We start from the raw sequence: 72,089 nt of genomic DNA, 5'->3' as shown, positions 1-72,089 counted from the left end.
TACTGGAGGTTGGTTCATTTTTTAATGAGCTTAAACTCTGGGGGAAACATTTTCTCATTGCTTATGTTTATTTTTTAACAAGCTTGAATTCCGCGATAAAATTGCTCGAGGCGGGTTTATTTTTTAACGAGCTTGAACCCTGTGGTAACACTGCTCGTGATAAGTTTGTATGCCCCCAGCATATTAATGCAAATTGAGGTGCATGCCCCCCAAGCTTCATTGTATTCAACTCGGTGGTTGGAATGAAGGTTTACCTCCGAGATCTTTGAAAGTATCGACTTGGATTTTACGAGACCATAGTCAAGGACTCGATTTGGAAAGGGAGTTGTTTCATTTTTTAATGAGGTTGACACAGTAAAAGAACTATCCTCATGACTCCTTGTTTCATTTTTTAACGAGGTCGACACAAGATAAGAATTTTCCTCGGATTCCACTGTATTTACAGTATTTGATAGAAAATCAAAAACTGAAGGATGGTTAAGGTCATTGGAATAATCTTTGTTGTAATTCGGGAGATGGGAATGATGGTGGTAATCTTCCCATGGTGCCTCTCCTAACATCATTGACTAAATGATTCCTTTGTCTATAGAATGTACATGCGACCAAGGATCTGAAGAGATACCATATTCCTTACACCTATCTATCCAAACACTCGATGAGCATTGATTTGCGTTTGCCCCCCAGGCCAAGAAAATTAATTGCTACAATATTTCTAAAATGGCGATGATCCATGTTGACAAAATGTTTAGGAATCTTCTGAATCCATTAGATATAGAAGATTTCATATTGCAGGTTTCCACTGTGGCCACTTCTGCCAGATTACTCGAAGGCGGTAGGGAAAAAGTACCCATTAAGTCTGGGTCTTTTAGGATACCTACTCCGATATTTTGAAGCGAATGATTGCTTCTGTGGATCATTGGAACACTTCCCGTAACTTGTGAACTGTTGGGGAGAAATGTTTGTTGGTCGACGATTGTAATTCCTCCATGAAAGGGAAATGAAATCTTCCTGAAGTAGGTCGACACAACTGTGGCCATGGCATATATCCAAGGCCTTCCCAGTAGGATGTTGTAATCGAGGTTTCCGTCGACTACTTCAACATCAATCTCTACTGTTTTGCCCCCTAGTTCAACTTGCAAGTTACTTAAAGTTCCGTATGGAGTGTATGATCATCCATCAAATGATTTTAACATTGTTGACGATCGCAACAAGGGTGGTGAGCCTAAATGTTTCCAGTAACTCATCGACATAATACATGTAGATGCCCCCCATCAATAACTGTTTGATGAACAGTTTTGTTGAGGGCTTTCACTTGAATAAGGGAAGCTAGTTGAGCTGGTAATTGAGGATCGTATCCTTTGTGATTAAAGGACACAAGATTAGAATCCTTTGGGTCAATCCCACCTATCGCTGATAACAAAGCCTGCTTTTGGGAGGGAAAAATTTGCAGTACCTCTAGTGTCGACATAGCGGATGGCGATTGGGCCAAATCTTCCACTATATTATAATGTTGTGTTGCTCTGGCACGCGGATTAAATGTCGACTTGTGTACTACTCCCTTTGGCGGTTTTATTGTCAGTTCAGGAATGATGGGTGGCACAACTTCTGTCGAAGTTGTTGTCGAACTACTAGGTTGATCAATATCCTTGCTGTTCGACATCTGTGGATTCCCGTAATCTTTATTCCTTGTCGTTATCAAAGCATCATTTTGCTGTTTCGAAACCGACAACATCAGTACTTGGGACGGGGAAGCATTATCATTTGCAACCAGATTTGTTCCGAAATTTGGAAACAGATCAGTTAATACTGTCGAGGTTTTTGAATTCTTAGTGAATTTTCTAATCTCAGCTTTATATGGGCAATCTCTTGTCCAATGATCCTCATCGCATATTACGCATGGATTTTTTGGTTTCCTCTCTCCAGAAGGGTTTGTAGAAGATTTTTCGGGTGATGATTCTCCTTGTTTCTTCTTCTTCCCTTTGCTTTTCTTCTTACCTCCTGGTTGCTTGGTTTCTTTGCCTTTGTCAGTTGAGATAGCATTTACTTCCGAGGTGAGAAGTTCTTCATTTTCATTTTGATCAGAAATCTTACGGGCTTTCTCAGATGTAGCCTTTGCCAATTTCGTGTTTGTCGTACCTATCACACCATCGCCGGCATGAGAGTCTTTGTTTGATTTAGGAGGGGGAGGAACGGAAAATTCCGGTCTGGGGGCGTCAGGGATTTTATCGTAGAGCGTGCCAAACTGAGTATAAATCAAGTCTAAGTACTGTGCACGAGCAATCACTTGCTCTTCAGTGACGACTCCTCCTTTTTCCACATCTTCTGTAATGGAAGGAAACAATGACTTGATAAACCATTCAGCCAAAAGCTAATCAGGAACATACGTTTTTACCATTCTACGACGGTGACGCCACTCATGAATATGATCAGATATGTGAGTGGCTGTCATTTGTTTGAAGTTGGTAAGAAATTCTGTCCCCATTTCGTACCTTATTGGTAGCTAAAAATGGGTTTAAAAGGTTGTGGCTAAGGTACTGAAGTTATCAAATGAAGCTCTTGGTAATTCGATATACCATTTTGCCGCCGCACTAGTTAACTTTCTTTGAAAGAGGCGAAGCCTAATCGAATCATCGTTTAGGGTGTTTGATGAACACCACAGATGAAAGTTCATCACATGATTCGACGGGTCTTCACCCGGATTTCCATTAAATTTAGGAATATCTGACGGAAGTTTATGCGGAATCGCTGGCCACCAAGGGGCGTAAGCAATTAGATCATTTGTTAAATGATTTAGATCCGGTAACTCTAAAGTTGCCATGAAGGGTAACTGTTGATTCAGGTTTGGTGAAGCATGCCTAGGGTAAGATGGAATTGCCTGACAGTTGGTCTTTGCATACCCGCATAATGCATTTGATGCTGGTAATTTTGGTAAGGTTGAGGGGCATAACCATGGTAGAATGGTTGATTTTGACCGTTTTGAATATACGGCTGCCCACTATTCGCAAATATTTGTTGCTCAGACCCTTGGTAAACTTGTTGGAATTGCGGTTTTTGATATTGCACTAGCCATGGTTGTGAAGCCATGTGCTGTTGTCCAATAAAGGTTGTTTAACCAAGATGAGGGGTAATTGTACCCGTTTGGGCGTGTGTCATTCCACTAGTTGGCGATTGTGGCTGAGTCGTAGGGGCAAGTGGCTGTTGCATCACAACCTTAGAGACCTGAGGTTGGCATACAACCGGCAATGCTTGTACTTGCGACACCGTCACAATAGCTGGCGTAGTTGGTATATTTGACATAGGTAGACATTATTGCATCGAATATACAACTCTTGGTTGCTGAGGCAGTATTGGCACCCAACCGCTAGATGTTATTCCAGCATAACCTGAATTTTTTTGCAAGCTCTCATATGGTTGTCCTCCCAGAGGAGACAATGAAAGGGTATATTGCCCCCCATACGGCGGTAATCTGGTACTTAAAAGAAATGTTTGTCCTTGAGGACCGGACTGCCCAAATTGACAACCTGAAGGGTCAATTTGCTGAGATCCAACATGAGAGTTTCCGGATACAATTCCAGATGAATAAACAGGAACGGACCATACTTTCGAAATAGCCCCTAGGTGGGCCCCTTCTAGCGATTGAGAGCTAGTTGGGACAGATGGTATGCCGGCGAACATTGTTGGAGTGATGGCAGGAAGTTCTGCCGTCGCTGTGTTGGATGACACAGTCCTAGATGTCGACGGTTGTTCAGACATTTCTAGCCTATCCAAAAGATTGCCTAGCGATTCTACAGGAGCTTCCAATAACGGTAGACTAATTTCTGAAGAAGAGGGATACAGGGTGATCTCAACTCCAAATTGAGACGGAGTATTAGACTGAGGATCTTCCACAATCTCTTCTATAGCAATCAGACCAGGTGGAAGAGGCAGACCGTCAGGTCCGTAAAATATTTCTGGTGCCGAAGAAGGTATAGAATCTGCAGCGACAGAGGTTTGGGGAATAACACCTTTTGAATCAGTTGTTAATGTAGCTGGTTCAGAGATAGAAGTGTTTACTCTCACACTAGGATTAGTTCTACTATCCTTTGGTGGCTGCTGAATTTCTTCTGTAAGGGCAAGGTTACCAGGAATGTTTGGAGTGACCGGAGTCTTTGCTGGTGTTGGAACACTTGTTCCAACTTTACCAGGAGACTTTGACCCGGTCAAACGAGTTCGCTTTGTCCGTATCAGTTTTGATTCTGGAGACAAAGACGGTTGACTCGTAAGCCTCCACGAATGACGGGGTTTTGATTGACTTTCTTCCACGATTGCGGATTACTCGATCAACTAAAAATCAAAGGGTAAATATGTTTCCCGAATTAAATGAATTTTAGATGCTTTGACACAACTTGTTTTTTCAATTTTTAAGAGTCGAGAAAAAACAAAAGATGACTCTAGTCGCCTTCGATTTTTAATGAGCCTAAAGTGACAAGTGCTCAGATGGACCTTTTCCTTTAAGGAGTCTGAAAAGGAATGAAAGAGACTGCTCTGGAAGTCTAGACAGAGGGATTACCAAACCAATCGCAAAACTGTAGAATAATTTTTACGGTACGGCAGTCAATCTTCCTAAATGCTGTGTTCAGTGCATTGCGATCTATAGGGTGGCAGACACGGCTTCCTATGGATAAAGGATAAAGCCTATTGTGGTCTCCCAATATATACTTGACGGTACATGGGAGCACAAGTCTGTATTGGCACTTATCGTCTCAAAGTGGAGGAATCACCCAACCAGCAATGAAAAGCAACAGTTACCACGTTTTACGACGCCAGAACACGTCTCTAGCCTAGACTTCTAAATGTTGTGCGTTAGGTTCCAAAGCGTTTTTAGATTCATTGAATTTATTTTATAGTTGATCTTGCTTAAGAAATTTGCCTTTCAGGTTCACCACGTGATGTAGATGTACAATTCCTAAAATGCAGTCTAAGATGACAAACAATCGTTTAATCTTCTTTCAGCAATGAAAATCCTAGCTACTAAGGAAAGAGAGATGATTTTCTTTCAGCATAGAGCATAGAGCACACACTATATGCACTGTCCTAAATCAAAACGACAAGCAGTCTAAATGCAAATGCACATGCATGTATTGTTTTTCAGCTTTCTTAATGTATGTGATGATGAGAAAGCTAAGTACAAATCTGAATTATTTCCAAAGCGACAGTACTCAACAAATTTCTTTCGAAAATGAAGTGAGAGTAAGAGAGACACTTTGCGATTTTGAAACGAAAAATTGCTTTTCGACACTTTAAAAACTATGAATTCAAATCATATGCAATAGTAACTTGTATAATCGACTACCAAAGCAAGGGGATTGTCTTCTATGGCTGAAAACGACAGCTACGACACTTTCAGATCAAAGAATGACAGCTTGATTATGCTACTTTTTTGCAAAAGAGAACTAAAAATGATGCAAAATACATAAAAACACTTACAATTCTTTGCACTATGGAGGGAGAAAGATGTAAAGGAAGGGGGTTCTTACAGAGATATACTGACCATAGACAGCTAAACTCTAGAATAGGACTGAAAATAGTGAGTGAAAAACCAAAGCCTTAAGGTAGAGTTAACCTTATCTGACCAGCGCACCTGTCACACAGGGAACTCTGCTTTCAGCGCACCTACTGCACTCGGGAAGTGCACTGTAAGCAGACTGCCTTTAAAGCAGGGTGCGATGGTACCAGAATGAGACTTCAAACAAGTTTTTACTCACAATTTGCAATTCAGTTCAGGGATTTAAGCTAAGAAAGCAATGTTCAGTATATGCAAAACACAGAGGTGGATCTAAGGAGGTTACTAGAGCTACCACTCAGGGCAATTAGTCTATTTGTAGATCGATTGTTTAATTCATAAAAAAAACCTAGAGATTGACTGAAGCAGCATTGATCTACTTGACAATTGTAAAACAAATGCAGTTCGAAGGCTAGTTGGCTTGGCTTCAGGCTCCGTCTGTAAGTTTATAAAAGAAACAAAGATAGGCTAACAAACAATCTAGTCGGTCCCCAGCGGAGTCACCTTTTTGTTACTGAGAATAGTGCCTATGCAGAACTGCTAATCCCACTGAGGGGTGGTAGCATCCTTAGAAACAAACAGAGTAAAGCTATTATTGTATTCCTTTATGACTAGATAGATAAGAGAAGAGTGGAGGGACAAACCTCAATCTTGCGCTTGGTTCCTCTCTTTGATTCCTCTCCCTTCTGATAGACTCTTGCTACTTGCTCCCTCGCCAGCCCAGCTTCAAAGAGTATCTGTGGAATCAAAGCAGCACAATACTATCAGAGAACAGAGTTCTACTAGCATAAACAATATAAGTTCAGATGTATATTGACCACATGCAAACATATATCATAAAATATGCAAGAACATGGAGGAAAACTTGAATAACTTTATTGATATCAAGAAAAGTATAGGGGAGGATTACAACTAATTGTTCTGACCCAACGTCATCTTCTCAGCAAGAAGCCCTTCTTCACCTCATTAAAAGCTTAGATCACTCAACGCTATGATGTTGCAGCAAGAGACCAACAGGACTTCCTTACAAGATACAAAATTCTAGCCTCTGGATCTCTGGGATGAGGGATCCATATATAGATGTTTGAAAGGAGGGTGAGTCAGCTTCTGGGGTTTGATTAGTGTCTTCTCTCTGATAGTTCTTGATGCCATTTGGAGAATGATGATCTCTTACTCATCCTTGGGCGAAATCAGGGAGGCAAGTGTCACAGGAGAAGTTTCTGGAAGATTCCATGATTTTCCACCTCGCACATTGCCTCTGCCATTTGTCCATTCCCACCCATCGCACCCCATAGAAGGGCTTTTCCACATGCATCGCACCCTCTGTGAGTATTTAGGTGGGATGCAGCGCACTTTGTCCATGGAGCAGGTGGGATGGTCCAGTTTTGACCAGTTCTGAGCATTTTTTCATGGAGAACTTCTGAGAGGTGATGTGATCAGCTGACCTTGTCCTTTTAGGGGTTGGAACAACACTTTTAGGGACTTAGGAGCCCTTGGTTTATGGACATTTAGGATTGGGGTTGCAGTGCCCAAAAATGTCTATAACAATGTGTCATGTCTGCCAGGTGGCATTCTTTTTAGTTCTTGGTCTATTTCTATCTAATCTTTTGTTTCCTCAGGATTATCTGTTGGTTGGTTGGTCCAGTAAAAAACTGTTGTTTTTTCTGGTGGTTCTTGCTGTTGTTTTTGATCGGTTGGTCTCGTCAGGAAAACTGTGGGTTAAATCTAGTTGGTTTTTGGATATATTTTATTTTGGACTGGTTTCCCCTCTGTTGGGGCAGTCTTATACAATTTCATGGCTGCGTGCAAATTAAGGCCAGAACCCTTTATGGCCAGGAAACACTGTAACTATTTTTTTGTACCATATCAATAGATTAACCTTACTTAGACAAAAAAAAACATCAGGTTAAGTTCTCGCTGGAGGATGGGAGTAAGACTACATCTTCTACTGAATGGGGTTGTTTTCAGTATATGGTTATGCCTTTCGGAATTAAAAATGCCCCTACAATCTTCTCTAGGGTGGTAGTCACAACTTTCAAAGAATTTATTCACAAGTTTTTGGAGGTTTACTTCGATGATTGGACAGTGTTTGGGTTAGTAAAGAGACATGTTTCCAGTCTTCGCCTCATGTTGGATACTTGTCAAAAGTATTATATATCCCTTAATCTAAAGAAATGCATATTCTGTGTACCATATGGGATACTGTTGGGCCATGTAGTTTGTAAGCAGGGGTTGATGGTCAACCCTACCAAAATTACAGTGATTATAAATATGGGGCCTCCAAAGAATGTCAAACAACTATGCGCGACGTTGGGCCACACAAGGTATTACTGGAAATTCATCAAAGCATATGCACAGATCACCGTGCCCATGGAAAAATTTCTGAAAAAGGATTCGATGTTTTGCTGGGATGATGATTGCTAGAAGAGTTTGGATGTCTGTTACCGGGAAAAGTGTCTATTTAGAACTGCTCTATCCCACTAAGGTGTGACAGCTGCCTTAGAAACAAATAGAGAAAACTACTTTTGTATCTCTTTTATGAACTATAAACAAAGAGGAATAGGAAGAACCAACCTGTGTCTTGCGCTAGTCCTTTGATCCAATCTCTCTCCTCTTTGACAGCTTCCAGCTACCTGCTCCCTTACTTGCCCAGCTTCACCAAGTACCTGTAAGATCACAGAAGAAGGAAACTATACAAAGACATGGATTTATATTCATAAATAACTTAGGATCAGATTTAAGTTAACCATACAAATGTAACAAGCATCAATGATACAAAAGCATGGAGAAGAAACTCAAATAGTTTTTATTGATATACAAGAAGATCTAGGAGGAGTTACAACCGATGATTCCTGACCCAGCATCAACCTCCCAGCAAAGAAGTCCCTTCTTCACCCCCAACAAAGCATAGATCACCCAATTCTCTGATGTTTATCTCAAAACCAACAACAATTCCTTACAATGTGCAAGATTCCAGCCTCTGGATCTCTGGGATGAGGGATCCATATATAGATGTATGCAAGGAGGATGAGTCAGCTTGTGATTTGATTAGTGGCTTCTCTCTGTCAGTTCTTGCTTCCACTTGGAGACTGAAGGCCTCTTACTCATCCTTGGTCGAATTCAGTGAGGCAAGTGTCATAGGAGAAGATTCTGGAAGCTTCCATTGTCTCTCCACCTCGCGGAATGACACTGCCATTTGTCATTTCCCGCTCAACGCACCCTGGTAGTGCATTTAGGTGCGTTGCAACACACCTCGCTAGTGGATTTAGGTGCTATGCAACGCACTTAGCTAGTGGAGCAGCTGAAATGATCATGTTTTGACTTATTCTGAGCAGTTTCTGGTGGAGAACTTCTGGGAGAAGCTATAATTTGTTGACCTTGTTCCTTTAGGGGTTGGAACAACACTTTTAGGGACCTAGGAGCCCTTGGTTTATGGAAATTTCATGCTTGGAGCTGCAAGGCACAAAAATGTCTATAATAGTTGCCCCCTAAAGTGTGAGGCCATTTATCGGGTGAAATGCTTTATTATGAGGATCCGAAGTTCTTTCAATGCTGGGAGGAGACCTGTAATAAGATACAATACAATACATTATCTTCATACTGTTTTCATGATCTAGCTGAGGCGGGCATTCCCATGCTCAGCTTTATAAATTCATTTTCATGTACATACGACAGAAAATCGTCTGATGGTAGACTGATGATTCTGATAGAGCCATTATCCTTTTGGTAGGATGATTATCTATGCTGTAATGCTGTACATTTGAATGTCTTTATTTCCCTGAATATATATCGCAGCCCAGATGGATGAAACTAGATCCGGGGTCTTCAATCTCGTCTGATCTTCACTCGAAGTACAAGTCGATCCATGTGAGAAATGTTTTGAAGTTGAACATGGAAAGACATCGCTTGATTACCAGTCAATGATGTAAACCATTAACAAGCGCGAGAGGAATCACCGATAATGATAATGACCCTCAAGGTACTGCAGTACAATTCATGTGGTGTGAATAAAGGACTTGGCATCGAACACCACACAAAATCTTTCGGTCGAAGGTCATTGATGTAAACCTGTCGCCGGAAGTGAGAAACTTGCCATTGAGGCATGCAAGCTTCAAAGTACTGAATGGGGTGTTCCTAGACCAACTTCTTGGATAATGAGCTGATGTTGACAAGAAGTGATCCGTCATAGGAGGGCCTTAATGAATCCCACATCAATGACACAGAATGGAGCAAATGATTTTGATAGAGGTGAAAACGATCTGATGATATACGGTTCAGGGTGGCGGTCATCAAAGAATGGAGTATAATGTATGGTAGTGGGCGGGACACAGGTGGCCTTTCTGGATGACTTCTCTTGAACATATCGGCAACACTGATGTGATGGATTGGTAGCATTAACCCCAAATGTGGATGGTATGGTGTGACCATGGCGATGCGACCGGTGAATGAAACAACCCAACCCGACTCGGGCATGGAGCGGAAGTTTCATGTTCAAGAGTGACTTGCTACCAATAAAGATTCTTTTGAGTTTTCTTCCCAATTTTTCCCCAGTCATTGCTGACCAGTACCTCTTTATTTTTGTCAAGCTTGAGGAGGATAACATATGCTTGTTCTATAATTTGCCCTTCGGGCAAACCCATCACTATGTTTTAACGAGCCTAGCGATAGTGAAACTCGTTCTCGTCTAAAGACAAGTTTGTCGCTATTAATCTTTTTAACGAGTTTAACGACAAAGATGACTCAGTCCTTTTCGTTTTTAGAGAGTCTGAAAAGGTACGTAAAGGTAACTCCAAAATTCCTTTTTCGTCATCTAATCCCTTAAGTCTGAAAAAGTATAAAACAATACAGAAGGGATGAATTTTCGATAGCTTTAACGAGCCAAACAAAACAAGTGCTCGATCTTTTTGTGCAATAATCCCTCAGGTCCAAAAAGATTAAAATCTAGGGGAGGGATAGCACTTCCTGTCCCTTTAACGAGCTGGAAGGCCAGAACTCGGCAATCTTTTCATATTTTACGAGTCAGAAAAGAGCTTAAAGAAGACTTGTCTTTTGAGGAACGAGTGATAAAATGGGTAGCAGCTGATTCCAGGTAAGGTTTGGAATTTTCCAATCATGGCAGTGTCACAAGGATGGCTAGTGAAATCACTCTTCGCAGTTGTTCCTCAAAATGGGTAAACAATCAAATGGAGCTGAATGATCGGCCAATGAAAAAGTGGAGGTGACGGTGCAAACACGACCAAGGCTTTAATGGCTGAAGTACTACATTCACGGTGGTTATTTACCAGGGGATAGTTCATTTTTTAACGAGCTTAAACGTGGGTGGAAACATTTGCTCGGTCCGGGTTTATTTTTTAACGAGCTTGAACCTCACGGTAACACTGCTCGATTAATCCAGTCTTGTGATAAGAATGTCTCATATAAAAACGGCAACTTTTCGAGTTTTGCCCCACATCCTTTCTTTATGCAAGTTAGGAAACGACCAATCCAAAAAACAGATAAATGATCGCTCTTTGCTTGCACTCCAAAAGGTTTGCATGCCCCCAGGTATAAACAGAGTTTCAAGGTTACCTCTTCTTTATTCCGTTAAAACATTTGTTTTACCGAGAGAGGCCTACCTCTTACAGGTTACCCAAAGATTGCTCTATTCACAGCGCAAACAAAACACTTCTCCGACGATGTCTCTCGAAACAAAAAAAGGTGAGCGACGATGCTCGCCAACTCACATAACTTTGACAAGAGAATCTTATTCTAGAATAACCCCTCTTCCAATTACGGATGAGGTACAGACTAGTCATATTCTCCCGCGGAAACCTACCCTATACTTGAAGTTTTCCTGTCGAAGTAGACCAGGACGCATGCCCCCTGGGTTTCATTCATATCCCTCCGAATTACTCGCGCTCATCGGGAGGACGGACTGGAGATCGAGACATTTCTTGCGTGAAAAGACCATTTAGGGACGGTATATGACTATTTGCTATGCGCGATTCAGGAAATGAAAGCTGGTCCACGAGCTTGACCACTCTTCCTTCGTGCGGAAAACACATTACTCTAAAGAGTGAGGAGACAATCACTTCCATGCAATAAATATAGTCTCGTCCAAGGAGTAGGCTATAATCCAAGGGTCCTTGAACTACCATTACGTTCATGTGAACCGTCTTCCTTCTTAATGTTATTGGCACATCGGGAAGGATCCCTAAAGGTTGATTGGTTCCTTTATCAAAGCCTGTCAGATGTCTCATCTCAGGCAAAAGCGATGGCGAACCAAGCGCTTTCCAAGAAGTTGAGGAAAGGATACTCACAGAAGCCCCCTCATCTATGATGGTACCAACCATAACCATTCTATATATTTGAATGATAATTCGGAATGGTATGCTTGCTGGTAAACGGGGTCTGCCTAGTTGATTCCAGTCGAAGGAGACAACTAGGTTGCTTGGAGGTGGGACCGAATAGACGGCCGGGTATGGCTCTGACGAACTTCCTTCCTGCGGTAAAGGAATGGGTAAATTTCCCCCATGTTCGTCGGAGTCTATGTTTATGAAGAGAATTTGGACGGTGTCATCCTTGTTCTCTTCAGTGACTGTATCATCTGAAGATGAAACCTCTGAAGACAAGACCAGGTCAACTACTGCCTCGACCTTTTGACTTTCGTCTGGTATGGATTCAGATGGTTTATCTTCAATGGTAGGTGCTTCAGCCGACCACCTGAGTGGGCCAGCTGGATTTTCAACTAGTGACGGACTCGGCAAGAGTTTTTGATATCCAAGAGGAAGTCGTAATAGTGAAACTGGACGATCATCCAAAACTCTTTTAGCTTCGTCTAAGAAGGGACAACGGTGGACGGCATGATTGCCTTCGCACAGTTTACAAGGAAATCTAGCTTTCCCTTTTTGTCCTGGGGCTTCACTTTCACTAGTTGACGGTGTGCTTTCAACATGATCATCAGAGGTTGACGACACCGGGTTGTGCAAACGAGGAGACTAGTCCCTTAGTATCCGGGGGATGCAAGGACAATCTCTGTGAAAGTGGTCTCCTTTGCAAATGACACATGGCGATTTAGGCTTGGTCGGTGCAGTGTGTGGATTTTCGTTAGACGACACTCATTTTCCCCCATTCGCCTTTGGCTCCTTCTTCTTCTTCTCTTTCTTCTTCTTTTCCTTCTTCTCCTTAGGAACTTGGCTTTTAGCTTTATTAGCTCCATCAAGCGAAGAGGAAGGAGGAGAGGAAGAATTAGAGGAAGTAGAAGGCTGGTGGGCAACTCTGGACTCGTCTAATTGCTGATTTGATTGTTCAGGAATGGTGGTGTTCTGAACGACAGAGGTTGAGAAGAGCCATACAGGCAAACCAATTGTCAGTCCTGGAAGCGATAATGTGGCCATATGGGGCGCACCAACATCTCCCCAAGAGGAGAAGGGATTAGGATTTCCACCAAGGGGAATTCCTTGGTTGGTAGGCTCCATTTTCTCAACCCAAGATCAACGTAGGAAAGGGGGATGAATATTCCGTTTAAAATAAATTTTAACACGCTTTGACACAACTTGTTTTTTCAAATTTTAAGAGTCGAGAAAAAACAAAAGATGACTCTAGTATTCTTCAATTTTTAATGAGCCTGAAGTGACAAGTGCTCAGATAGACCTTTTCCGTTAAAGAGTCTGAAAAGGAACGAAAGGGACTGCTCTGGAGGTCTAGGTAGAGGGAGTACCAAACCAATCGCAAAACTGCAGAATACTTTTTACGGTACGGCAGTCAATCTTCCCGAATGTTGTGTTCGGTGCATTGCGATCAGCAGGGCGGCCGACATGGCTTCCTATGGATAAAGGATTTAAGCCTATAGGGGTCTCCCAATATATACTCGACGGTACGTGGGAGCACAAGTCCGTACTGGCACTTATCGTCTCAAAGTGGAGGAATCACCCAACCATCAGTGAGGACAACAGTTACCAGGCTTTACGACGCCTGAATACGTCTCTAGCCTAGACCTCTAAATGTTGTGCGTTAAGCTCCAAAGCGTTGTTAGGTTCATTGAATTTATTTTAAGTTGATCTTTCTTATGAAGTTTTCCTTTTGGGTTCACCACGAGATGTAGATGTAATTCCTAAAATTCAATCTAAAGATGATAAACAAACTTTTATCTCTTTTCGGCAATGAAAATCCTAGCTACTAGGGGAAAAGAAAGACACAATCTTTTCACAAAGAGCAAAGAGCACACTGTAAATGCACTTTCCTAAATCAAGCCAAATAGACTATCTATATGCAAATGCACATGCATGTATTTGTTTTTCACTTTCTTAGTATTGATGCTAAAAAGAAAGTGGATGTACAAATCTGAATTTTCTTTCAAGCGACAAACACAAACAAGCTTCTTTTCGAAATCAAAAGCTAGAGATGATTAGGACACTTTATGATTTTGAAATAAATACTCGTTTTGACACTAGAAAGTCACAAATTCAAACCAAAGGCAATATTAAACGCATAATCGACCATCAACAGCAAATAAAATTTCTCCTATGATCGAAATCGACACTTGCGACAGATCTAAATCAAAGGACGACAGTACGATTATTATACTTTTGCAATGGAAAACTGTAAATGACTCAACAAACACATAAAAACATCTACAGTTCTTTTGTACAAATGAGGCGGAATATTAGTAAGGAAAAGGGGTTTGAAACAGTCATATATTGATCACAGGCTGCAAAATTCAAAGAAAAAAATGGAAAGAATGAAGCACAAGAACCTCAGCTGCACAGGGCTAGGCTGATCAGCGCACCTGTTACACAGAGAAATTGCATTGCAGCGCAGGTTGCCCTTTCGGGAAGTGCGTTGAAATGCAGAACCTCTTCACAGTTCCTGCGCTGGGGCAGAAACGAGAATTCTATCCGGGTTCTGGGTCACAGTTTGCAGTTTAGTCTTTGGTTTTTGGCCGAGTAAAAGCAATCAGTAATGCACAATCAGGGGTAGATCTAAGGAGGGTCTAAGAGCTATCACAAGGGCAATCAGTTAGTCTATGAATCAGTTGTTCAAATCATAAACAGATCCAGTGAATGGATTGAAGCAGCAGATGTCTACTTTGCATTTGTTATGGCAAATGCAGTTCGATTGCTACTTATAAGTTTATGAAACGAACAACAAGAGATACACAAACAAACTAATTAGACAATCGTCCCCAACGGAGTCGCCATTTTTGTACCCAGTACCATATGGAGGGCAATATGCCTTTTCATTGTTCCCTCCCGGAGAACAACCATATGGGAGTTTACAACAAAGTTCAAGTCAAACTGGAATTACATCCAGCGGTTGGGTACCAATACTGCCTCAACAACCAAGGGTTGTATATTCAATGCAATCGGTCCACCCTGTGTCGAATATTCCCACTATACCTGCTATGGTGACTGCGTCGCAAGTAAAAGCGCTACCTGTTGTATGTTAACCCCAAGTTTCTCAGGTTGCAATACAACAACCTCTTGTCTCAACGACTCAATCACAACCTCAGGTTAGTGCCTCCTTATCTGGAGCGACTCAGACTCAAACAGGTACTATGACTCCTCATCTTGGTCAATCATCCAGTATTGGGCAACAGAAAATGGTCCAACAACCATGTCTGGTTCAATCTCAACAACCGCAATTCCAGCAATCATATCAAGGACCTGAGCAACAAGTCTTTGTAAGTAATGGGCAACCGCATTTCCAAAGTGGTTATCAACAACCATATTATAATGGTTATGCCCATCAACCTTGTCAAAGTTGCCAGCATCAAATACATTATGCTGGTATGCAAAGACCCACTGCTCAGGCGATTCCATCTTATCCTGGGTATGCTTCGCCTAACCTGAATCAATAGTTGCCCTTTGTAGCAACTCTAGAATTACCAGATCTAAACCGGCTGACAAATGATCCAATTTCTTATGCCACTTGGTGGCCAGCGATTCCGCATAAACTCCCATCAGATATTGCTAAATTTAATGGAAATCCGGGTGAAGATCCATCGAATCACGTGATGACCTTTCATCTATGGTGTTCATCAAACACCCTAAATGATGATTCGATAAGACTTCGCCTCTTTCAGAGGACGTTAACGGGTCTAGCAGCAAAATGGTACATTGAATTGCCTAGAGCTTCGTTTGATAACTTCAGTACCTTAGCCACAACCTTTTTAACCCATTTTCAATTACCGATAAGGTACGAAACGGGAACGGAACTTCTTACCAATTTCAAACAAACAACGGCCACTCACATATCTGATCATATACATGAATGGCAACATCGTCGTAGAATGGTGAAAACGTATGTTCCCGATTATCTTTTAGCTGAATGGTTTATTAAGTCATTATTGCCTTCCATCACGGAAGATGTGGCAAAAGGGGGAGTCGTCACCGAAGAGCAAGTTATCGCTCGTGCACAATATTTGGACTTGATTTACACTCAGTCCAGCACGCTCTACGATAAAATACCTGACGCTCCTAGACTAGAATTCTCAGTTCCTCCTCCTCCTAAATCAAACAATGACTCTCATGTCGGTGATGGCGTGATTGGCGCAATAGACACGAAATCGATAAAGGCTACATCTAAAAAGGCCTGTAAGATTTCTAGTCATATTGCAAATGAGGAACTTCTTGCCTCAGAAGCAAATGTCGTGTCGGCCGACAAGGGCAAACAACTGAAGCAACTAGGGGGCAAGAAGAAAAAGAAAGGGAGAAAAAGGAAGCAGGATGAGTCATCTCCTGGAAAAGATTCTGCAAACCCTTCTGGACAAAGGAAACCCCCTGCGGGGTGTCACATATGCGATGAGGATCATCGGACGAGAGATTGTCCACATAAAGCTGAAGTTAAGAAGCTCTTTAAGAGTTCAAAAACCTCAGCGGTATTGACTGATCCGTTTCCAAACCCAGGGACCAAACTGGTTGCTAATCAAAATACTTCCCGATCCCAAGTGCTTATGTTGTCAGTTTCGAAACAACAAAATGATGCTTTGATAACGACAAGGAATAAAGATTACGGGAATCCACAGCTATCGAACAACAAGGATAAAGATCAACCTAGTAGTTCGACAACAACTTCGACCGAAGTTGTGCCACCCATATTTCCTGTACCGATGATAAAGTCGCCAAAAGGAGTAGTACACAAATCGACATTTAATCCTCGTGAAAAAGTAGCACAAAATTATAATATAGTAGAAGACCTAGCCCAATCGCCGTCCGCTATGTTGACACTTGAGGTACCGCAAAATTTCCTCTCCCAAGAGCAAGCTTTATTATCAGCAATAGGTGGGATTGACCCAATGGATTCCAATCTTATGGCCTTTGATCATAAAGGATATGACCCTCAGTTACCAGCTCAACTAGCTTTCCTTATTCAAGTGAAAGCCCTCAACAAAACTGTTCATCGAACAATTATTGATGAGGGGGCATCCACATGTATTATGTCGATGAGTTGCTGGAAAAATTTAGGCTCACAACCCTTGTCGCGATCGTCAACAATGTTAAAAGCATTTGATGGACGATCATACACTCCATACGGGATTTTAAGTAACTTGCAAGTTGAACTGGGGGGTAAAACAGTAGAAATTGATGTTGAAGTAATCGACGGAAACCTCGATTACAACATCCTACTGGGAAGGCCCTGGATATATGCCATGGCCGCAGTTGTGTCGACCTACTTCAGGAAGATTGCATTTCCCTTCCAAGGAGGAATGACAATCATCGACCAACAAACATTTCTCCCCAACAGTTCACAAGTTATGGGAAGCATTCCAATGATCCATGGAAGCAATCATTCGCTCCAAAATATCAGAGTAGGTCTCCTAAAAGACCCTGCCTTAATGGGTACTTTTTCCCTACCGCCTCCGAGTAATCTGGTGGAAGTTGCCACAGTGGAATATGAAATCTTCTATATCTAATGGATTTGGATTTCGAGGACGGTTCTTATCCTATGTCGACCTCGTTAAAAGATGAAACAAGGAGTCATGAGGATAGTTCTTTTAAAGTGTCAACCTCATTTAAAAATGAAACAAACTCCCCTATCCAAATCTCAAAAGTAAACCTTCATTCCAACCACTGAGTTGAATGCAATGAAGCTTGGGGGGCATGCACCTCGATTTGCGTTATTATGCTAGGGGCATGCAAACTTATCACGAGCAGTGTTACTGCGGGGTTCAATCTCGTTAAAAAATAAACCCGCCTCAAGCCGTGTTACCGCAAGGTTCAAACTCGTTAAAAAATGAACCCGCATCGAGCAATTTTAGCACATAGTTCAAGCTCGTTAAAAAATAAACATAAGACATGAGCAAATGTTTCCATCCGCGTTTAAGCTCGTTAAAAAATGAACTATTCCCCGGTAAATAACCACCGTGAATGAAGTACTTCAGCCATTAAAGCCTTGGTCGTGTTTGCACCGTCACCTCCACTTTTTCATTGGCCGATCATTCACCTCCACTTGATTGTTTACCCATTTTGAGGAACAGCTGTGAGGAGTGATTTCACTAGCCATCCTTGTGACACTGCCGTCATTGGAAAATTCCAAACCTTACCTGGAATCAGCTGCTACCCGTTTTATCACTTGTTCCTCAAAAGATGAGTCTTCTTTAAGCTCTTTTCAACTGACTCGTAAAATATGAAAAGATTGTCGAGTCCTTGGCCTTCCAGCTCGTTAAAGGGACAGGAAGTGCTATCCCTCATCTAGATTTTAATCTTTTTGGACCTGAGGGATTATTGCACAAAAAGATCGAGTGCTTGTTTTGTTCGGCTCGTTAAAGCTATCGAAAATTCATCCCTTCTGTATTGTTTTATACTTTTTTGTACTTAAGGGATTAGATGATGAAAAAGGAATTTTGGAGTTACCTTTATGTACCTTTTCAGACTCTCTAAAAATGAAAAGGACCGGTTATCTTTGTTGTTAAACTCATTAAAAAGATTAATAGCGACAAACTTGTCTTTAGACGAGAACAAGTTTCACTATCGCTAGGCTCGTTAAAACATAGCGATGGGTTTGCCTGAAGGGAAAATTATAGAACAAGCATATGTTATCCTCCTCAAGCTTGACAAAAATAAAGAGGTACTAGTCAGCAATGACTGGGGAAAAATTGGGAAGAAAACTCAAAAGAATCTTTATTGGTATCAAGTCGCTCTTGAACATGACACTTCCGCTCCGTGCCCGAGTCGGGTTGGGTTGTTTCGTTCACCGGTCGCATCGCCATGGTCACGCCATACCATCCACATTTGGGGTTAATGCTACCAATCCATCACATCAGTGTCGTCGACATGTTCAAGAGAAGTCATCCAGAAAGGCCACCTGTGTTCCACCCACTACCATACATTAAACTCCATTCTTTCATGACCGCCACCCTGAACCGTATATCATCAGATCATTTTCACCTCCATCAAAATCATTTGCTCCGTTCCGTGTCATTGATGTGGGATTCATTAAGGCCCTCCTATGACATATCACTTCTTGTCGACATCAGCTCATTATCCAAGAAGTTGGTCTAGGAACACCCCATTCAGTACTTTGAAGCTTGCATGCCTCAACGGCAAGTTTCTCACTTCCGGTGACAGGTTTACATCAATGACCTTCGACCGAAAGATTTTGCGTCGTGTTTGACGCCAAGTCCTTTATTCACACCACGTGAATTGTACTGCATTACCTTGAGGATCATTATCATTATCGGTGATTCCTCTCGCGCTTGTTAACAGTTTACATCATTGACTGGTAATCAAGCGATGTCTTTCCATGTTCGACTTCAAAACATTTCTCACATGGATCGACTTGTACTTCGAGTGAAGATCGGACGAGATTGAAGACCCCGGATCTAATTTCATCCATCCGTGCTGTGATATATATTCAGGGAAATAAAGACATTCAAATGTACAGCATTACAGCACAAATAATCATCCTACCAAAAGGATGATGGCTCTATCAGAATCATCAGTCAACCATCAGACGATTGTCTGTCCTATGTACATGAAAATGAATTTATAAAGCTAAGCATGGGAATTCCCACCTCAGCTAGATCATGAAAACAATATGAAGATAATGTATTGTATTGTATCTTATTACAGGTCTCCTCCCAACATTGAAAGAACTTCGGATCCTCATAATAAAGCATTTCACCCGATAAACAACCTCATACTTTAGGGGGCAACTGTTATAGACATTTTTGTGCCTTGCAGCTCCAAGCATGAAATGTCCATAAACCAAGGGCTCCTAAGTCCCCAAAAGTGTTGTTCCAACCCCTAAAGGAATAAGGTCAACAAATTATAGCTTCTCCCAGAAGTTCTCCACCAGAAACTGCTCAGAATAAGTCAAAACAGGATCATTTCAGCTGCTCCACTAGCTAAGTGCGTTGCATAGCACCTAAATCCATTGGCTAGGTGCGTTGCAACGCACCTAAATGCACTACCAGGGTGCGTTGAGTGGGAAATGACAAATGGCAGTGTCATTCCGCGAGGTGGAGAGACAATGGAAGCTTCCAGAATCTTCTCCTATGACACTTGCCTCACTGAATTCGACCAAGGATGAGTAAGAGGCCTTCAGTCTCCAAGTGGAAGCAAGAACTGCCAGAGAGAAGCCACTAATCAAATCACAAGCTGACTCATCCTCCTTGCATACATCTATATATGGATCCCTCATCCCAGAGATCCAGGGGCTGGACTTTTGCACATTGTGAGGAATTGCTGTTGGTTTTGAGACACATATCAAAGAATTGGGTGATCTATGCTTTGTTGGAGGTGAAGAGGGGCTTCTTTGCTGGGAGGTTGATGCTGGGTCAGGAATCATTGGTTGTAACTCCTCCTGGATCTTCTTGTATATCAATAAAAACTATTTGAGTTTCTTCTCCATGCTTTTGTATCATTGATGCTTGTTACATTTGTATGGTTAACTTAAATATGATCCTAAATTATTTATGAATATAAATCCATGTCTTTGTATAGTTTTCTTCTTCTGTGATCTTACAGGTACTTGGTGAAGTTGGGCATGTAAGGGAGCAGGTAGCTGGAAGCTTTCAAAGAGGAGAGAGATCGGATCAAAGGACTAGCGCAAGACACAGGTTGGTTCTTCCTATTCCTCTTTGTTTATAGTTCATAAAGAAGATACAAAAGTAGTTTTCTCTGTTTGTTTCTAAGGCAGCTGTCACACCTTAGCCCGGTAACAAAATACTGCTCTGGAGGTCTAGGTAGAGGGAGTACCAAACCAATCGCAAAACTGTAGAATAATTTTTACAGTACGGCAGTCAATCTTCCCGAATGTTGTGTTCAGTGCATTGCGATCGATAAGGCGGCAGACACGGCTTCCTATGGATAAAGGATTTAAGCCTATAGGGGTCTCCCAAAATATACTCGACGGTACGTGGGAGAACAAGCCCGTACTAGCACTTATCGTCTCAAAGTGGAGGAATCACCCAACCATCAATGACGACAACAGTTACCAGGCTTTACGACGCCGGAATACGTCTCTAGCCTAGACCTCTAAACGTTGTACGTTAAGTTCCAAAGCGTTGTTAGATTCATTGAATTTATTTTAAGTTGATCTTTCTTATGAAGTTTGCCTTTTGGGTTCACCACGAGATGTAGATGTAATTCCTAAAATGCAATCTAAAGATGATAAACAAACTTTTATCTCTTTTCAACAATGAAAATCCTAGCTACTAGGGGAAAAGAAAGACACAATCTTTTCACAAAGAGCAAAGAGCACACTGTAAATGCAGTTTCCTAAATCAAGCTAAATGGAATGTCTATATGCAAATGCACATGCATGTATTTGTTTTTCACTTTCTTAGTATTGATGCTAAAAAGAAAGCTGATGTACAAATCTGAATTTGCTTTCAAGCAACAAACACAAACAAGTTTCTTTTCGAAATCAAAAGGTAGAGATGATTACGACACTTTATGATTTTGAAATAAATACTCGTTTTGACACTAGAAAGTGACAAATTCAAACCAAAGGAAAAAGTAAAAGCATAATCGACTATCAACAGCAAATAAAATTTCTCCTATGATCAAAATCGACACTTGCGACAGATCTAAATCAAAGGACGACTATTATACTTTTGCAATGGAAAACTGTAAACGACTCAACAAACACATAAAAACATCTACAGTTCTTTTGTACAAATGAGGCAAAATATTAGTAAGGAAAAGGGGTTTGAAATAGTCATATACTGATCAGAGGCTACAAAATTCAAAGACAAAACTGGAAAGAATGAAGGAAAGAACCTCAGCTGCACAGGGCTAGGCTGATCAGCGCACCTGTTACACAGAGAAACTGCATTGCAGCGCAGGTTGCCGTTTCGGGAAGTGCGTTGAAATGCAGAACCTCTTCACAGTGCCTGTGCTGGGGCAGAAACGAGAATTCTATCCGGGTTCTGGGTCACAGTTTGCAGTTTAATCTTTGGTTTTTGGCCGAGTAAAAGAAATCAGTAATGCTTAATCATGGGTAGATCTAAGGAGGGTCTAAGAACTATCACAAGGGAAATCAGATAGTCTATGAATCAGTTGTTCAAATCATAAACAGATCCAGTGAATGGATTGAAGCAGCAGATGTCTACTTTTCATTTGTTATGGCAAATTCAGTTCGAATGCTACTTATAAGTTTATGGAACAAACAACAAGAGAAACACAAACAAACTAATTAGACAATCATCCCTAGCGGAGTCGCCATTTGAGGTACCGCAAAATTGCCTCTCCCAAGAGCAAGCTTTATTATCAGCTATAGGTGGGATTGACCCAATGGATTCCAATCTTGTGGCCTTTGATCATAAAGGATATGACCCTCAGTTACCAGCTCAACTAGCTTTCCTTATTCAAGTGAAAGCCCTCAACAAAACTGTTCATCGAACAATTATTGATGAGGGGGCATCCACATGTATTATGTCGATGAGTTGCTGGAAAAATTTAGGCTCACCACCCTTGTCGCGATCGTCAACAATGTTAAAAGCATTTGATGGGTGATCATACACTCCATACGGGATTTTAAGTAACTTGCAAGTTGAACTGGGGGGTAAAACAGTAGAAATTGATGTTGAAGTAATCGACGGAAACCTCGATTACAACATCCTACTGGGAAGGCCCTGGATATATGCCATGGCCGTAGTTGTGTCGACCTACTTCAGGAAGATTTCATTTCCCTTCCAAGGAGGAATTACAATCGTCGACCAGCAAACATTTCTCCCCAACAGTTCACAAGTTACGGGAAGCATTCCAATGATCCATGGAAGCAATCATTCACTCCAAAATATCGGAGTAGGTCTCCAGTGGAGTCGCCATTTTGTTACCGGGAAAAGTGTCTATTTAGAACTGCTCTATCCCACTAAGGTGTAACAGCTACCTTAGAAACAAACAGAGAAAACTACTTTTGTATCTCCTTTATGTACTATAAACAAAGAGGAATAGGAAGAACCAACCTGTGTCTTGCACTAGTCCTTTGATCCAATCTCTCTCCTCTTTGACAGCTTCCAACTACCTGCTCCCTTACTTGCCCAGCTTCACCAAGTACCTGTAAGATCACAGAAGAAGGAAACTATACAAAGACATGGATTTATATTCATGAATAACTTAGGATCATATTTAAGTTAACCATACAAATGTAACAAGCATCAATGATACAAAAGCATGGAGAAGAAACTCAAATAGTTTTTATTGATATACAAGAAGATCCAGGAGGAGTTACAACCGATGATTCCTGACCCAGCATCAACCTCCCAGCAAAGAAGTCCCTTCTTCACCCCCAACAAAGCATAGATCACCCAATTCTCTGATGTTTATCTCAAAACCAACATCAATTCCTTACAATGTGCAAGATTACAGCCTCTGGATCTCTGGGATGAGGGATCCATATATAGATGTATGCAAGGAGGATTAGTCAGCTTGTGATTTGATTAGTGGCTTCTCTCTGTCAGTTCTTGCTTCCACTTGGAGACTGAAGGCCTCTTACTCAAACTTGGTCGAATTCAGTGAGGCAAGTGTCATAGGAGAAGATTCTGGAAGCTTCCATTGCCTCTCCACCTCGCGGAATGACACTGCCATTTGTCATTTCCCGCTCAACGCACCCTGGTAGTGCATTTAGGTGCGTTGCAATGCACCTAGCTAGTGGATTTAGGTGATATTCAACGCACTTAGCTAGTGGAGCAGCTGAAATGATCCTGTTTTGACTTATTCTGAGCAGTTTCTGGTGGAGAACTTCTGGGAGAAGCTGTAATTTGTTGACCTTGTTCCTTTAGGGGTTGGAACAACACTTTTAGGGACTTAGGAGCCCTTGGTTTATGGACATTTCATTCTTGGAGCTGCAAGGCACAAAAATGTTTATAACAATGTCTTGGAGGGAAAAATGGTCATTGCACCCATTCTAGTGTTCCCTAACTAGAAGAAGGAGTTCAATGTACATGTAGATGCATCCTACATAGCACTAGGAGTTGTGCTAACCCAACCAAGCGAAGGTGATATTGACCATCCGATAGTGTTTGCAAGTAGGAAGTTATCAAAGGCAAAAATGAATTATTCAACCATAGATCGCAAAGGATTGGCAATGGTGTATGTGGTCAAAAGTTCAGGAACTATTTGTTGGGTGTGCACTTCAACATGTACATAGACCATTCTGCTTTGAAGTACCTGGTCAACAAGCCTTCAGGGGGGAATGTGTAGATGGTTGCTGCTCTTTCAAGAATATTACTTTGAAGCAATTGTGAATCTAGGTCAACTAAATGATGGACTAGATCACCTCTCACAGATTGAGAATGGTGAAAAACCTACAAATCTAGAGGAAGGATTTCCTAATTTGCATCTCTTTGTTGTACGTGTTGCAGATGACCATTTCGCAAACATAATCCAATTCTTGTCTATGGGTATAGCTCCTTAATGGTATATGACACAACAAAAGAAAGAATTGGTGGTCAAGGCTATAGATTTCTCTGTTATTGTGAGACACCTATATAAAACAATATCTGATGAAATATTGTGTAGGTATGTCATAGAGTATGAATGAAAAAGTATCCTCACTGAAGTGCATGGAGGGGTTACAAGACGACATTATGCCGAAAGAGAAACTGCAAAGAAGATCCTACGACCAGGCCTATGGTGGCTAACTGTGCATAAGGTTCCAAGGCTTATTACAAGGAATGTGATGTCTGTCAGAGAACGGGGAGGCCATCATGAAGAGATGAATTGCTGAATTGCCTCTAAACCTACAAGTGTCATTACAAGTGTTCGATAAGTGGGCAATAAACATTGTGGGACCAATTCAGCCATCGGGAAAGAAGACATGAGCCAGGTACATCATTACAGTGACCAAATATTTAACTAGGTGGGCTAAGGCATAGCCTGTGAAGGATTGTATCATGGCCACAGCTACAAAATTAATTTTTGAATAAATTGTCTCAATTTGGATGCCCTAAAATCTTGATGAGAGATAGGGGTTCGCACTTCTTGAATGAAACAATTGTTGCTTTTATTTATGAATTCCAGATGTATCACTAGAAGAGTACGCCCTATAGTCCTCAAGTGAATGGCACAGTGGAAGCCTTTAACAAAATCTTGGAGAATGCCTTAATGAAGATTTGCAATGTGAAGTGGAATGATTGGGATGTGTGCATTCTTATTGTCCTATGGGCGTATAGAACCACCTACAAAAATTTGACCAAACAAATGCCGTTTTAGACTGGTTTATGGACAAGAAGTTTTAATTTTGATGGAGTACATTGTGCCAAGTTTGCAGGTTGCTACAGTTATAGACATGGCTGATCAGGATACCATGGAAGAATGCCTCATGCAACTAGTTGAGTTAGAGGAAGATCGCTTCTTGGTGGGTTTTATCATCAAGTGGAGAAGGATCACAAAAAGGCATGGCATGATTGCCATATTAAACAACGCACCTTTAAGAATGGAGATTTGGTATTGCTATATGACAATAAGTTCACAAAATTTTCAGGAAAGCTCCAAATCCATTAGCTAGGGTTATATATTGTTAAGGAAATTATAGATGGAGGTTTAGTTCAACTCACAAATTTGAATGGGGAGTTGTTTCTGGGAAAGGTCAATGGGAGTCAACTAAAGTTGTGCAAGGGTGATCCTACCTCTCCGCAATGACTATATGGATGTGGGATAGTCTTAGTACTCCAAGCAGTTGCAAGGGAGTGTCAGACTATAAACTACACTGCAAGTAGGATATTTTGGCACAGTGGATGGGTTGCGCAAAAAATCAACGGAAGGGGCAAAGGGGAGCAGCGATGAAGGAGATAGCTATAATTGTAAGTCTCACACAACTTGGCCAAAAGGTGACCGTTGGAAGCACTATAGCTAATTGGATGGAGATTTTTCCGTTAAAGGGAGTGGGAGGGGGGAAGCATTTAGGATGTATATATTTGGAGATTTGCTGCCACAAATGCATTAATGATAGGGATTTGGAGGGAACGGGTGGATTTGAATTCAAATTGGGTTATAAATATAGCATCCTGCCCCACATTTGAACACTTTGCTTCCTAAGAATTTTCCTTGAGATTTTCTGATTTAATTTACGCCGAGAGAAGTGTTGTATGTCCTATGAGGATTGGGAAAGAATTAAAGAGAATATTTCACAGCCAGGATTCGTAAATTCAACTTGACCTGAGATGGAGCCCACCCAACCTATACCTACCAGTTTTCCTACTACAACTCCTAGTTTGTCGAGACCTAAACCATATCCATCCACAGTAGGAGACAAGAAATAGAAGAATCCCCAATAAGCACCGGTGCAGAAATCACTACATAAAAATCTGATGGAGATCTAACAGAAGGGAAAGATGGATTGATCCAAGTAGTCGACGAAGCCCATAGACTTAGATGAGGAAGAACTAATCGCGAGTATTGAGAAGATCGATGTAGAGGAGGTTGAGCCGATAACTCAGCTACCGCTATATATACTGCCAAGAAAATCCATGTCTAAAGTGCCTAAAGACCTGGATTCAATGAAGTTCATGGTCTCCACACCTTTGCTGCCAGAGAATGTGTCATTTGAGAGAAATTTATTGGCCTGGATACCACACTTAAAAATGGAGGATTGGGACCTAGGGCACCATGTGAACTTCCTACAGTTGGAGCAAATCAAGTACTTGAAGAAGGTATATTATGAAGAATCAGAGGTCACACGGCTTGAGCTGATGAAATGGGTGGGCCGAGTTGGGTGCAACGGGATGCTAAATATGTTATGGGTGTCACATTTTGGCCGCAACACTATTAATAAAATTTGCAAAGATTACAAATTGTATAACCCTATCACCAAGAAGACCATAATTAGCAGAGATGTTGTGTTCAAAGAAAAATAGTCATGGACTAGTAGTATAGATCAAACAGTTGATGCAAAAGTGCCACTAATGCAAGAAGATGATGTAGCAGAAACGAAGCAGCAAGAATCACAGGTGAAGACACCAAACAGAGACACACCAAGAAGGACTCCAAGATTTTATGAGAAGCATGGATATTCAAGCAGATCAATAGACTGAGGTTCCCCTAACAATCAATCAAGTGATGAATCAAGCAATGGTAAGAGAAAGATGAGATGTCTAAAAGATATTTATGATAATTTGGATGTTAGTTCAATTTTTTCAATGTTGTCATTCCAACCTTCTTCATTTGAATAAGCAATCAAAGATGAAAATTGGGTGCAAGCCATGTATGAATAAATTGAACCAATCGAAAAGTATGATACATGGGATTTGATTGATTTACCAAAGGACAAAAATATCATTGGTGTGAAGTGGGTGTTCAAGACACAGTTGAATGAGAAAGCTGAAATTGACAAATTTAAAGCATGACTTGTAGCAAAAGGATTCTCGCAGGGATAGGGAATAGATTTTGGAGAAATGTTTTCTTCGGTAGCGAGATTGGATACTATAAGAGTAGTTTTAGCCAAAATATCTTAGAACAAGTGGAAAGTATATCATATGGATGTCAAATCCACATTCTTGAATGGAATTCTATAAGAAGAAATTTATGTGTAACAAACTCGAGGATATGAAGTTGAAAGTAAAGAAGATCAAGTTTACAAGTTCAAGAAAGCACTCTATGGATTGAAGAAAGCACCTAGAGCTTGGTATAGTAGAGACGACAGCTACATGATTAAGAATGGATTTTTCAGAAGCAACATTGAGCCTACCTTGTACACAAAGGTAAATGAGCATGAACAACTTTTGATTGTTTTCCTATATGTTAATGACATGATTTTTACAGGGGATTTTGAGTTAGATGAATTTAAAGTAGCCATGATGAAAGAATTTGAGATGACAGATATTGGTCTCATGAAATATTTTCTTGCCATAGAAGTTAAGAAATATGGAAAAGGAATTTTTATTTTGCAAAATAAATATTCCAAATATTTTTGGAAAAGATTGAGGATGGAAAATTCCAAACATGTCCATACACCAGTTGCAACAGGTACAAAGTTAAGACATGATGATGAAGGTTTAGATGTTAATCCAAATCTATTAAAAATATTGGTTGGCAACCTCATGTATCTCATAGCTACAAGCCCATATATCATGCGAGGAGTGAGTTTGATTTCCAAATTTATGGAAACTCCAAAAGACACACATTGGAGTGTAGGAAAAAGGATTATGAGATACATAGTAGGAACTAGAGATTGTGGCATAATGTATGCACACGTAGAAAATAATGATTTGATTGGATACATAGATAGTGATTTTACAAGTAGTTTGGAAGAAAACTTCTAGTTTTGTGGTCCATATTGGTTCAGATGTGATTTCATGGGCATCTAAGAAGTAGCCCATTATGACACTTTCGTAAGAAAAACTAGAATATGTAGTAGACATGTGTCAAACAGTCAGGTTAAGAAGAGTATTTGAGGGGCTCAAGAAGAAACAAGAAATATCAACAATAATATATTGTGACAACACCTCAGCGATTGCACTATCCAAGAATAGTGTGTTTCATCAAAAGAGAAAGCATATTGATACTAGATATCACTTTATTAGAGAAATTGTGAGCAATGGATAAGTTCACTTGAAGCCTTGTAAATCTAGTGATCAATTGGCTAATATATTTACTAATTGTTGGGATAGGGTCCCTAGGGACAATATTGGTTAGTTTAATCAGTGTTTTATTGAAACATTGTATAGAATGTAAAGACTCCTCGAAATGTGGAAACGGAGTGTGAAACTAAGTATGATTCAAAGGGGTTTTATCCACTTGTATGGGTAAGTGATAGGTTGGTTTTGAGACTCACACATAGGCCGCAGGCCATGGTATTGTAATAGAAAGGGTATAAATATTTGAGTCATAGTGAGTATAGGAAACTAAATTTAGATAAATAACAAGTGTAAGGGAAAGTGTTAAGGAATAAAAGCTTTGTTTTCCTGTACTTAGGTGAAAGGGAAAGGCTCTTGCAGTTGAGTGTGAGAAGGCCTTGGCAATTCCACAACTGAGTGCAGAGGCCCCTACAATTCGGTGCACAGGGTGGAAGAATCTGTAAATTGAATATTTAATCTAATAAAGACTGTTTGGACCTAATCTATTGCATTTGTTCCTTGTTATTATTTCTGTTTAAGTTTATTTATTGTCACTTAACAATCTATTTTCGATGAAATAAATTTTATTCTCTACATGAATCTATTCAATCATTGATATCTATGCATAAAGTGGGTAATAATTGTTTTCGTGAAGAAAGTAACTGGATCTATTATGATAATTGTTCAGACGGGTAGATCTACGTGAAGACAGATTTAAGGTTGTTATTAATTAAGCAAAAGTTGTGAATCTATCTCTTCTAGGTCTACTAAGCACGGTCGTATCCCTTCGCGAAGAACTAGAGGTCAGTTGAATACAGTTGCAGTAGTAGACCTTAGGAAGGTATAAATCCATGCAAAGACAGATCTGAGCTGCAATGCAGTAGGAATACACATCACACAGTCTCTAGATGTAGAAACCTAATTATAGCATCCCCCAATACCTCTTTAGGTGAGACTGCAACCTATGCTACGTAGGTTGTTTCTGAAAGAGCCAGCAGTTAGGGTTTTGTTGGTTGTAGTGAATTCTGAACCAGGGTCAGGCCCCCTTAAGCCAAAAAATGGTTCCATTGGGATCGGGGTCTGTCTAAGAGATGTGTGATGTTGAATATGTGGTTCCCTATGAAGAAAGATATCTAGAATTGGATTGATAGAAAAGTGCATGTGTTCATGGATCAAGAGAATAAGAGCCCTAAATTATCCAAGGAGAAGTGGTTGCATAGATATTTGTACATAGACGAGACTCAAGCATTTTTCTGTTTCTTCCCGAATGAACTACATGAATGGTTGTCTAAATTGGAAAATAGTCAACGGACGTGGAGACTCGATAGCCCTATAGTGTGGACTCTGGAACTGGTGTGAGGTTTGAAAGCATCAGAAAGCAATATCACACGAGTCATGGATCATTGGATTTATCGTACACTTGGAAGTTTTGCGACTAAGTTTGTGATCGATATAAATATCATCTATAGCAAAGTGGAACGTAGGCTCTTCAAGGGACCGTGAGATAAGCATCTGAAGTCATTGAAAACATGGATTAAAATGTTGTTATGTGAAAAGAGGGTTATGCAATTACCTTGATGTTTGGGGCTACGCGAAGTGGTAAATTATTAAGAAGAAATGAAGGAACAAACTCTGACTACATTCCATTGATTGAATCCCTATCGAGTGACAACAAAGGGATGGTGTTGACCACACCATGAAGTGTAGTACAATTGATTAAGCAAGGTGTCCTAAGGATACCTCACCTGTCCTCTCTACCTCCACCTCCATCTCATACGTTGACACCTTTAGCTCTACCTCCACCTCCATCTCATACGTCGTCTCCTTCACCTCCACCTCCACCTCCACTTCCCCCTCAATCTCATACGTCGACACCTCCACCTCCACCTCCACCATTCAATATGGCGAATGCAATGAAGATGCCGGTTTTTAAAGGGATAGGGAGTGAAGACCATGAACAATTCTGGTTTGTTGCAGGAATTATATGCATGGCACAATGGATTATGGATGATAACATCAAGAAAGTGCAGCAATTCATAGCCTTACAAGATCAAGCATTGACATGGTACATAAAGTACTACAATGACAATCGCACCGCAACATTGGCAAAACCAAGAAAGATTTGAACAAGGAGTTTAGGAAATCTAAGTCAGAGGCGCAGTCGGTGACTGAGTTTAAAGAGATTCAACAAAAGATTGATAAGTCACCCTGGGATTTCGATCAAAGGTTGAAATTCCTGATCAGGCAGGCCAATATGGTGATTTCCGATTCCCAGCATTAAGATTGGTATATCGCATCACTATTACCACACTTAAGATTACCGTTGTCACAACAAAATATAGCAGCGCAAGAAGAAGCCTTAGAAATCACTATGAGGCCGGAAGCCTCACCCATACAGGATACAAAACTTGGAGTGGAACAAATTCACTCTCAGCAGGAAAGCATGCACTTGGAGTTGCAGAGTCTGAAGAAAGGAAAGGAAGTGCAACTGGAGGTGCGCGCTGAAGTTTGGTTCTTAAAATGCAAGGCCCATGGGCACGATAAGGACCATTAGCTAGTTTATCAGAACTACCTGGTGAGCTCTAGTATTGTAGCAATAATGCTACAACTCCTGGAACTCCCTTCTTTAATTTTATCAACCCAGTAGTTCGTACAAACTTGGAAGCGACAGTGCTGTATGCACAAGTACTAGCTCTTGTCGCAGCTGTCACTTGGTCAGCTGGCACAAGTCTGCTAGGGCTCAAGCCAACTTCTATAGGCTCTCAGAAGAAGCTTGTTAAATGATGGACGAAAGCTAGCTCAAGGAAAACTAATCTACTTGGCAAAAATGAACTAAAAGCAAACCAAAGCATGGAAACCCTAGGAAACCCTAATCTGGCTAGTTTAACCTCTATGATGCAATAGTGAGAGTGCAGATGTCTAAGAATGATGCCATTACCTCTAGTTATGTGAAATGCATGAACTCAAACTACTTTCATGAAAAAGGACATTGCTTTTATGTTTTTGTTTGAATGGTTGGAGTGATTGTGATTTTGTTCTTATTAGGGTTTGGTTGTGCAGAGGTGGTGCAGAAGGAAGGAAAGCTTGGGAACGGTCAGGGAGGCTAGGAGAGGTCCCTAGGGATCCTTAGCATCAGTCCACAGAGGTTCCTCACGTTCAGATGCTTAGCAACTGAGTGTGTGGGCTCCTACAGGATGTCTGCAGGGGATCCTACAGGAAACTTAGGAATTTCTACAGGATGTGCTGTAAGTGGAAGTTTTGGGTGGATAGGTAAGGTGGAGATGAAACTTGTGATGACTCAGGGGCAGAGAAATAGGACAGAGAATGAGTGCATGAAGTGGTTGGTGGATAGAAGGATGGGATCAACAAAAGGACAAAAGGATGAAGCTACGTGGTAATGAATGAGTTGGAAGGTGAACGAGCTGGACGGAGGCCGGGTAGGTGGTTTGAGGAGAGGTCAAGAAGAAGAAGAAGGAAGTGGAATGATATGGAGCAGTGTAAATGAAACAAATGACTTATATCTTTGCACCAAAAATGAGAATTCATTAACCTATGATACCTGTGCCATTAAACCTATGAACAGCAATGTAAAACCGAGAAAAAGGAGCCGTGCATGAAATGAAAAATGTAGAAATATGGTTCAATATCAACAGTGCATGGATGGATCTTCAATGACTATGTTGCAGCTTGCATGGAAGTAAAAGACTGCGTTTCTTTTTGGTGGTTGATATGGACTGCACCCCAATCCCTAAACCGAGATGGCAGTGAAGAAACTAACAACCTTTTCTTGGAGCTCCAGTGATTCCAAACCTCCTATTCTGAATCTAAACAACTGAAAGCACTTAAACCATAAACTAATCCTACTTCAATCACATAAAACAAATCAAATCAGCAGGCTGGAAATTCTAAATGCATGACAAAACAGAGGAAATAAAGTGCTGCAAGGAAAAAGAAATAACATTACAAGGAGGAAGAGGTGTATTGCTCTCTTAAAAACTCAGAATTGGATCAAAAGCTGCCTGTCTTTATTGAATAATCATAAGTCTAATGACATGCCAAAACTGGCTTACAAGGAGCAAAAACTGAGCTACAACATGACTAACCAAATTGACTAACTAGCTAACCCCAAATTGACTAACTAGCTACACAAAATGACTACCAACTAGCTAACCAAAATGAGGCCCCAAGCCTTCTTATTTATACAATTTGAGGACCCAACAGTCCTCCTAAAAGTTAGGGACTTGGCTGCCCAAGACTTGTAGTTAACAACAATCCAACTTGACTTGCTTGGCTGCCCTTGAGCTGATTGATTCGGTGGCCCTTGAACTCCGAGCTGATGGTGGAGAATTCGAGGTAAGGGCCCATAAATGAGGGGGACACCTTCCTACAAATCCTCTAGCTTGTTCTCCCACGAATTTGGCTGCCAAGTGCTCATTAAGACCTTCCATTTTGTCTCCAAGTTGACCAAAAAGGCTACACAAAGCACCCATTAGATTTGTTGGCATAATGACTAACCAAATTCACTCTATTAACATAAAAATAATCAAAAACATGCAATAAACAAATGAGAATGGTGGACTAAGCCAAATTAGGAGGTTGAATGAGCCCAAATAATTGTACATTTTTGGGGCTCATCATCACCCCCCTACTGAAAGTGTTGCTCATCCTCTGAGCAACCAAATCTCTCCCCTTGTCTTTGATGGCCCTGGTGACGTCCTGGGCTAGCATCTCGGCCGATTTCTCCTTTGGCTTCCCGCTTTCAAATTTTCCTGTAGAAACTGTTCGCTGGCTTCCTGTAGAAACAGTCCTTTGTCTTCCTGTAGAAACAGTCCTCTGTCTTCCTGTAGAATCAGTCTGATAACTTTTCTCTGTCTTCCTGTAGAAACAGACAGCACCACTGTATCCTTCTTGGCTGTGGGCGATTCTCCTTTCAGCTTGGCTGTGGTAGCCTTCATCTTCTCCCCATTTCTGCTCTTCTTCCTCACTGTTAGAAGGAATGATATCTTTGGCCAAAATTCTTCATTTATTTTTGTGGCACATTCACTTAATGACTGTAGAAGAAAATAGGAAATGCTTAACTTCTTTTATGGAGGTGAATCAACTCCATGTCTACGTGCACACAGCAACCTAAAATGATAACCATGGATAATGATGAATTGTGAATTCCCTTGGCATGGTGAGAGTTCTTCCTTTCCTTATGCTTTGGTTAGAAAAGGGAATGCTGTTGATGGTTTCCCCTTTGACTCAAGGAAGAATTCCTGGGCCGTGTGATATTAATGAACAACAATTGCTCCAATCTGCCAATCTAGCAGTCCACTAGTCCATCAGTGGACTGCACATTAGGCTCATCCACTTCACCCAACTTTCAACTATCACACTTCCTTCAGGACAACTTGTCAAGGGATGCTTTGGCCTGCCAACACACTGCCCTCCACTGGTCCGATGGCACCCAATCCAATCACTGCAAGATCTGCTCCTAGTTGAGGTCTCTAACTGCCCAATTCAACCTCAACACATGGCTCCCACTTGCTGCATCAAAACTTCATCCACTTAGTAAACACTGCCAACAAGAAAGTGACCAAACATACCCTCTCTTGACCATTGGTTCTATGTATTTTATCTTGAGATGACAATCTAGTATTGTCCCAAACATTGCTGCAAGTCTTCTGTGTATGGCTCCAGATCTGCTCCTACACCTTTGTTGTTTCTCCCTTTGACTGCGACCTAGCCAAATGAGGTCAGCTCTCTCATTACATCTAAAGCTGAAACCAACTCCGGAAGGAGCACTGCCAGACTTGCCCTTAGAATCTCTGATTGATTTTGCACTTGCAGTTGAGGAAAAAGTGGAATGAGCATCTTCCTCTAGCTTCATATTCACTTTGCTTGGAAGGATTCACATTCTGGTCATGTAGATGTAGATCTTTAGAGAGCAAAGGATGATAAGCAACTTGTGTATCCAGTTTCACTGGCATCTTGTCCTTTTTAGGAACTGAAGAAGATGGGGTACCTCTTGCACCCATATGCTTGTTCATGTCATTAGCTGCTACCTCAATAGGCTGTACTCATGTGGAAGCCCTTTTGTCAGTTTCGGGCTTCCTGTAGAAGACCCTTTCTCTGTTTTCGGGCTTCCTGTAGAAGCCTGTTTCTGCTTTCCTGTAGACGACTTCCGAAGTTTATCATCAACAAACAAAGAAATACATTCTAGTGACATTGTATTCAAATTAATAAAGAATTCAGATGATGAATTCAAAGCATTTTGGAAAGTTTTATCATTGCTAAATGCCATGCTAATAATTTTTTCATACTTATCAAGAAGGTGCTGCACAAAGTCAACTGAATCTTTCAGCGTCTCTGGAGTTCCATGAGTACTTGTTCATTTTTTCACTTTGTTGCACAGGTACTTTTAGATGGTGGTTTACAGTGGAAGAGATTGTTACTAAAACCAATTCTTATCCCAAAGCTTGCAAATATTCAGCCGAGCAACTTTAATTGAGGCGTGATTCACGTGAGAGAGAGAAGTGGCCAAGTGTACGTGGCCTCATGCAACCAGAAGTATTGTTCCTCACTGTAGTGTAATTATGAACTGTAGTCCTCTGCCTGTAATCACTTACCATCAAGCACGCTGAAGTTTTAACTGTTCACCACTGCCCGTTTTCAATTTCCTTCCTGAGATGGCTGAGCGCACGTGTCTCATTCACCCACCAAGTGTTGTTGAACTGGATGAGGGTGGCCAGTTAGCTGGCCACCAATTTGTCTAAATCCAACCATCTCATTGTTCACGCAGTTCTCGAATTACATTCATGCAACAGAGGAATTAGTTTAGTCACGTACCTGCAAGTCGACTGGCTGCTGTGAAGCTTTTTGCTGCTGCATGCTTGGATTCCTGCTTGCATGTGGCTTGGCTGCTAATCTTTGATTGTTTTTTCATGTGCAGGTGTTCTCTGGCCGGATCTGAGTGCATGCAATCATTTCCACGTTCAACTCTACCCGTTCAAGCTGCTGCTGCTGCATGGTCACAAAACCAAAACTTCTTTTTGCCATTTCTCCCAAACGGTAGATCGGATTGATCTGAAACTCAGGGAGCATGTTCCTACCATCATTATGCATCTCCCATAGCAAATTCGTGATCAATGGATGCACAGATTTCGAGAAAAATAGAAAATGTCTGAAGATTTCAGAGCTCGATTTCTCGGAAACCGTGCCTCGGAATCGGCTGAAACTACTTGGGTAGGCTGCTATCACCCACATGCATCTCCCCATGAAACAGGTTTTAAAACGGATGCACGGATATGGAGAAAATGCAAAAATGGCTGATGGTGATGGAGGCTGATTTCTTGGAAACCGTGCACCGGAATTGCATGAAACTGCTCAGGCATGTTGTCATCGACCTTGTACAATCCCCCATAAAATTGTTTGTCAAATGGATGCATGGTTCTCAAGTTATGGCAAAAACAAATTCTGCTCTATGTGTTTTTGGCTTCAAGGCATTTTGCATGTGTTTGCATGGTATGACAAAATGAATTTTGGCTGTGATGCAGGTATGGAGATGATGGAGGAGGAGTTGGAAGATTGAATGAGGGCTTCAGAACCCTTGAGGAAGCTACCATGCTTGCCAAACCACTTTTTGAAATGCATGCCTAGTTTCCCACAATTTCTACAGGAAGTTCCTATAGAAGCACAATGAGAAGCACAAGGAGGGGGGAAAATGATGGAGAAAGGCAAGGGATGGACACACAAGTGCTTGTAGGCCTAGTCAACAGATTCCCACCATCAGATTCACTTTTGAAATTGGATTTGGCTCGTCCAAAGGTTCTACAGGATGTTTCCTGTAGAAATACAGAGCTTCCTGTAGAAGGCAAAAAAGATTCCTTTGACCTTGATTTGAGTGCTCCTCCTGTCATGAAACGTCCTTCTTGCAACCTGCAATGTCATTGCTGCAACATGAAATTATTCAATGGAGATTAGCTTTATTTTTCTTTATCTTTTTCTCTTTTTTTTTTTGAAAAACAACTAGGGCGCCTCATGGAGGTTTTCACCCTAATTGCCTGCCTTGGGCGCCTCCAAGGGAGGTTTTCACCCAAAGATCTTTTTCTCTTTTATTTTCTTTTCTTTCCAACCCATTGACCGCCTCATGGAGGTTTTCAATCAATGAGCCAATCTAAGGCACCTCCGAGGGGGTTTTCACCTTAGATTTTTATTTTTCTCTTATTTTCATTTTTTTCATTTCTTTATTTTTTTCTCTTTTTTTCATTTTTTCTACCCTACCCTACTTGAAAAACAAAATCATTTTCAAGTATAAGAATACTTCCAATGGAGCCATGTGCACATCGAGATTAGAGACAAAATGATGTGAAGGCTCGAGATGCATGCTTTGACAGGTATCCAGATCTCAGAGACAGAATGATCTGACTTTGAAAGTACAAAACATAGCTGAGGAGGAGAGTACTGCTGCAACTTAGTGACTGTCTGGAACCATATCTCAATAGAGCTCTGATATCCTTGGTTCTTTTGCTGATCTGGATCATTCTTCATGTCACCTTCTAACATGACTTTCTCATCTTCCTCTTTTTGCTGATCTTTCTCTTGAATACATGGAAGATCTGATGGTAACCATGAAGGAACTCTCTCGATCTCTAATTCTGATCTCTTCTCTTCATTGAGTGCAGCCCATGGTTCTTTGATCTCCTCTTTGGAATCTTCTTTTGCTTTTGGTCCTTCAATGTTGTCAATAGATTCTCTCTTTTGCAACACTCTTCCTGAGCTTTGGTGAACATCATTGAGCTCAAAAGGAGTCATTTGCACATGTTGTGCCTCAGCTTTGCAATTGGGTTGAGCTGCTCCATTGCATGGTTTTGGAAATGGTATGGGTAGTTGAGTGGAGGTGTGAAATTGAGATGGAGATGGATGGCATTGTGGTTGGGTAGGCATTTAGGGTTGCCTTGGTGGAGGATGAGGCGATGGTTGTGGATGAGCAGGTGGTGGAGGAAAATGAGCGGGATGAGAGTTGTACTGGGCAATGTTTTACAACTCGGACTCGGACTCGGACTCGGCCGAGGATCGACTCCGACTCCGACTCCGACTCGGTAATGACTCGGCCGGCTCGATTTCAATGACTCGGTCGTTGTAAAAAATACATTAAATATTTATTTTTTTTATAAAAAAACATAATTTTAAAGATTTTCATTCAAGTTTCCAAACACACAACATTATAATATACATGGAAGACAACATATGATCAAAGTAGGCTCATGAACCAATCCATTATATCAAAATGGTACGGTGGTACCCAATGGAAATAGTAAATACATAGTCAACTGTAGTCTGTCATACATGATCAAAGACTCAAGAGTCAAAACAAAATACAAATAACCAAGGAGGCTAGTAGCTACTGCCAGAGGAGCCAAGATCATCTCGACCAATCTCTGGATCATCATCATCAGAGTCAGACAAGGGGCCCCATCAACGACCAGTACTGGCTACTGCTAGAGTTGACAACATCATCTAGCTCAGTGTTACTTGGGAGCAGGAGCGGAAGTGGGGAGCGAGAGCGAAAACGGGAGCAGAAGCGACATTTTCAGAAGCTCCAGGTTTGAGAGCGAATCCCAGAGGAGTTCAACAACCAATGTCACTAACATCAAGGTACACAAAGGGATTGGTGCTCTTGATTAAATACGAGTTCCATACCCTAATACATGACAAAATTCAATGGAAACATTGCAATCCTCCAATCCTAAAACCCTGAAAAAATGATAAGTCTGCTGGATTTTGAATGAAATCTAAAATTCTACTTTCTCCATATGAAATCCAATGAGGCTGGAACCACTCTTAAACATCCTGAGTCATTTCATGGTAATGTTAAAAATTTAAGTAAAAGGATGAAAATGAAGATTAAGGAGAATGTCACTTTTACTTTAAGAATTTAACATTACCATGAAATTTGAACATCATATCAATACTAGGAGAGGGGAATGGACCCCAAATAGCAATTAACCAATTTAGAAAACACCTTGGAGTCCCCAACAATCAGCCAAATGTTAAAAAGTTAAAAAAAAAATAGAAAAATCGTTGTTTCTTTGGGTGACTGGCTGAATTTAATGACTCGGCCGAGTAGATGTGCAAAACGGCCGGGTTGACCGAGTCATGACTGACTCGGCCGAGTCGTGCAATAACTCAGCCGAGTCAGTCATGACTCGGCCTCCCGGACTGGTTTTTCTACCGGGTCACTCCTCAAGGCTTCAACTCGGTTCGACTCGGCCGTTTCGGTTTCGAAACGGCCGGTTTGTAAAACAATGGTACTGGGGCCTCCACTCCTGATAAGGTGCATTCCACTGAGGCTGTGGCTGAGCATAAGAGTGAAACGAATGAGCAGCTGGTTGGGCATAATATGGATCTGTGAAGGAATAAGGAGGAGGTGTGAACCAGGAAGGATGAGCAGGGGGACCCCAAGAAGGCATGAAGGTGGCTTGGTAAGGGTCATAATATGTCTCGAGTGTCCCTTGTAGTTCCTGCTGGTAGGGTATGGGTCCATGTGGCCTCCTTTGGTTCATATAACAGAGTGATTCAGTGGCTCCCTTGGCTCTTTCATATGTAGCTTTGATTCTGGGCAAGGAAGGGCACTGATCTGTAGGATGGTATTCTTCACAGATGAAACACACTTCTAGAGAGTGCATTGGACATTCGTTCCTAGGATGCTTTCTAGTGCACCTAGGACAAAAAATGGCCAAAGCCCTCTTGGCTTCTTCTTGCTTCTTTTGGATCTGCAAGGTATCCAGTTGCATGGCAAGAAACTGCCTCATATCACTCTTGAAACCTTCGATCTGATTTTCAAATTCATCTTTGGACAAGGGACTGCTCCAATCATTTCTGCTTGTAGCCATTTGCTTCAGAGGAGTGTTTCTTTCTTCTTCTCCCCTAGAGGTTCTTCAGATATGTCTTGATGTCCACCCAGGGGTTCTTTCATCACAGCCATCGAAGAAGAACGTTGGCTGTGTGAAGCAGTGGGGGGGGTCGTGCAATCATTTTTCTAACTTATCTCTACTCCTACAAAGCATGAAATGAAATCTTTTTGGTTGTTTTTTCTTTTTTTCTACTTCTACTTGCAAAACTGAAATAGATTGAACTGCAACTAACTATCTTGCTGAAATGAAAATGCGGAATTGAAATGAAAGCAGGAAAGGACTAATCTATTTTGCTCAAATGGAATTGCAGAAATGAAATTGCGGAATTGAAATGCTAATCTATGCTTGCAGAAATGAAATTGCAGAATTGAAATGCTAATCTATGAAAGCAAGAAATGCTAATCTATGAAAGCAGGAAATGCTAATCTATGAAAGCAGGAAATGCTAATCCATGAAAGCAAGAAATGCTAATCTATGAAAGCAAGAAATGTCTATGCTACTTTTGCAGAATGGAAATGAAATAAACTACTTAGCAGAAGGTTGTAGTAGAAAATAGAAGAATAGCAACAATCACCAATACTCTGCCGCTTCCCCGGCAACGGCGCCAAATAGATGGTGAGCTCCAGTATTGTAGCAATAATGCTACAAATCCTGGAACTCCCTTCTTTAATTTTATCAACCTGGTAGTTCGTACAAACTTGGAAGCGACGGTGCTGTATGCACAAGTACTAGCTCTTGTCGCAGCTGTCACTTGGTCAGCTGGCACAAGTCCGCTAGGGCTCAAGCCAACTTCTATAGGCTCTCAGAAGAAGCTTGTTAAATGATGGACGAAAGCTAGCTCAAGGAAAACTAATCTACTTGGCAAAAATGAACTGAAAGCAAACCAAAGCATGGAAACCCTAGGAAACCCTAATCTGACTAGTTTAACCTCTATGATGCAATAGTGAGAGTGCAGATGTCTAAGAATGATGCCATTACCTCTAGTTATGTGAAATGCATGAACTCAAACTACTTTCATGAAAAAGGACATTGTTTTTATGTTTTTGCTTGAATGGTTGGAGTGATTGTGATTTTGTTCTTATTAGGGTTTGGTTGTGCAGAGGTGGTGCAGAAGGAAGGAAAGCTTGGGAACGGTCAGGGAGGCTAGGAGAGGTCCCCAGGGATCCTTAGCATCAGTCCACAGAGGTTCCTCACGTTCAGATGCTCAGCAACCGAGTGTGTGGGCTCCTACAGGATGTCTGCAGGGGATCCTACAGGAAACTCATGAATTTCTACAGGATGTGCTGTAAGTGGAAGTTTTGGGTGATGGTGAAGGGATGGAATGGTTTGGGTGGATAGGTAAGGTGGAGATGAAACTTGTGATGACTCGGGGGCAGAGAAATAGGACAGAGAATGAGTGCACGAAGTGGTTGGTGGATAGAAGGATGGGATCAACAAAAGGACAAAAGGATGAAGCTACGTGGTAATGAATGAGTTGGAAGGTGAATGAGCTGGACAGAGGCCGGGTAGGTGGCTTGAGGAGAGGTCAAGAAGAAGAAGAAGGAAGTGGAATGATATGGAGCAGTGTAAATGAAACAAATGACTTATATCTTTGCACCAAAAACGAGAATTCATTAACCTATGATACCTGTGCCATTAAACCTATGAACAGCAATGTAAAACCGAGAAAAAGGAGTCGTGCATGGAATGAAAAATGTAGAAATATGGTTCAATATCAACAGTGCATGGATGGATCTTCAATGACTATGTTGCAGCTTGCATGGAAGTAAAAGACTGCGTTTCTTTTTGGTGGCTGATATGGACTGCACCCCAATCCCTAAACAGAGATGGCAGTGAAGAAACTAACAACCTTTTCTTGGAGCTCCAGTGATTCCAAACCTCCTATTCTGAATCTAAACAACTGAAAGCACTTAAACCATAAACTAATCCTACTTCAATCACATAAAACAAATCAAATCAGCAGGCTGGAAATTCTAAATGCATGACAAAATAGAGGAAATAAAGTGCTGCAGGGAAAAAGAAATAACATTACAAGGAGGAAGAGGTCTATTTCTCTCTTAAAAACTCAGAATTGGATCAAAAGCTGCCTGTCTTTATTGAATAATCATAAGTCTAATGACATGCCAAAACTGGCTTACAAGGAGCAAAAACCGAGCTACAACATGACTAACCAAATTGACTAACTAGCTAACCCCAAATTGACTAACTAGCTACACAAAATGACTACCAACTAGCTAACCAAAATGAGGCCCCAAGCCTTCTTATTTATACAATTTGAGGACCCAACAGTCCTCCTAAAAGTTAGGGACTTGGCTGCCCAAGACTTGTAGTTAACAGCAGTCCAACTTGACTTGCTTGGCTGCCCTTGAGCTGATTGATTCGGTGGCCCTTGAACTCCGAGCTGATGGTGGAGAATTCGAGGTAAGGGCCCATAAATGAGGGGGACACCTTCCTACAAATCCTCTAGCTTGTTCTCCCACGAATTTGGCTGCCAAGTGCTCATTAAGACCTTCCATTTTGTCTCCAAGTTGACCAAAAAGGCTACACAAAGCACCCATTAGACTTGTTGGCATAATGACTAACCAAATTCACTCTATTAACATAAAAATAATCAAAAACATGCAATAAACAAATGAGAATGGTGGACTAAGCCAAATTAGGAGGTTGAATGAGCCCAAATAATTGTACATTTTTGGGGCTCATCACTACCTTATTAGGGGAGGAACTATTCCCTTGAAACTGGAGAATACTATTGGGCTAAGCACGGGAGTGGCGCCATGGTGCACTATCTATCAGGTTATAGGACAACACATGATTGATAATTTCCATTTACTACAGAAGTTTGTACATACCCCCCAATATTTGTTTTGCAATTTCTATAAATCTGTAGGTCATGACAAACTCCATTGTAGGATTTATGAGCTAATGATGGATCAAATCCCTACCTACCAAATGCAGGTAGAAAACTGGCCTCCATATCGAGACATGGGAGCAACGTGTGGAGGATTCCAAGGTTGAGTTCAAGGAAGAGGGGGTAGAACTGGGAGAGGATGTGGGAAGATAATTTTGTATAACTGTGTCGAAGCAGGTCACTTTGCGTGAGATTTCCCAAACCCCACGCATCCATCATGTTAGTATTGCAAGCAGTTTGACCATGTGATAGAGGAATTTCTGATCCTTATGGAAAAGATGCAAGAAAATAAGACGTGGCCCCAAAAACCTATGCAGAACATCTAGATGATGAGGGCGGAGCCCCACGAAGAAGATCATAACATAAATATAGTAACAAGAATTGGAATGGCCAGTGGTGCAAATAAGGGCATGCAACCTGAGACTGATGGGTGGTTATGCAAGGCTGCCAAGAAAGAACTAGACTTTGATCTTAATCAATATAAAGAGACTTTCATTGAAGCAACAAAGAACTTCGTTGAGGCCTCCACCTTAGGAAGCCAGGAGAAAATATCAAAAACTAGTACGACACAAGAAGTAGATCCTTCAGTATTAGTTGCTTTTCTAAAGACCTATATGAAGTTGTTGCACAATAAGGAAATAGTAGAATAGCTGCAAGAGTTAATCGACAAGTGCAAAAATAAAGAAAAGACCCCTACTAAACAACGCACCATCAGAAAAATTGGTAAGCATAAGAAGCGAACGGGATGCGAGATGAGGCCGACTACGCAGATAGTTGAATATGAAATGGACCAAGTTATCCTAGATTTGGGTTCTAATGCTAATTTACTACCCAAGAAGATGTGGGAAAGGATGGGGAGACCTACACTACAACGGTCTCCTATTCAGCTACGCATGGAAAATCAATAGAATATTATTCCAATGGGGTGCTTATATGGTGTAACGATAGACATTAAGGGTGCTAGAGTGATGGCTGACTTCGAGTTCATTGAAATAGTGGATGATAGTAATCTGTACCCTACGCTACTTGTGATTGACTGGGCTTTTGATATGGACATAGTAATCAACTTGAAGAAGTGGAAAATAATGTTTGAAAGGAAGGTGCTCAGAGTTGTAGTGCCACTAAACCCTACTGAGGGAGCACGTTATACTGAACATGTTTGTGAATTTTTGGAAGATGATGATGATCTGGATCAAATATACAAGATCATAGTGCGAAATGAGGATTGGATCAATCCTACGGTCGATAGACAAATTGCATGTGATGGGATAGTTCCAACACCTCAGACTCAGATGAAGAGCTTGAACACTGGCATAATCAATTGCATGAAGTATCTACGTTGCGTTGCAATATGATAACCAAATTACTGAGGTAAGGAAGTTTCCACATTATAATGGTTTGACTGATGTGGATTTGTTTTAGATGGATTTGAAAGAGAAGTATCAGAAGCACATCGCTTCCAAGCACTCGATTTGGAACTGTGCGCTATGCCTACCTGTTGGTGGAGTATGCACAAAGAGAGATTTTGGTGGATGGAAGGAATATAGAAGAATGATGAGATTAAGGTTTGGGTATGCTCATACCTAGATGACAAAAAATTATAGTGGGAAGGATGATCCGTGTGATGACTTGGGACAATGGACTAAGACCTAGGGGATGGAGCCACAACCAGAATGGGTGCACATTTTTTGACATAACTTAGATACAATTCAAAAGAACTGGTATTTGGAAACGAAACTTCACCATGGGATAGAGGAATGGGACATCCTAAAAGAGAGTTTCTTATAAAATTTTAGCTTTGAGGATGGGTTTGAATGCATTGATCAAGCACTCCAGGAGATCAAAGCAGCTATATTCAGAACGCTTAAAGAACCAGTAAGATGGAATCAACTAGATTGGAGTACATAGTTGCGCCATGTGCTAGAATGCTACAATGTGACTACTGAAGAGGAAGAAGATGATCCATTGAATATTAACATTCCAGAGGCAGAAGGATAGCATGAAGTTGAAGGACCAAAAGCAGAAAACCCAGATATATTGGGACCTTTGAAAACCAAACAAGTAAATATTGGATCTGAAGCAGAGCCTAAGTTCGCGAAGATAGGAGACTATTGGGATGAAGATACATTTGATAAGGTGGTAGAATCATTGTGTGAATACTAGGATTTGTTTCCAACAAAGTTTGTGTATCTGAAGGGGATCATTGGAGATTTGGGCATTCTGAAGATCACGTTGAAACCTAACCTGAAGCTCATCAAGCAGAGACCTTATTGGCTAAATCTGAAGTATAAAGAAAATGTGTACCAAGAGCTCTATAAGATGCTGGATGTCGGTATTATTGTTCCAGTAGAAGAATATGACTGGGTAATCCCAATGGTTTCCCAACAGAAGAAATAGAATGGTGAAATCAGGATATGCGTATATCTAAGAAAGCTGAAACATGCATGCATACATGATATGTTTCCAACACCGTTTTCAGATGAAGTATTAGAGAATGTTGGCAGATAGGAGACCTACTCATTTACTGATGGGTTCTTAGGATACCATCAAATAAATATTGCACCAGAATATTGAAGCAAGACAACCTTCGTGATAGAGTGGAGTTTCTTTCAGTATACTGTAATTTCATTCGGATTGAAGAATGCACCTGAAATCTTCTCCCGAGTAGTAATCGCGTCATTCAAGGAGTTTATTCATAAATTTTTGGAGGTTTATTTTGATGATTGGACTGTGTTTGGATTGGTGAAGCACCATGTTGCAAGTCTGTGCCTTATGCTGGATACATGTTGAAGGTATCAGATTGCACTAAATTTGAAGAAGTGCATATTTTGTGTGCCCTTTGGAATTTTTCTCAGCCATGTAGTATGTAAGTAGGGATTGATGGTGGACCCTGTGAAGATCGTTGTGATTGTGAACTTGGAAGCTCCCAGGAATGTAAAATAGTTGCGCGTGACCTTGGGGCACACTAGGTATTATAGAAATTTTATCAAGGCGTATGCTCAAATAACCACACTGATGGAAAAATTATTGAAGAAATATGCGATGTTTTGTTGGGATGAAGAATGTCAGTGCAGTCTATATGTGCTAAATGAAAATATGGCGACTGCACCCATTTTGGTGTTTCTAGACTAGAAGAACAAATTCCATGCTCATGTAGGTGCTTCTTGTATTGCGCCCGGTGTAGTATTAACATTGGCAGGAGAAGGAGAAATTGATCATATGATATCCTTCGCAAGAAGAAATTTATTAAAGTCTGAGAAGAATTATCCACTAGAAAGCATGAAGGACTTGCAATGATCTACGCGCTACAAAAACTTAGACATTATTTGTTGGGCGGACATTTTAAAATGTATACAAATCACTCCGCACTAAAGTACCTAGTCAACAAGCCTGTGTTCGGGGGGGGGATATGTAGGTGGTTGTTGTTGTTCCAGGAATATGATTTTGAATTGATTATGAAGCTCGAATGGTTGAATGTGGGACCATATCATCTATCCAGGATTGCGACAAGTGAAGAACCAAATAGTATGGAGGAAGGGATGTCGGATGCACAGATCTTTGCGGTACATGTCACGGATGACTATTTTGCTAATATCATTCAGTTTTGAACCACGAAACAGCTCCGGAAGGATATTCCACTCAGCAGAAGAAGGAATTAGTGGTCTGCTCTGTGAATTTTTTTGTAATTTCAGGTCACTTGTATAAATGGGAAGAGATGAAAACTACAAAGGTATGTCCCATAGTTTGAACGCACAAGTATCCTTGCCGAATCACATGGAGGAGCAACGGGAAGACACTATGCAGGAAAAGAAACTACGTAGAAAATTTTTCACATAGGGTTATGGTGGCCGGAATTACATAAGGATTCTAAGGCATACTGCAAGGCTTGTGATGCTTGCTAAAGGACATGAAAGCCTTCACAAAGAGATGAATTTTCCTTAAATCCTCATGTTTCATTGCAGGTATTTGATAATTGGGCCATTTATTTCATATTTCAAATACAACCACCAAGAAAGAAGATGGGCACATGGTATATTATTACTGCAAAAAAATATTTAACCAGATGGGTAGAAGTGTAGCCAGTGAAGGATTATACAGCTGCCACTGCTGCAAAGTTTTTGTTTGAATATGTCTTAACATAGTTTGGCTTCCCTAAGGTGTTGATGAGTGATAGGGGTACACATTTCTTGAATGAAACAATCATCATAATGGTTGAATAATTCTAGGTATACCACCAAAAGAACATGCCCTATCACCCATAGGTGAATGAAACAGTGGAATATTTTAACAAAACCTTGGAGAACACATTGACAAAGGTCTGTAACATGCAGAGGAATCACTGGGATGTGCGCGCACCTGCAGTTATATGTGCATATAGGACAACTTGTAAAACTTTGAGAGGCCAAACATTGTTTAGGTTGGTCTATGGGATTGAAGTGGTGATGACTATGGAATATATTATGCCAAGTCTACGTATTGCATCTTTGACAGAGATGGAAGATTGCGAGACCTTGGAGTTACGGCTCATGTAGCTGATAAATTTAGAAGAGGGTCGCTTTCTTGCTAGATTTCACCAGCAAGTACAAAAGGAACGAGAAAAAATGTGGCATGACAGGCCTATTAAGCTATGCACTTTCAAGGTGGATGATTTAGTGCTACTATATGATAGAAAATTCACAGAGCTTTTGGGGAAATTTCAAATGCACTAGTTAGGGCCATATGTTGTTAAGGAGATCATGAATGGTGGTGTAGTTCAGCTCGTGAAGATGAATGGCGAACTATTACCTGGAAGAGTTAATGGCACTAGGTTGAAGTTGTACATAGGGGATTCTAGCCCCATGCAATGACTACATGGCAGTAGAGAATTCTTAGCGCTCTAGGAAATTGCAAGGCAGCACGAGACTATAAACTACGCTGCCCGAAGTGGAGAAAAATATAGTAAGGTGGTTGCGTGAGGGAGGCAAGAGGTGCGATAGGTGAAGCTGAGAAGGATGAGCTATGCCACAGGGGTAGGTATCATGCAACCGATTCCAAAAATAGTCGTTGGAGTTACTATTCATGGTTGGATAGCGAAATCCGTTTAGGAGGAGTAGGTAGGTGACATTTATGGTGAAAATATTTATAGATTTGCCACCAAAAATGCATTTATGATCAGAAAATAGAGGGAACGGTCGGATTTGAATTTAAAATCAACTATAAATTGGGCATGTTGGTCCCTGGAAGAATACTTTGCATTCTGATTATTGTTTATAAGCTCTCTTCATCTAGCTATATGAATCAAAATGTTTGGGAGGACGTAGTTTCTAGTTTGACATTTGCAAATCTACCTGAAATTAGCTAGCAGATTATTCTTGCAAAACTGTCTGCTCCAATTAGTTCTGAAGGCATTGTTTCTCAAGAAAAGGTTCCTGAAGTCATGTTTATGGAAGTTGTGCCCCCCATGCCTATGGAATTGAGGTCACCCAGACCAAAGCAATCGGCTGCCAAAGAGAAATAGAAGAAGCCTATATCAGTGAGGCATTCACCAAGGAAGAACCCGAAGGTTTAGAAAGAAAGGAAGGACAAGGGCAAGCAGTGGGAGGAATCAATGGAATTAGAGGCAGAAGAGCTTTGCGATGGAGTTGAGGAGTTAGATTCTGAGGAGGGAAAGCCTATCACTAGGATCTCAGTGTATACCCCTCCACCAAAGGGGAAAGCTAAGGTAACAAAGGACCTGGATTTGAGAAAATTTACACTCTCTACACTGCTATTTCCGGAGGAGGTTGTTTTTGAAGGTGCACTCTTAGTGTGCATCCCCGTGTTGAAAATGGAGGATTGGGATCTCATCAACCATGAGAAATTCCTTCACCTAGATACCAATAAGTATATGATGAATATTTATTATGAAGAAACTGGGGTCACAAGGCTGGAACCCATGAAATGGGTCAAATGCTTTGAGCAGGTCGAATTACTGCATATTATTTGCATACCACACTTCCATCAATCGATTATAAACGCTATTTCTGTGTGCTAGCTACTCGCGCCAGTGCATGATGGGTGTTTATGGCTCAATGAACCCATCCTTATAACTGATATGCTAATTCATAGAATTATGAATCTTACCTATAAAGGGGTCGAACCACCAAGGAGTTTGCAAGAATAAGCAAAGAAAAGGAGTTAGTGGATAAAATGAAGACCGAGTTCGGGATGATCAAAAAATCGCACAGATTTTCTATCTACTCAATTCAATACTAGGCAGTGTAGTTTTCCACCCAAATTTTAGCTGTGAAGATAATAAGAAAATGTTGTGGAGACAAAGTTTCGACGCTAGTAGTTTTGTTGGTTGCATAGTGCGCAAAAGGGGTGAAGTACAACTGGGCATAGTCCTTGTGTAAAGAATTCCTAGCGAACTACTGTGAAGCACAGGAGGAGGGTAAGGTGTTTCATTATGCCTAACTCCTTTTGTTGATTGTCTTAGTTGCATGGTGACTACAGGAGGAAAATTAGTTTCCTCCATAGGATGAGGACTTACCGGAGGTAGCGAAGTTCACTTCGCTATGGGTGACGAGGGATCCAGAAAGAATCATGGATTCAAAGGTCTTTTGGATATTGGTAGAAATGGACCTCTGCATAGTAATCAGTCAGAGGCCAAGGTTTTCTCCAACCTTGTTCAATTAGTTGAGGGCCTTTGTGGAGTTTAAGGGTGACATTCACAATGTCTCTATTCGGGCAAGGCATGACCCTAAGAAGATCTGGCACAAGTTGCCATACCTAGTCTCAGAGATAGACGTGCAGGAAATTGTGGGGAGTTGGCCAGTGGAGTGGTGACAACCCACGGAGGTTGGCACAGGTACCAGTCAGGGCAGCAAAAGCTCTGCTGCATAGACAACAGTTAGCAGAAATGAAAAGAAGCAGCACAGGCAGCAGCGTGGGCATTGGCCGAGCAGAGAAAGAAATAAGCTAATACGAAGGCAGCTGCTGAAAAAGAGTGCATTGAGAAAGAGCATGTTGAGAAAGATCACACCGGAAAGAAGGACACACTGGAAGTCAAAACATCGTCTTCCCAAAATACTGAGGAATAGTAATTGTCTGAGCAGGGTGGAGATGGTGGGGATGAGTAGAGTACTCCATTCACATTGAAAAAGTGGATTAAGGAGACAACTGTCAGGCCAAGGAAGAATCAAAAAACATACAAGGAAGCGTGCATCGACCCAATGATCCTCACAGAAGGGGACCTCGACGAAAGTGGGGATAAAATCATCGATACCACAACAGAGCTGTGGCAATAATTTGAGCAGCAATACATGCAAACACTAGGCATTATCTCAAAGGATCTGAGCGAGCTACAAATCCAAATGGGTAGGATTCAAGTGAACGGGGTGCAAGCAAGCCTGGCACAAGGGAGCGAGTTTGTAGTGGGCACAAAAAGGACTCTGGACCTCAGAGTCATCTCCTTACCAGAAGGATTAGTCCACGTGGAAACAGAGGAAGATTGTACTCTACTGGGCCTGATCAAAGACATGGGGGTGAACTTAGCCTCGCTTCCACTTCAGACCCTCCATGCACTTCATCAAGGGATCTCAGACGAGCTTCAAATCAGAGAGAAATTTGCCCTTGAGATAATCAGCAAGGTTAAGGTAAGTGATGAAAAAATATTCATTGAGAAGGCTTAGGCCCTGAAAGAAAAGGAAGAGCTAGAAGCATGGAGTTAGAGCCTGGAAGCGGCAATTACACAAGCGTGAAATTCCGTCCTAGAGTTACATATTTTGGAAGATGTCGCAACTACAACAAAGATTAGGAAATTGGCTTCTGCAGTCTGTGAATCAAAATATGAGATAGGCAGAGCCATATTTGACTTCTAGATGAAGATATCAGGATTACAGTTGAAGCTATAGCTGACTACTCTGCCATAGGTTAGGGAGCAGCACAATGCAGCCATCAAGGAGCATATGAATACTCTGGAGATTGCAGTTAAAGGATGTAATTTTATTTTTAATGATGCCATGGAATTATGGGACACTTTTCAAGAGGAACCATACCTATAGAGGTTGAGTACGAAAATCATAGACACCCAGCAGAAATATGATGAGATCAGGGTGACTACATGAAAATTGGCATCAGTCCAGTACTTCGCACACCTACAGGAAGGGAAGTTGATACAAGCACAAGTATAGGAATTGCAGCAAAAAGAATCAATGTTAAAGTCTCGGCTTCAACCTTGGATAGAGGAGGCTAGCAATATTTCTCAGAACATTCAAGAGAAACTAATATCTCTACAACAGACTCAAAGGACCATGCAACTTGCGGTAGAGGGATCAACTACAGAAAAGCTGGTCGAAGAGGTGAATAAGGTTACAATACAAGGTACTGCAGACTTGAACGCATTGAAGCAATAGTTCAGTGAGCTCTGCCATAAAGTCGAGAATCCAGTTGAGTGACTCAAGGATGAGTCACCATATTTGTGTTGGGGCCCTGTTGGATAGGATCCCTAGGGTCAATGTTGGTTAGTATAATCAATTTTTTATTAAAATTTTCTAAAAAATGTAAAGACTCCATGAAATGTGGAAGAGAAGCGCGAAACTAAGTATGAGTCAAAGGGGCTTTAGCCCCTTGTATGGATAAGTGATAGGTCGGTTTTGAGACTCGCCCATAGGTTGTGGGCGATGTTATTGTAATAAAAAGGGAATAAATATTTGAGTCATAACGAGTATAGGAGAATAGCTTTTGATGAAGAACAAGTGTAAGGGAAAGTGCTAAGGCAGGAAAGATTTTTTTTCCTGTACTTAGGTGAAAGGGGAAGACTTCTGCAGTTGAGTGTGCAGAGACCTTCGTAAGTCCGTAGCTGAATGCACGGGCCCCTGCAGCTGGGTGCGCAGGGTGGAAGAGTCTGTAAATTGAATGTTGAATCTAATAAAGACTATTTGGACTGAATATATTGCATATGTGCCTTGTTCTTATTTCTATCTCAGTTTATGTATTGTCATTTAACAATCTGTTTTCGATGAAATAAAGTGAATTCTCTACATGAATCTATTGAATCATTGATATCTGTGCATAAACTGGGCAATAAAATGTTTTCACGAAGATAGTAACTGGATCTGTTATGATAACAGTTCGGATGGGTAAATCTACGCAAAGGAAGATCTAGGGTTGTTATTAACCAAGTAAAAGTTATGAATCTGTCACTTCTAGGTATACTAAGCATGGTCATATCCCTTAGCGAAGACCTGAAGGTTAGCTGAATAGAGTTGTAGTAGTAGACATTGGGAAGGTATAGATTTGCACGAACGTAGATCTGAGCTGCAAGGGAGTAGGAATACACATCACACAGTCTTTGGATGTAGAAAGCATCCCCAAATACTGCTTTGGGTGAGACTACAGCCTGCACTACACAAGTTGTTGCCGAAAGGGCCAGCAGTTAGGGTTTTGTTGGTTGGCACGAATAACTCTGAACCTAGGTCAGGCCCCCTTAAGCCAACACTAAGTCATTAGAAAAATATTTGTTTGAGTTTCATAGAAGAAATTTGGGTGTTGTAAGCCTAGCTGAGACATAGGCTAAAATAAGCTAATTACTCCCACATGAGGAGTTCGTTGAAGTTAGAGAGTCAGTTAGTTGAGCACTAAGTGTTTGAGTGTTGGAGGGTTGAGTCAAGTCGAGTTAAGTGAATGAATTTTAGTGTGTGGTTGCATGTCAACATATTTTAGGCAAGTCGCTAGTGGGAAAAGGTTAAATACCCATAACCAGGTTCATTGTAAGAATCAATTTTTGTTTGATCAATAGAAGAGATGCAACTCATCTGTTTTGTGTGTGAATTTTTGTTTATGCTTCTCTGCCTTTCCAACAAATTGGTATCGAAGCTGAGGAAGGATCATAAGATCCATGGTGCCTGCAGTGCCAGTGAGAAGAGGGCCAAGAAAATAAATTTGACAATATTTTTATAAATTTGCATTGTAAATTATAGAATTGTTAGATAACATGCAAATTTTTCACTTAGTTAGTACAAAAACCACGCAATTTACGTGTACCTTCAAATACGTGAAATTTCAGATTAGGTGCGCATTTTTTATGCGGTCGATAGAGCACAGGCCCTTATTGAACGTCGTGGTTGTGACTCAATACGGTTTCAACACTTTTTTTGAAGGTTGAAAGTCACGAGGCGCAGTGATATGAGTTTTTTTGAAAGTCATGAACTTTGTTTCCAAACTCATAAAATTTAAGTTGGTTTTCATAAAAGTTTTTTATTTAAAATGATTTGGGTTTATGGTAACGTGAAAGTTTATTAGAAGGACGTTATTTATTATAAAGATTTTTTTTTATAAAGATTTTTTTATATAAAAATAATTTTTATATAAAAGAAATTTTATATCAAAAATAATTAAGGGTTTATTTATAAGGAGTTAAAAAAAAAAGGATTTTTGCAAGCTTATAAAAGAAGAAATTTAGGGTATTTTTAAGACAAATATTTTGAAGAAATATGGCTTTCTCAAATTTCCAGCCCTAGTTTCCACCGTTCATAGGGAAGGATTATGATGTGTGGGCCATTAAGATGGCGACCATGTTGCAGGCTCGTGATGTTTTGGATTATGTCCATTATGGGTTTTTAGAACCTAAGGATGATGCAAAAGAACGAGCTCTCACTAATCTAGATATGGAACAGTGGAAGAAATACAAGAAGAAGAATGCACAAGTGTTGCAGCTTATCTAGCAAGGAGTGGACCGAGCAGTGTTCCAGAATATTATGATTACGTCTTTAGCAAAGGAAGCATGGGATAGTTTGGCAAAAAACTATAAAGGTATGGTCAAAGTCAATATTGTTAAGTTACAGAATACTAGGAGAGACTTTGAAATTCTACAAATGAAGGAGACAGAGGAAGAAATTAAAGATCAAACAGTGGTTGAGAAGGTTCTCAGACCTTTTTTCTACCAAATTTCATATTATGGTAGTAGCCATAGAATAAGCCAAGGATTTGGCATCATTAATAGTTGATGAGTTGATAGGATCACTTCTATCACATGAGGCAAGGATATACATAAATAAGGATTCCACTTTAGAGATTTCCTTCGAAGAGATGGCCGAGAAGAGATTGAACATGAAAGTGGAAGCAACTACGAAAACTTCAGAAATAATCAAAGATTTGACAAATCAAAGGTGAGATGTTATTATTGCAATAAATTTGGTCACTATGCTCGTGATTGCAGGAAGACGATAGGTGATCAAGGGAACCAAATATCTAATGTTACTACAAAGAATACTAACTCCATGTTTCTACCTTTCCATACCATGCATGAACCTTCTGATAGTATGTGCCTATTAAATAGTGGTTGCAGTAACCACATGACAGGCAACACAAATTTGGTTGCAAAGTCGGATCAATTTGTGAAAACAGAGGTAAAGTTGGAGACTAACAAGACTATGGATGTAGATCGAAAAGGAGTGGTCAAAATTCTGACCAAGCAGGGGGAGCCAAAGACAATCTCAGAGGTACATATGTTTGTAGTCTCAAACATAATTGTATAACTGTTGATCAATTGACACAAAAAGGATATAGAGTTATCTTTCAAGGACAAGAGTGTGTTATATATGACAAGCCCCCAAGAAAGTTTTTGATATCAAAGGTGCAAATGATGAGGAACAGAGTATTTCTTCTAGTTATGAATTATAGTGATCAGGTTAGTTCTTTTACCATTGCATGTTCTAATGATTATTGGTTATGACACTTTCGGTTTGGACACTTGCACTTTTCTGATTTAAGATTGTTGCAGCAGAAACAGATGGTCAGTGGATTACCTCCAATCAAAAAACATGTTAGTACTTGTGAGTGTTGCATCTTGGGAAAGAAACACCATGAAAGTTTTCCAAAGGTAGTTGCATATCAAGCAAAGCAACCCCTTGAGCTAGTCCATACAAACTTGTGTGGACCTATAGGGACATAGTTGATTGGTGGAAGTAGTTACATACTCACTTTCATTGATTATTATAGCAGAACGACTTAGGTTTACTTCTTGAATCATAAGTCTAAAATTTTTGCAAGATTTAAAGAATTCAAAGCCTTTGCAGAGAACCAAAGTGATCAATAGATCAAGGTATTGAGGTCATATCTTGGTGGAGAATATGACTAAAAGGAATTCCATGATTACTGAAAACAACATGGAATCAAAACTAGTTTACAACCAGGTACACACTGCAGCGGAATGGTTTAGCAGAGAGAAAGAATGGGACAATTATGAACATGGAAGGAAGCATGTTGAAAGGAAGAAACTTGTCTAATGAGTATTGGCCAAAATTTGTTGCATGTGCTATTTATGTTATCAATAGATATCCTACAAAGAGTGTTATGGATAGAGTACCAAAAAATGTATGGTTAAGTATGTTTTGCAGCATATCTCATCTCAGAGTATTTGGATGTGTAGCTTATGCACATGTGCCTAAAGAGCGAAGAGGAAAATTAGATGATAAAAGTGAAAAATGAATATTTACTGGTTATAGTGAACAATCAAAAGCTTACAAATTGTATAGCCCTTTCACCAAGAAGACCATAATTAGCAGAGATTTTGAGTTTAAACAATAAGAGTCCTGGAATGGTAGTAGAGACAAAACAGTTGATGCACAAATGCCACTGATGGAAGAAGATGATGTAGTAGAAAAGTTGTAGCAAGAATCACAAGTAAAGACATGAAATACAGACACACCGACAAGGACTCCAAGATTTTCTAAGCAGCATGGATCTTCAAGCAGATTAACAGATTGAGGTTCTCCTAACAAGAAATCAGGTGATGAATCAAGCGATGGGAAGCGAAATACGAGAAGTCTGAAAGATATTTATGAATATTTGGAAGTTAGTTCAAATTTTGCATTATTATCATTCCAACCTTCTTTGTTTGAAGAAGCAATCAAAGATGAAAATTGGGTGCAAGCCATGGATGAAAAAATTGAAGCTATTGAAAATAATGATGCATGGGAATTGATTGATTTACCAAGGACAAAAATATCATTGGTGCAAAGTGGGTGTACAAGAAAAAGTTGAATGAGAAAGGTGAAATTGATAGTTTTAAAGAACGACTTGTACCAAAAGGATCCTCATAGCAACCAGGAATATATTTTGGAGAAACAATTGCTTCGATAGCCAGATTGGACATTGTAAGAGAATATCTAGCCACAGTAGCTCAAAACAAGTGGAAAGTATATCAGATGGATGTGAAATCAGCCTTCTTGAATAGAATTCTAGAAGAAGAAATTTATGTGCAGCAACCTCCAGGATATGAAGTTGAAGGTAAAGAAGATAAAGCTTATAGGTTGAAGAAAACACTATATGGACTGAAGCAAGCACCTAAAGCTTGGTATAGAAAAATTGACAGCTACATGATTAAGAATGGATTTTGCAGAAGTAACATTTAGCCTACCTTGTACACAAAGATAAATGAGCATGGAAAGATTTTAATTGTTTTCTTATATGTTGATCACATGATTTTTACAGGAGATTTTGAGTTACATGAATTTAAGGCAGCCATGATGAAAGAATTTGTGATGACATATCTTGGTCTCATGAAATATTTTCTTGGCATAGAAGTTGAGTAATCTGAAAAAGGAATTTTAATTTGTTAAAACAATTATGATGAAGGATCGGATGTCAATCCAACTCTATTCAAAACACTGGTTGGCAGCCTCATGTATCTCATAGCTGCAAGACTGTATATCATGCAAGGAGTGAGTTTGATTTCCAGATTTATGGAGACTCGAAAAGACACAAATTGGAGTGTAGGAAAAATAAGTATGAGATACATAGGAGGAACTAGAGATTGTGGCATAATGTATTCAAGCATAGAAAAGAAGGATTTGATTGGATACACAGATAGTGATTTTTCAGGTAGTTTGGATGATAGGAATAACACTTCTGGTTTTTTGTTCCATATTGGTTCAGGTGTGATTTCATGGGGATATAGGAAGCAACCCATTGTGACACTTGCGTGAGTAGAACCATAATATGTAGCAACAACATGTCAAGCAGTGTGGTTAAGAAGAGTATTTGATGGACTCAAGCAGAAAGAACAAGGATCAACAACAATATATTGTGACAACACCTCAGTGATTGCAGTATCCAAGATTAGTGTAGTGTGTTTCATCAAAGGCGAAAGAATATTGATACTAGATATCACTTTATTAAAGAAATTGTGAGCAATGGAGAAGTTCACTTCAAGCCTTGTAAATCTAGTGATCAGTTGGCTGATATATTTACTAATTCATCAGCGAAATATGTGTTTTAGTTTCATAGAAGAAACTTGGGTGTTGTAAGCCTAGCGGAGACATATACCAACATGCATGTTTGAGTTTTTATGTGTTTATTTTAGTTTAGCGGTCATAATTAAGGGGGGTGTTAAAATAAGCTAATTACTACCGAATGAGGAGCTGGCTAAAGTTAGAGAGTCAGTTAACTGGGTGTTGAGTCAAGTCGAGTTAAGTGACTGATGAATTTTAGTGTGTGGTTGCATGTCAAGATATTTTAGGCAAGTCACTAGTTGGAAAAGGTTAAATACCCTTCACTGGGTTCATTGTAAGAATCAAGTTTTGTGTGATCAATAGAAGAGTTGTTTTGTGTGTGAATTTGTGTTTAATATTCTCTGCCTTTCCAAAAAATTGGTATTGGACATGAGGAAGGATCACAAGATTCGTGGTGCCTATGGTGCTAGTGAGAAGAGGACCAAGAAAAGAAAGCCGACAATTTTTTTATAAATTTGCGTTGTAAATTTAGAGAATTGTTAAAAAGTGCACAGATTTCACACGTAGTTACTATAAAAACTGCGCAATTTACATGTACCTTCAAATCTATGAAATTTTGGGTTATGTGCATAGTTTTTATATCGTCGGGAGAGTGCAGGCCATTAATAAACATCATGGTCATGACTCAATATGGAGTCAACACTTTTTTTTTTAAGGTTGAAAGTCATGAGGCATAGTGATGTGGGTTTTTTGAAAGTCCTAAACTTTTTTTCCAAACTCATAAAGTTAAGTGGGTATTCATAAAAGTTTTTATTTAAAAGGATTTGGGTTTATGGTAACATGAAAGTTGCTTGTGATGAGAACTAAGGATGGCGTTTCACTGGACATTTTACCCTCGTCGCGACTTCGATTACAGTTAATTGAAGACATCTGTAATCCCCCTGGCTCCCTCCACTACCAGCTACCCTCCGCCTGCACACCTGCTCCCGAAATCTGACAGTTACAGTCTTCGTTCCCAGTTACAGGATGGAAGACATGGACCTTGAACCGATTGACTACTCACCGTACCCTTACCCGGATCAAGCTATCTTCTGGTGCCCTAACCCTAAGTCAACCCTTGTTTATTCCACTATTCCATCATGTTAAAAACTGACTCTGGTTGTCTCCCTCCATGGGCTATCTGCATCAACTCTCCACATAGCTACCCTATCCATCGATTCCCTAGCACTTGATTTCACCCCACCCTCTCCCAAGACCATAAATCTCCTGGCCGCCTGCTCGCCCTCATCCCCATATTTCAACCCTTTGCCTCCTATGGACCACCTCTTCACAGTAAATCCTTCCTCCTCCCCTAGCCTCGAAATTCCTGTAGAACTAGTGCTACAATCCCAAGGTCACGACTCCCCCAGTGGCTCTACGGTGGCGAACCCTTTGGTCCCTCCATCCAGGTGTTTTGAAACCCCTATCATCAGGGTAAGGATCGCGGCTCAATAAACTCAGCAGGAGAATCTAAGTCCTTTGGATCCATTGCAGGAACACCCAACAATGTCGAGAACAAGGAAAAGGAAAACCAAGTGTGTCAAGGCCTCTGGGAAGAAGTTCACCATCAAATTTGTGGAAGGAGTCACCATGGGAGAAGTAGCAGATACGATAGGCAAATTTCTAGTGGGTATGGTTTGAGGAAGAACCTATTCGGTGGAGTGTCTTGGGCTATGGGTAAAAGAAATTTGGGGGAAAATATTTATTCAGCTACGCAAGGTGCAGATCCTACCCCGGGGATGTTCACACTCTACTTCGCTCTGGAAGAGTATACAAATATGGCGCTCGCCTGGTATTGGCACATCGAAATGGCCCCGGTCCTGCTAAAATGATGGAGCCCTCTCTTCGATCCAGAAAGAGAGCAGATTGGAGCTGGCCCCCTTTGGGTAAGATTGCCTGGATTTCCCCTTCAATACTGGTCTAAAGAGGTATTTGTGCATATTGGGAACACTCTGGGCACATACCTGGACTATGATAAATCTTTCATTCAGTCAAAGAACCGCACTCTAGCCCGCATCCTGGTACACCTGGATACTCGGGAAGGCTTGGAGGAGAAAATAACTTTACAGTGGTGGAACTTCACGAGGATTCAAATCCTAGACCACAAGGGCATGTCGTTCAGATGTCATCGTTGTCACAAAGTCGGGCATCTTTTCAAAGAATGCTCCCTAGTGCGAAAGGCTTTCGAATCGCCAATGGAAATAAATGGCGAGATGGGCAAGACTACTTCAGCCACCCCTGAGAATACTACATCAGTAGCATTTCCTTCACTTAGAAAGGAGACCATAGCTCAGCAGACTTAGCAAGCTCCTGTCAACTCCCTTCGCCCACCATCACCGCCGATGACTCGATCTAGGGTAACACCAAAGGCTGCATGCACCTCGGGTAATCCTCTACTATCTCACCATATTTTTTCTTCTACTACTGCATGTTCTGCACTCCATCTGCACAATGCATTAGTATTATCAAACCACCATCCTCCCTCCCATCCCCTGCCCCATGATCTCCCATTAGACTATATTTTCTACAACCTCCCCTTCTTTCCCTCTGGAAGCCCCCTCTAGTTGTCCCCCCCATCCCCTGTATCATCCCCCCCCCCCCCACTCATACAATCTACAGCCCCACTCCCTCTCATCTAAATCCCCCAAACCCCTCTCTAGTTTGGGCCTAGCCACCCCCTCTCTACCCCTTAAACCATCTCGCAGCCGCAAATCCTTCCTCTCACAAGCCACCCTCTAGGCAAGGGCCGAGGTGGCCTCTGGTAGACAAACATCCTTGGACTGGGTTCTTAGAGCAGTGAACATCCATGACATGTTACTTCCATGAAATGACTATCTTTCAACTGTAGGGGCATGGCTGGCTCGCCCAGAAAGCTAGCCCTCCATAGACTTTTTCGAATCTGAGCCTGTTAACATCATTTTCCTACAAGAAACCCTAGATGGGGTGAATCACATGACCCGTATCCTGGGATCTTTGAAACCTGGCTAGACCTTCCTCTCCCTAGATGTAGTCGGGAGATCTGGTGGTTTGGCTCTAGGATATAACCCTCGCTCCATCAACCTTAAATCTACCTAGGGAGGGGAGGGTTTCATTGGGATAGATGTTTTCTCTGCTGACCTTGGTATGGACCTTCGAGTCATCAATGTATATGGGCCCTGCCAAGGGCAAGAGGCCTACTGGAATTGACTCTTAAACCTCTCCATCACCTCATCAAAAAACCTCATCATTGGTGGAGATCTAAATTTTTCCATTGGATTTAGCGAGTCCTAGGGCTCTTCTGCACAGGTTGACCTACTCTTCGATACCATGGAAACACTTTTGGAACTGACCCAATTGAATGATATCCCCATGATTAAACCGTTGCCCACATGGAGAAACAGGAGAGTTGGGGAGGCAGCCTTAGCTAGAAGACTGGACAGATTTTTAATCAAGACCCCATTGTTACAGAAATTATCCCTCTACAGACAATGGGTCGGCTATGGAGGTATCTCAGATCACTCCCCTATCTTCTTGGAAATCACAGGTCCTCCAAAAAATTCCAAAGAACCATTCAAATTCAACTTGACTTGGCTTCAGGACCCAACCTACTCCAAATTAATCACTAATTTTTGGCTGGCAAACCCTCCCACAAGGGGATGCACCCTGGCTGAAGGATTCTGCTACAACCTCTCTCAGCTCAAGAGATTATCTATACAATGGGCAAAGGAAAAAACCCTAAAGGATGACAACACCCTCACCATAGTCGAGTCATCATTGGCTATCCTACTGGATGATCGGAACAGGGGATTCATATCTGTAGAAACAAAGACCCACCTTATTGAATTGGAAAATCAGCGATCCAAAATCTTGAAGGAAAGGGAGGAGTCATGGTGCCTCAAGAGCAGAGTGACCTGGCTAAAAGCCGGAGATGAGAACACGAGTTTCTTTTAGAATTATGCCAAGGGGCGAAAAGTCTCAAACACTATCTGGAATATGCCCACACAGGACGGTGGCATCGCAAATACTTTCAGCCATCTTTCTCATCTGGGAAACTCTCACTTTCAACAACTCTACAAAGCACCATTGGCTACAAATCTTGCAGAAATAATTCATTTGGCGGGGCATTTCCTTAGTTTTGTTGATTTGGACACAGTAGAAGAGTTAACTACACCAAACTCTTGTGCAAAACTTAAAGGGACTCTAAAATGGTTTTAAAAAGACAAAAGCCCTGGACTGGATGGATGGACTATTGAATTTTATCTGGCTTTTTATGAGCTTATAGGACAAGATCTCCTCAAAGTAGTTGAAGAATGTAGGATCACAGGAAAAATGTATGAGGCCATAAATTCTACTTTCATTGCCTTGATCCATAAATCTGACACCCCTTCATCTTTCAATGACTTCCGCCCAATCTCTCTCTGCAATACCCTGTATAAAATCATTTCCAAGATTATTGCAAATAGGCTCCACCCCATTCTCTCCCACCATATCTCCCCTGAGAAATTTTCTTTCCTACAGGACCGCCAGATCCACGAGGCCATTGGAATGGCACAGGAGGCTATACACTCTATCAAAGTAAAAAAATTGAAAGGTATTATCCTAAAGATCGATCTTGCAAAGGCTTTCGACTGAGTCAGTTGGCTCTATATAAAGATGATTCTGATACACTTGGGCTTCCCATCTGCATTCACGGATTGGATCATGTGTTGCATCACCTCGACATCCTTTAGTGTTCTCATAAATGGATCAGCCTCACACTTCTTTCATGTGGAACGGGGACTTCGACAAGGATTCCCTCTCTCTCCCCTTTTGTTCTTGATTGTGATAGAGGGACTCAGCAGGCTCATTGCAACCACAAAAAGGGATGGTAGACTCAAAGGACTAAAAATGAGTGATCTCTGCTATCTCACTCACCTCCTTTTGTCGATGATGTCCTTATCTTTCTTTATGGAAGCATATAGGACTCTACCACTTTCCATTAAATCTTAACTCTCTTTGCACATGCCACTGGTATCGTTGCTAATCAAACCAAGTCTATTATAACTTTGTCACACACCTCTCCTCAGGAAGACAAAGTTGCCCATCACTTCTTCCCTTATCAACTGCACAATATAGCAAACGGCCTAAAATATTTGGGGTTCTGGATCAAACCACATAGCTACCAGATTGCATATTTGATCTGGTTGGTGATCAAAATAGAGAAGAGATTGAAAAATTGGAATCATAGATTCCTTTCTAGAGACGAGTGCCTCGTCCTCATCAAATATGTTCTGGAAGCAACAGCTGTGTGCTGGATGTAACTAACCTAGATCCCTTGGGGAATTCTTACCCGTATCCAGAGGATATGTTGCAGATGTCTCTGGACAGACAAAAGGACGGAAAAAAATTTGCTTGGATTAGTTGGAAAAAAAATTGCTTTACCAAAAAAATGGGGCGATTGGGGTTTAAAGGATTTGGTTGTCTTTGCACAAGATTTAGCAGCAAATATGGCCTAGAATCCACTCACAAAAAAAAATCTTTGGACCAAGGTTACATACCACAAATATGTTTGGCCACAGCAACTCATGGATTCGGTTCGTTTGCCATTTTGGCTGCGTATTCGCATTTCTGTTGTCTGGAAGGAAATCCTTCAAACTATGCCTTTTATCGGAGCTGGCTTGGCTTGGAGAATAAATGATGGAAATCAAGTGCGCATTGGTATGGATCCATGTATTAGGGGAGGAAATAGATATCATCTCCCTCCTGACCTGATACACCTCCTACATCAAAGGGACATCAAGGTGGTTGCACGGCTAGCAGACAGGGAAAACAACACTGTTTTCGAACAAGCATGGTTGTCTGCCCACAATGTTGGAATTCCTGTATAATGGCATCAAACATGGGAAGGATACTTAAAGATCTGTCTGAGGCACATTTCTATATAAAAGAAGGACCAGATGAACTTGTTTGGACTCTAGTTGAACATGGAAAATGCACCCCAAAAATTGGTTACATCTCTCTCCTCACACACTACAAACCAGAGGCAGTACAGGAATGGTGGTGCCAACTATGGAAACTAAAAACACCACCTCAGTCCCAACTATTTATATGGAATGTGCTCAGCAATAAAACATCCACGGGAGATTCCCTCATCCACAGATCTATCTATGGGCCGCATTGGTGTGTTAGGTGTAAACATGACTCTCAAACAAATGAGCATTTGTTTCTACATTTCTCTACAGTTGCCCAGATATGGCAATCGATTACACAGTCCCTATCCATCCAAGAAAGGTGGAAAGGACCGTCTATCCCACAAGCTTGGAACTCTTAGTTCATTGCGCACCATGGCTCTAAAAAACTATGCTTACCCCTCATCCTATGCTGGACTATTTGTCTTACCCGTAATAATATCATTTTCAATGAAGTTATAGCACATTGGCCTCTCATCATTGCAAAGGCTATGGTAGCTTACCATGAAATCCCAAAACTTGACAAGCCCCCCACCCGGCATACTCTCTGCCCAGGTCCAATTGACCAATCCTACCCATGGTCTTTTTTCGATGGCGCAGCCCAAGGCCATGGTTGTGGAGGGGGTTTCATTTTGCATATATCAGAACAACACTCATACAAAGTCCAACTGGATTTGCAGGAGGGGACAAGCAAATTCACTGAGCTTATCACCCTCAGACATATACTACACTTTACATTAGCACATGACTGCACAACCATTCAGATTTTCGGGGATACTAAAATCACTATAAACTGGTTCAACAATACAAATCACTGTCATGTTCATTCACATAGAAATATATTGGACGAAGTTGTCATCTTCAAAGAAAATTTTAACACAATTTCATGTCAACATATTTACAAGGAATATGACAAAAGTGCTGACAAGCTTTCCAAGGAGGTCATGTTACTACCCCGAGGTCTGTGGATGATCAAGGAATAGGATGATGCTGAACAGTACCCATACTATCACTGCCTCTATATAGATAATGCATATCATAGGGTGGACAAGCCCTAAATCACTGTTTATATTTGGATATTATTTAAAAACAGATGTCATTTCTGAAAATATTTATGTACATATACATATGGCTCATCAGACTGAATACCTATACGAGGTAATTTTTGTACAATTTTTGAATTACTACTTTTAGGAAATGGAACCCACCATAATTTATCTACTTATATGTATCTAGAACTGGCCATGGGCCAATAGTTATGCGTATGCCTTGGGCATCTACTATATGTAATTTTTCTATTTAATGAAGGATTGCGATTTTTCCTTTGGAGAAAAAAACATGAAATTTTATTAGAAGGACGTTGTTTATTATATATATATATATATATATATATATATATATATATATATATATATATATATATATATATATATATTAAAGAATAATTAAGGGTTTATTTATAAGGATTTAAAAAAAAGGAGGAGTTTTGCAAGCTTATGGAAAAAGAAATTTAGGTTTTTTTTAAGAGAAAATTTTCGAAGAAAGATGGCTTTATCAAATTTCCAACCCCAATTTCACCTTTCACGAGGAAGGATTATGATGCGTGGGCCATGAAGATGGCGACCACGTTGCAAGCTCATGATGTTTGGGATTATGTCCAGTTTAGATTTTCAGAGCCTAAGGATGATGTAGAAGAATGATCTCTCACTAATGCAAAGAGGGAATAACGGAAGAAAGACAAGAAGGAGAATGCACAAGTGTTGTAGCTTATCCAGCGAGGAGGGGACCAAGTAGTGTTCCAGAAGATTATGATTACGTCTTGAGTAAAGGAATTGTGGGATACTTTGGCGACAAACTATAAAGTTATGGACAAAGTGAATACTCTTAAGTTACATAATACTAAGAGAGATTTTGAAAGCCTGCAGATGAAGGAGACAGAGGACATTGATTCTTTCATGAATCGAGTCATAAATGTTGTAAATCAGTCAAAGGTTTATGGTGAAGAAACTAAAGATCAAATAATGGTTGAGAAGGTCCTTATATCTTTGTCTACCTAATTTGATGTTGTGGTAGCATCCATAGAAGAAGCCAACTATTTGGCATTATTAACAGTTGATGAGTTTATGGGATCACTTCTATCACATGAGGCTAGGATAGATAGAAATAAGGATTCCACTTTAGATACCACCTTCGAAAGTCAATTTCTATTTCAAGAAATAGAGGTCAAGGCGGAAGTAGGTAGAGAGGTAGAGGAATAGGTGGAAGATATGGTGGTCAGAGAGATGGTCGAGAAGAGCATGAACGTGGAAGTGGAAGAAACTATAGAAATTGTAGAAATTGTGATATGTTATTATTGTAATAAATTATGTCACTATGCTTGCGATTGCGGGAAGAATATAGTTGATCAAGGGAACCAGAGAGCTAATATCACTACAAAGAGTACTAAATCCATGTTCCTAGTTTCCCATACCATGCATGAACCTTTTGATAGTGTGTGACTATTAGACAGTGGTTGCATTAACCACATGATAGGGAACAAGAATTTGGTTGCAAATTTGGATCAATCTGTGAAAACAGTGGTAAATTTGGGGACTGACAAGATTGTGGATGTAGATGGAAAAGGAGTGGTCAACATTCTAACCAAGAAAGGTGATCCGAAGACAATATGTTCCTAGTCTCAAAATTAATTTGATAAGTGTTGGTCAATTGACACAAAAAGGATACAAAGTTATCTTTCAACGAAAATTTCTCTAATTAGGAATTGCAGTGATCAAGTTAGTTCTTTTATATTTTCATGTTATAATGATTATTGGTTATGACATTCTCAATTTGGACACTTGCACTTTTCTGGTTTAATATTGTTGTAGCAAAAACAGATGGTCAAAGATTACCTCCCATCAAAGAACATGATAGTACTTGTGAGGGTTTCATCTTGGGAAAGAAGCACCATGAAAGTTTTCCAAAGGGAGTTGCATACCGAGCAAAGCAACCTATTGGCATAGTGCATGTAGATTTGTGTGGACCTATAAGGACACAGTCAATTGGTGGAAGTATTTACTTCCTCACTTTCATTGATGACTATAGCAGAAATACTTGGGTTTACTTCTTGAAGAAGAAGTCTGAAACTTTTGCAAGGTTTAAAGAATTCAAATCCTTAGCAAAGAACCAAAGTGATCAATAAATCAAGGTATGGAGTTCAGATCCTAGTGGATAATATGACTCCATTATTACTGCAAACAACATGGAATTGAAAGACAATTTAAAACCAGGTACACAGTATAGAATAATGGTGTAGCAGAGAGAAACAATAGGAAAATTATGAACATGGCAAGAAGCATGTTGAAAGGCAGAAACTTATCTAAGGAGTATTGGGCAGAAGCAATTGCATGTGATGTTTATGTGATCAACAGATCTCTTACAAAGAGTGTGATGAACAGAGTACCATAATGAGCACGGTTAGGTATGTCTTGCAACATATCTCATCTCAGAGTATTTGTATGTGTAGCTTATGCACATGTGCCTAAAGAGCGAAGAAGAAAATTGGATGATAAAACTGAAAAATGTGTATTTACTGGTTATCGTGAGAATCAAAAGATTACAAATTATATAACCCTATCGCCAAGAATACCATAATTAGCAGGTGTTTTGTTCAAAGAACAAGAGCTGTGGAATAGTAGCATAGACAAAACAGCTGATACACAAGTACCACTGATGGAAGAAGATGATGTAGCAGAAAAGGAGCAACAAGAATCATAGGTGAAGACACCAAACATAGACACACCAACAAGGACTCCAAGGTTTTATGAGTAGCATGGATCTTCAAGCAGATAAATAGATCGAGGTTCTCCTAACAATCAATCAGGTGATGAATCAAGAAATGGTAAGAGAAATATGAGAAGTCTGTTGAGATTGCAACAAGATGATGGAGCTTAGTGAAAAGAGTCGCCTTCGCTAAGTGGGCCCGCAGGAAAATTATGGCGCAAGTTCTATTTTTGGATCCCAGCAGGGATGATCATAGTAGGAGTGATCACAGCAGGGATGATCACAGTACGAGTGACCACAACAGGAGTGATCACAGCAAGAGTGATCACAGCAGGAGTGATCAAAGTCTATTTTTAGACTGGCTGTCCAAAATAGAAAAGTCAAATATTATTGTCTCATAATAATATTTGGACTATAAACTTGATCTTATTCTCTTGGAGAACTTCATTTTGAGCTACAGATGTGGCACATGCAGCTGTCAGAAGGAAGTACACTTTCTTTGTGGGTCAGTTGAGTTGTTGCATGCATGACTTCAGTTAGAACTCAATCAGTTGAGTTTGGTGGAGTTGATTGTGGAGTTGATGGAGTTGTGTTTAGTTTGACTTGGTTAAACTAGTTGTAATTAGTCTAGCTGCAAATAGACTAATGATGAGTTGTTAAACTAATTATTAACTCATAATGCAACTATAGAATACATCAGTTAACTTAGTTGCATGTCAGTGCATGTTCAGTTCAGCAGGGATAGGTGTTAGAGGATCAGATTGCTATCAGTTGTGACTATAGTTGTGTATGATGATTTGCACAATCTAGGGATTGAGTTATGCCAATGAATTGGCCAATACAAAGTGAATATAGCCTTTGCTCACGTCTTTCCCAGTGTGAGTGATTCTTTGGAGGTAAATACAAGTTTGTTTAAACCATTCTTATTCATTCTTGAGCAGGTATTGAGCAGTGGAGGCAGGCAAGCAGTGGAATAGATTTGGAGATCAGATCTGAGCTGTATTGTGTGTAACAGGTGGAGCTGGTACTGGATTGCTTGTGATAAGAATTGTACTTTGTAATGTTACATGTTCTCAATCATTAATATACAGATAGTGTGGGGTTTTCAGCTGTAAGCTTTCCCCGGGTTACATACTGTGTTAATGTGTGAATGCTCTTGATGTTTTATTGTTATTGATGCTGCTATATTGATGATCAACGTAGAGGAGCTTATGTATTGTGTATGTATTCCGCAATAGTACATGATCAAGATAATCTCCATTGAATATGTGTTTATTATTCAAAATTTCTACATGGTATCAGAGCGCTTTGATTTGTAGAAGGAGTTCTACATGGTATCAGAGCTATTGATCATTTGATCTACTATTCAGGAAGTGTTTACGTTCTATTTCTTCAGGCAGAGTCTATAATCGGGCCAGGTAGCCTCTGGATTCATCCTTCTTTTGGAAGGTGAGATATCCAGTGAATGCCCATATATTCAATCTTTGTACGAGAAATATTATGTTCTCACGAATCTTAGATCCGAGGCGGTTGAGTTGATTGCTGGTGGAATTCGAATTTGTAGCAGTGTTTTCTTGGTGTCAAAACTAAGATGTCTTTCACAGGATTGCGATTGGATTATGCCCTTGAGGGTAGTACGAATTATATTGCATGGAAGGACAGGATGGAGGTGGTGTTAGATGATAATGGGCTGAAGGATTTCATGGATGCGGATGTCCCAAAACCTACTGATGCTGCTGAAGCTGAGGCTTGGCAAAAGAAGATAGCAAAGTGTCGAAGGATTCTGTTGGAGGGCGTGAGGGTTCACATAGTGTCCAGCCTCCATGGAAAGGCTAATCCATTGATGTGGAAATCATTAACAGAATTATTCCAAAGCAAGAGCGATCAGAGGAAGCTGGTGCTCAAAGATAAACTCAGAAACATCAAATGCGAGAAGGGTGACAGTATGCCCAAGTATCTCATGAAGTTCACTCAGTGTTGAGATGAGCTAGGAAGTGTGGGGGTTACTGTCGATAATTAGGACTTGGTGAGCTTGGCTCTCCTTGGTCTTATGAAGAGTTGGCATTCCTATCAGGACTCTGTCAATGGTCGGGAGAAATTGCCAGGATGGGAAAGACTGTGGTCAGATCTTGTGCAGGAGGAGATCAGGCGAAGTACCAGGGACGGATCTTCATCAAAGGTATCTGATGAAGAGAATTGCACTTTGGTTGCCAAAGCAAAGAAAGGGAAGAGCAAGAAAGCTTCTCAATCTGGTGCGAAAGGCAAGAAGCAGTACATGTCCAAGGTGAAGTGTTTTCACTATCACCAGCACGGACACTATGCCACAAATTGTCCGAAGAAGAAGAAGAACAAGCAGGCTGTTGGATCTTCAGCAGGAGAGGCTCTAGCCTCGCAGTTTGAGCTTGATTTTTCATTGATCACATGCTTGGTTTTAAGTGTGATGGGATCGGTGTGGTTCTTGGACAGTGGTGCGTCTTTTCACATGACGGGAGATCGAGATTTGTTTTCTGATCTGGAGGACAAAGATCTTGGAGTGCACACCGAGATGGGCGATGATGGTAGATACAGTGCGACCGGTATCGGTACCATTTCCTTTAAGAGGGAGTCTGGTAAACCCTTCGTATTGAAGGAAGTTGTGCATGTTCCAGGATTGAAGAAGAATCTCATCTCTGTGGCGACTTTAGAAGACAAGGGGTATGATTTTGTTTTCAGAAAGGGAAAAGCTTTCCTGCGCAGCAAGACAATTGGTGAGACCTGGAAGATAGGGGTTCGAGTAAGGAACCTTTATCAGTTGCATGTAAATGGATGTGCAGCAATGGCAGGAAAGGCAGAAGGATTGGTGAGCTGGGATGATGGTGAGTTGTGGCACAGGAGATTGGGTCACCTTCACCATGGAGCCTTGAAGATACTGCAGCAGATCACTACAGGGCTTCCTAAAGTCACTCTTGCGCAGTCATATCAGTGCAAGGGGTGTACTTTGGGGAAGTTTGTGAAAGACACCTTTCATGAGAAGGATAATCATTCCATGATGATCCTTGAGAGAATTCAAACAGACGTGTGTGGACCTTTCTCAGTTGCTTCGACAGCAAAACATAGGTATTATGTGATTTTTGTTGTTGATTTCTCTCGTAAGTGCTGGATCTTCTTCATGCAGAAGAAGAGTGAAACATATTCAAAGTTCTATGAATTCAAAGCAGCGGTCGAGAAGGAGTCGGGGAAGAAGGTGAAGGCTCTTAAGAGTGATAATGGTGGTGAATACATCTCAAACGAGTTCAAGAATTTCTGCAAGGTAGAAGGGATTCAAAGAGAGCTCATAGCTCCCCATAACCCACAACAGAACGAGGTAGCTGAGTGAAAGAACAGAACTATAGTGGGTGCTGCACGGGCGATGTTGCATGATCAGGGCCTACCCCTTCACTTGTGGGCAGAAGCATGCAATACATCAGTTTATGTGCAGAACTATTGTCCTCACAGGATACTTGGCATGAGTACACCCGAGGAGGCTTATTCTCATAAGAAGCCTGATCTTTCTCATTTTAGGATTTTTAGTGCTAACATTTACATGCATGTGACAAAGGATTCAAGGAAGAAGTTGGAGCTGACCATAGAGGTTGGGATATTTTTGGGGTACATTGTTACACCCCATAACTATCGTGTGTATTTGCTAGACAGTGGTAAAATTGTTGTGCGACGAGATATAAAATTTCAGGAGGAGAAAGCCATGAAGTGTTCACTTGAGAGGGAACTACACTTGCATGCAGATGAGGAGCTATTAGTTCCTAAGGATGAGCTTCAGGATGTGGATCAGCCATAGGACGAGGTTCATGGAGTGGAATAGTCCACTCATGCAGCACCAACCATCAGAGGGAGAAAGCGCTTGACAGAAGCTGAGCAACTGGCTCAAGATGCAGAGAAAGTTGTAGGACCACCTACAGGCCAACGCAAGTAGAGATAGTCACCTGATTACTGGATACATGGCTCTTATGAGCAAGTGTGTTGTGACTGAGCCATCCTCTTCTAAGGAAGCTGTGGAGGATCCCTCATGGGTAGATGCCATGGTGGAAGAGTATGATTCTATTGTCAGAAACAGTGCATGGGAGATTGTCCCTAAACCAGAATGGAAATCAGTGGTGGGTTCGAGATGGATCTACAAAGTTAAGCAGGCAGATGATGGGAGTGTGGAGAAGGACAAGGCAAGATTTGTTGCCCGAGGCTTTTCACAGATAGAGGGGATCGATTATGAGGAGACCTTTGCACCTGTCGCAAGGTATTCTTCCTTACGGATGATTCTTGCTCTCTCACCACAGATGGGATGGCACATTCATCAGATGGATGTGAAGATTGCATTCCTCAACGAAGTCATTGAGGAGGAGGTGTACATTGGGTAGCCTGAATGCTTTGAGGTCTTCTGCAGCGAGTCACATGTGTGCAGGCTCAAGAGAGCACTATATGGGTTGAAACAAGCACCACGTGCTTGGTACACACGGATAGATAGCTATTTCACAGGACTTGGATTCTCTAAGAGCAAGGCAGATCCTAACCTATACCAGATTGTGGTGGAGGGTAAGTTGCTTATCATTGTACTGTATGTTGATGATTTTATTCTAACGAGTGATGAACTATTGATACTTTCATGCAATGATGATCTTGCTAAGGAGTTTGAGATGAAGGACTTGGGCCTCCTTCACTATTTCCTAAGATTAGAAATATGGCAGTGCAGTGGTGGACTGTTTGTTTCTCAAGGCAAGTATGCTTGGGAGATACTGGAGAAGTTCAACATGCATGGCTGCAAGCCTGTTGATACTCCTCTTCCTGGAGGTTGGAGGAAGGAGGATGCCACTGTTTATCGACAGTTGGTGGGATCACTGATGTATTTGGTCAATACACAACTCGATATATGCTATGCGGTTAACCAGCTTTCACAAGCTATGGTTAAGCCTACCAAGCTCTTCTGGAAGGCGGGCAAGCATGTATTGCGCTACTTGAGAGGCACATCGGGATATGGATTGTGGTACAGACAGGAGGATGAGGTGAAGCTATGTGGCTTCACGGATGCAGATTGGGTAGGTAGCCCAAGGACAGAAAGAGCACATCAGGAGGGATCTTCAGTATCGGCCCGACAGCAGTTTCTTGGTACAACAGGAAGCAGAGATCCGTGGCACTCAGTTCAGTAGAGGCCAAGTATATGGCAACAAGTTTGGCTACATGCGAGGCTATATGGATGAGGAAGATCCTGGTTGGTTTGTTTGGTTCTCATTTGGATCCTACTGTGATTTACTGTGATAACCAGAGTTGCATTAAACTCTCGGCTAATCCTGTATTTCATGATAGATATAAGCATATTGACATCAGGTACCATCATATCAGAGATTGCGTGCAGCGGAGGATCATGTTACTTTCATACATTCCAACGGAGGATCAGGATGCTGATATTCTGATGAAGGCTCTCACCAGGAGAAAATTCGAATACCACTGAGGCGGGGTAGGGGTTGCTAATAATCCATATCTTGTTGAGAGGGAGTGTTGAGAATGCAATAAGATGATGGAGCTTAGTGAAAAGATTTGCCTTCACTAAGTGGGCCCGCAGGCAAATTATGGAGCAAGTTCTATTTTTGGATCCCAACAGGGATGATCACAGTAGGAGTCATCCCAGCAGGGATGATCACAGCAGGAGTGACCACAATGGGAGTGATCACAGTAGGAGTGATCAAAGTCTATTTTTAGACTGGCTGTCCAAAATAGAAAAGTCAAATATTATTGTCTCATAATAATATTTGGACTATAAACTTGATCTTATTCTCTTGGAGCACTTCAGTTTGAGCTACAAATGTGGC

Source organism: Pinus tabuliformis, chromosome 1_1 (assembly GCF_031772625.1).
Source record: "Pinus tabuliformis cultivar Carrire ecotype Pingquan chromosome 1_1, CPIR1, whole genome shotgun sequence".
NCBI classification, from domain to species: domain Eukaryota; kingdom Viridiplantae; phylum Streptophyta; class Pinopsida; order Pinales; family Pinaceae; genus Pinus; species Pinus tabuliformis.
This window is presented reverse-complemented; position numbering follows the sequence as displayed.